This window comes from Lissotriton helveticus, chromosome 2_1 (assembly GCF_964261635.1).
Source record: "Lissotriton helveticus chromosome 2_1, aLisHel1.1, whole genome shotgun sequence".
In the NCBI taxonomy this organism is placed as follows: Eukaryota; Metazoa; Chordata; class Amphibia; order Caudata; family Salamandridae; genus Lissotriton; species Lissotriton helveticus.
In genome coordinates this window covers 2,083,369,526-2,083,441,614 of record NC_136059.1, presented here as the reverse complement: position 1 = coordinate 2,083,441,614, position 72,089 = coordinate 2,083,369,526, and positions in this window count along the sequence as shown.

The window sequence follows — 72,089 nt, the reverse complement described above, 5'->3', positions numbered from 1 at the left end:
CAAAAGTCCAAAAATTGCTAAACGGTAGACAGCTACTTGACATTCATTGTAGAGAAAACAGTGATGAGCTTAATGAACTTACTTCAAGTAAAAGCACAAGGAAGCGCTGTGCGATGGCGGCCAGAATTGCCGTATGCCACCCCCGGTCAAAAGATCAGTAATTAGCGCGAAATTCTAAATTAAATGAGAGACTCATTTTAGAACCTGACATGCTTGCTAATATTACACAAAAGACCATATATAAATAAATAATCACTCACATCAGATTTTCCAGTTAGAGCAATATCGACTTATACCCTAGGATTATGAATTTTGGAGGTAGTAGGATGGCGTCATTTTAGTTCTCTGTAAGAATAAATTGACTCGGTTGCAATCTCGTTTAAAGACAGAGACTCAGTTGCAATCTAGTGAAAACATACTTGTCAAATACATGATTGTCAAATACGGACTTACATTATGGCTCAGCTTAATAGAACAACGTGGCTGCACTCCATATGGTAATGTCTTTTAATGCGCCACTGCAAGAAATAAGAATTTAATAAAATAATGTTCGCAAGAAATAAATCTCCTATGCTTACATCCATAACCAGCACGAGAATCATACCTCTAAGGGACTCGTGGTTAAATCGGTCAATGCATTCACGACGGGCTGGCGCTGCGTCGTCCGACGTCAGACAGTCACCTGCCGGTAGCTGGCCATGCGAAACTGTTTGCAAATACCGGCCTCGTCGGCGAATTCGCCTGTTAAAGGGAAATAAAGCAAACGAGGTTGCCTTGCTGTTAATTTTACAACTCTAAAGAAAAAGGACCCAGGAAGGGGTAAAAGCTTTACCAAAATGCTCCTAGTCACAGCGGTCGTCTCGCATGCACCACTCCGTCAGACAACCAACTTCGCGGAGTTTGGGGGCGGAGTAACAGAAAGCTTGTTATGGACACAGGAAAAAGACTTCCCGCGGTCTGTCGTCTCAGTTAAGAGATGGTTGTTATGGAGCTAAGATTACCAACCTAAGGTCCAAATCTAGTATTGGAATTATTTTTTGACCTAATTTAAAAACTATATGCACCAATTGCCCTCGTGCAACTCTCTTTTATGGACATAGGAAAAAGGACTTCCCGCGATCTATCGTCTATATTAAGGGGCCATTGTGGTGGAACTTGGATTACCAACTTCAAGTCCAAATCTAGTATTCTAAATATTTCTTGACCTAAATTACAACATTTACATTCACAAAAGTACTGTATGCACCAAATGTCCTCGAGCAACTCTCTCGCAGGAGGTTGTAATCGAGTTTTAAGAATTAAGAGATTAACTCATACTGTGCCATCCCTCAAGCAACTCTCACGCAGGAGGTTGTAATCGAGTGGTTTTTACATATATATCAGATGAACACATTCTACTACATGAGAACTGAGAATTAAGACAATCTATCATATAATGGCAAAAGACTCAAGCAACTCACTCGCAGGAGGTTGTAATCGAGTAGGTATCATGATTCATTATTGCGTGAGATGTTGTGTCTCATACTCTGACCCCCTTTGGACAAATCTCTCTAACGAGAAATTAATGACTCATTTCTAGATATCAACCCAAGGCTGCTAATTGGGCCAAACTACTGTTGTGTTCATTTAATCCATTATTAATTGAGTCCAGAAGGGACATCCATTTGGATTCCCGTGTGTTTAAGGCTATTCGTAAATTGCCTCCTCTTCTTCCCAAGGTGAGTTTTTCAAGAACTAGCCATTTCAGATCTGACACTGTGTGTCCTGTCTTTTGCCAATGTTCTACCAGGGGCGCTCCTAACACATGGCATCGCACTCTGCTGCAATGAGAAGAGATGCGAGATTTTATTTTTTGTTGTGTTTGACCGACATACACAAGACTGCACGGGCATTGTATCAAATAAATTACACTGCTGGTGTTACAGTTGGTGTAATGCTTCAGAGTAAAATTCTTAAAACTCGATTACAACCTCCTGCGAGAGAGTTGCTCGAGGACATTTGGTGCATACAGTACTTTTGTGAATGTAAATGTTGTAATTTAGGTCAAGAAATATTTAGAATACTAGATTTGGACTTGAAGTTGGTAATCCAAGTTCCACCACAATGGCCCCTTAATATAGACGATAGATCGCGGGAAGTCCTTTTTCCTATGTCCATAAAAGAGAGTTGCACGAGGGCAATTGGTGCATATAGTTTTTAAATTAGGTCAAAAAATAATTCCAATACTAGATTTGGACCTTAGGTTGGTAATCTAAGCTCCATAACAACCATCTCTTAACTGAGACGACAGACCGTGGGAAGTCTTTTTCCTGTGTCCATAACAAGCTTTCTGTTACTCCGCCCCCAAACTCCGCGAAGTTGGTTGTCTGACGGAGTGGTGCATGCGAGACGACCGCTGTGACTAGGAGCATTTTGGTAAAGCTTTTACCCCTTCCTGGGTCCTTTTTCTTTAGAGTTGTAAAATTAACAGCAAGGCAACCTCGTTTGCTTTATTTCCCTTTAACAGGCGAATTCGCCGACGAGGCCGGTATTTGCAAACAGTTTCGCATGGCCAGCTACCGGCGGGTGACTGTCTGACGTCGGACAACGCAGCGCCAGCCCGCCGTGAATGCATTGACCGATTTAACCACGAGTCCCTTAGAGGTATGATTCTCGTGCTGGTTATGGATGTAAGCATAGGAGATTTATTTCTTGCGAACATTATTTTATTAAATTCTTATTTCTTGCAGTGGCGCATTAAAAGACATTACCATATGGAGTGCAGCCACGTTGTTCTATTAAGCTGAGCCATAATGTAAGTCCGTATTTGACAATCATGTATTTGACAAGTATATTTTCACTAGATTGCAACTGAGTCTCTGTCTTTAAACGAGATTGCAACCGAGTCAATTTATTCTTACAGAGAACTAAAATGACGCCATCCTACTACCTCCAAAATTCATAATCCTAGGGTATAAGTCGATATTGCTCTAACTGGAAAATCTGATGTGAGTGATTATTTATATATATATGGTCTTTTGTGTAATATTAGCAAGCATGTCAGGTTCTAAAATGAGTCTCTCATTTAATTTAGAATTTCGCGCTAATTACTGATCTTTTGACCGGGGGTGGCATACGGCAATTCTGGCCGCCATCGCACAGCGCTTCCTTGTGCTTTTACTTGAAGTAAGTTCATTAAGCTCATCACTGTTTTCTCTACAATGAATGTCAAGTAGCTGTCTACCGTTTAGCAATTTTTGGACTTTTGACAAATCACTATACTGCCTGGTTTCAGGCAATGCTGGTTAGTTTCTCCTCCACTGTTTCCTCCATTATGACTATTGATTAACTTTTTGGTGAGACCTTGACTATTAAGCGGGGTCTAGGTATTCATAAGACCATGGTAATTGCGTTATATTGGATGTTAAATAATACGACATGCCACAGGTCGTAGAAATGAATCGGTCTAATGTTGGTTTTTAAATTACAGATTCGAATGCCCCACAACATCCCTCCCTTTACCACTGTCCTGATGAAGACCCCGTTCATAGGAATAAAAGTAACCTACGGCTAGGGGTCGAAACGTCGACGCCTTCTTATTTTTGGGACATCCGGCACACGCCTATGAATTTTTGTAACCTTGTATATAGCCGTGGAATGTTCTTGAATTGATGGTTTTCAAATAAGGCCTTAAAACATTTGGGTCCCATTTTTTGAATTGTTTTGAAAATTTATATAAACTTTAGCTATTGCATTTTTCTTGAATACTTCTATTTCTTTATGACTTTTTACTTACCTGAGCACATCCCTTCCTCCTTTTCACTACCCGACTGGGGCTTACTACTTATTACAAAATTTAATGTATGTTTTACAAGTGGAATTTGGTATTGTCAAATAAAGGGCAATATCTATTCATAATTAATCTTGTTTTGAGTAATTCCAGTTTTATTGTCTTTTTCATTGTTCTTTTTGGTGTGTGTCACACACAACACTAGTTCCTTGCGGGGACCCCCCTTCTAGTATATCACATAACGCCCAGGTCCCCGCGACTGCATGGGTTCAACCCCCCTTTTAGTATCGTCTTCTGAGCAGGTGCTGACCTGCGAGGTTCCTCTTTGGAAATTAATTTTTCTACAAAACCATGGTGGAATCTGAGTTACTGTCCTATACTGAGGAGTACATTAACCAGCTTACTAAAGATTTGTCTGCTACTTTTCTATCCACATCAGTACCTGCGATTGATATCACTTTGAATGATAAAATATCCAGATTAGAAAGACTAGAGAAGAAGCTTATTAGAACAAGACTGCACGGGCATTTGTTCACTAGGTACCTTCAGGAGAATATAATCCCGGTGGGTTTACAAATTAAAATAGAGCCAGTCATATTTGTGGACGTTCCAAAATTTAAGGAAGGATTCAGCTACGTGGCGAATAATTGCTCTCGGCACTGGATGGTGCTGGGGGTCGAGACCGCCGCTGAGCAAGTTGTCTCGTTAAGCAAGGAGATTGCTGATCTCAAAGCAGAAATCCTAGGTGATAGTACACTGGCTAAAGCTAAAGAAGCCATTGACAACTTGGAAGTTTCAATCAAAGATTTTGATCTGACTGCACAGACCAAAAAATTGGAAAAATTGGCCAGGGACTTGAGAAGTTTTGATAAGAAAACGATTTACCCTTATCTGCAACCTGACTATTATAAACAAGACACCCAAGGTCGGTTTGCTAACCGCGGACGCGAGGGTTACAGAGGAAGGCGCTATTTTTCTACTTTCTCTGATTCTTCGTACAGTTCTGGGAGCGAGAGCGAAGCAGGTCCTGGTACCTCCTACAATTACCCTCCCCCAGATACAAACTATCAACAGTTTCCGCCGCAATTTCAGCCTCATAATTTTTTAGAACAGGGCCGAGGCCAATGGCGACCCCCACGAGGTCGTGGCAACAACTGGGCGAGAGGCCAGGGCAGAGGGCAGCCACAAGCACAGGGGTGGAACGGCAACAGAGGCAATCAGCAGAAACAGGTACAATTCCGCCCGGAGTTGCGTGGAGAAATCTCGACGAGGAGGAAAACGTACAGGTGGTAAATCTAGTATCTAACTTAGCCCCAGTTAGATCTTGGACCATCCAAGCTATCTCCAATCCAGTAATTAACATCTCCAAGTATGCACTACAGGACAAAGAGATAAAGGCGTTAAGCAAGGGCCTCTCCTATGTCCCAACTGCTACAGCTAATAAATTTCTGCTCAAAACGGAATTATATCGGTTTTTCAGGAAAATCAGATTAAGGTACTACTTTCGAAACCAAACTAGGACACAACAGAGTTCGACTACTGGCCTGAAGGAACCCTCTGTTTTCTTCCCACCTTCATATGCCATGAGCCATAAGATTCTGGCTTTTGAAGAAATTGTTACAGCTTCTGTAGAAAAGGCACTTGATCAGAAGAAATTCGTCAAGTTTAATCTTAATAAGACCGAAAAATTGGCACTAATTGAGCTTAGTAACAATAAGGAGTTGGTTATTAAACCCGCCGATAAAGGTGGCGCCATTGTAGTGCAAGACCTTTCAAAGTACAAGGAAGAGATCTACAGACAGCTATCAGATGGTGTTAGTTACCAGCGACTACCGAGTGACCCATCAAGAGATCTGGCTCGCCTAATTCTGACCACAACTCAAAAGGGGTTGGATGCCGGTTTTCTGACAGATCAAGAATTTAAATTCTTGAATCAAAAATTTCCCAGACTGGCCACAATTTACACCCTACCGAAAGTCCATAAAAACCAGGACAGCCCACCTGGGCGCCCCATTGTTTCGGGCTGCGGGTCTATTTTGGAGCCACTTTGTAAATACATTGACTTTTTCTTGAAGCCAATTGCCATCAAAACCAAGACATATCTTAGGGACACCACTCAAACGATCAATTTGATTGACGAAAGACCGTTTGATCCATCCAAGTCATTGTTGGTAACGTGCGATATCATATCGCTTTATACCAGCATTCCCCAACAGGATGCTTTGGACGTGATGTGTGAAGAACTAGATAAAAGACCAGCCCCTGTCCAAGTCCCGATGGACTTTATAATTGAATTACTCACCATTGCCATGAAACAAAACTTTTTCATTTTTCAAGATGAATTTTATGTGCAGACCAAGGGAGTAGCCATGGGGGCTACCTTTGCCCCAAATCTGGCTATTATGTTTATGGACCATTATGAACGGCAGTATATTTTCTCGCCACACAACCCTTTTCGGATGAATCTGACCCTATGGGTCAGATACATTGACGATGTTTTCTGCATCTGGGAAGGGAATAAACAACAATTACATGAGTTCCATGTCTGGCTGAACCTTAACAATTCCCACATTCAATTCACTATGGAATCGAGCAATAAGACGATACCATTTTTGGATATTTCAATCTATGTTGAGGAAGACCACCTATACACCACTCTGTTCAGAAAACCCTCCGAGCGTAATTCCCTTTTGCAGTATGAAAGTCATCACCCGAGAGGCCTTAAAGACAATCTACCGGTGGGTCAATTTCTTAGGATTAGGCGGAATTGCTCTACTAGAGCAAATTACATCTTGGAATCTGAGATTCTAAATGATCGACTAATCTCACGAGGCTATCCATCACGAATGGTCAAACGTGCAAGGAAACGAGCATGGTACAACCCACGCGAGAGTTTGCTGAACCCTGAAGCTAATAATCAGTCACAACTAGAACGCATTATTTGTGTGACTACTTTTTCTACACGCAGTAATGAAATAAAACAAATCATCAACAAAAACTGGCCTTTAGTGGCTGATGAGATAAAACAACCATCTCTCCCTCTCCATTCCTTTAAAAGGGCAAAAAATATTCGTGATATGGTGGTCCATTCCTTTCTGGAACCAGAGCGACAACCTACTATAAGCACCTTGTGGAATTTGCCACAGGTGGTGGGGCATTTCAGATGTGGTAATTGTACTGCTTGCGATACCACCATCCAGACTAAATCCTTTTCTCATAAAGAACGCAATTTTACTCTGAAGCATTACACCAACTGTAACACCAGCAGTGTAATTTATTTGATACAATGCCCGTGCAGTCTTGTGTATGTCGGTCAAACACAACAAAAAATAAAATCTCGCATCTCTTCTCATTGCAGCAGAGTGCGATGCAATGTGTTAGGAGCGCCCCTGGTAGAACATTGGCAAAAGACAGGACACACAGTGTCAGATCTGAAATGGCTAGTTCTTGAAAAAGTCACCTTGGGAAGAAGAGGAGGCAATTTACGAATAGCCTTAAACACACGGGAATCCAAATGGATGTCCCTTCTGGACTCAATTAATAATGGATTAAATGAACACGACAGTAGTTTGGCCCAATTAGCAGCCTTGGGTTGATATCTAGAAATGAGTCATTAATTTCTCGTTAGAGAGATTTGTCCAAAGGGGGTCAGAGTATGAGACACAACATCTCACGCAATAATGAATCATGATACCTACTCGATTACAACCTCCTGCGAGTGAGTTGCTTGAGTCTTTTGCCATTATATGATAGATTGTCTTAATTCTCAGTTCTCATGTAGTAGAATGTGTTCATCTGATATATATGTAAAAACCACTCGATTACAACCTCCTGCGTGAGAGTTGCTTGAGGGATGGCACAGTATGAGTTAATCTCTTAATTCTTAAAACTCGATTACAACCTCCTGCGAGAGAGTTGCTCGAGGACATTTGGTGCATACAGTACTTTTGTGAATGTAAATGTTGTAATTTAGGTCAAGAAATATTTAGAATACTAGATTTGGACTTGAAGTTGGTAATCCAAGTTCCACCACAATGGCCCCTTAATATAGACGATAGATCGCGGGAAGTCCTTTTTCCTATGTCCATAAAAGAGAGTTGCACGAGGGCAATTGGTGCATATAGTTTTTAAATTAGGTCAAAAAATAATTCCAATACTAGATTTGGACCTTAGGTTGGTAATCTAAGCTCCATAACAACCATCTCTTAACTGAGACGACAGACTTTCTGTTACTCCGCCCCCAAACTCCGCGAAGTTGGTTGTCTGACGGAGTGGTGCATGCGAGACGACCGCTGTGACTAGGAGCATTTTGGTAAAGCTTTTACCCCTTCCTGGGTCCTTTTTCTTTAGAGTTGTAAAATTAACAGCAAGGCAACCTCGTTTGCTTTATTTCCCTTTAACAGGCGAATTCGCCGACGAGGCCGGTATTTGCAAACAGTTTCGCATGGCCAGCTACCGGCAGGTGACTGTCTGACGTCGGACGACGCAGCGCCAGCCCGCCGTGAATGCATTGACCGATTTAACCACGAGTCCCTTAGAGGTATGATTCTCGTGCTGGTTATGGATGTAAGCATAGGAGATTTATTTCTTGCGAACATTATTTTATTAAATTCTTATTTCTTGCAGTGGCGCATTAAAAGACATTACCATATGGAGTGCAGCCACGTTGTTCTATTAAGCTGAGCCATAATGTAAGTCCGTATTTGACAATCATGTATTTGACAAGTATGTTTTCACTAGATTGCAACTGAGTCTCTGTCTTTAAACGAGATTGCAACCGAGTCAATTTATTCTTACAGAGAACTAAAATGACGCCATCCTACTACCTCCAAAATTCATAATCCTAGGGTATAAGTCGATATTGCTCTAACTGGAAAATCTGATGTGAGTGATTATTTATTTATATATGGTCTTTTGTGTAATATTAGCAAGCATGTCAGGTTCTAAAATGAGTCTCTCATTTAATTTAGAATTTCGCGCTAATTACTGATCTTTTGACCGGGGGTGGCATACGGCAATTCTGGCCGCCATCGCACAGCGCTTCCTTGTGCTTTTACTTGAAGTAAGTTCATTAAGCTCATCACGGTTTTCTCTACAATGAATGTCAAGTAGCTGTCTACCGTTTAGCAATTTTTGGACTTTTGACAAATCACTATACTGCCTGGTTTCAGGCAATGCTGGTTAGTTTCTCCTCCACTGTTTCCTCCATTATGACTATTGATTTCTTTTTGGTGAGACCTTGACTATTAAGCGGGGTCTAGGTATTCATAAGACCATGGTAATTGCGTTATATTGGATGTTAAATAATACGACATGCCACAGGTCGTAGAAATGAATCGGTCTAATGTTGGTTTTTAAATTACAGATTCGAATGCCCCACAACATCCCTCCCTTTACCACTGTCCTGATGAAGACCCCGTTCATAGGAATAAAAGTAACCTACGGCTAGGGGTCGAAACGTCGACGCCTTCTTATTTTTGGGACATCCGGCACACGCCTATGAATTTTTGTAACCTTGTATATAGCCGTGGAATGTTCTTGAATTGATGGTTTTCAAATAAGGCCTTAAAACATTTGGGTCCCATTTTTTGAATTGTTTTGAAAATTTATATAAACTTTAGCTATTGCATTTTTCTTGAATACTTCTATTTCTTTATGACTTTTTACTTACCTGAGCACATCCCTTCCTCCTTTTCACTACCCGACTGGGGCTTACTACTTATTACAAAATTTAATGTATGTTTTACAAGTGGAATTTGGTATTGTCAAATAAAGGGCAATATCTATTCATAATTAATCTTGTTTTGAGTAATTCCAGTTTTATTGTCTTTTTCATTGTTCTTTTTGGTGTGTGTCACACACAACACTAGTTCCTTGCGGGGACCCCCCCTTCTAGTATTTTCTTTTGTCTGGGCTGTGAAACTAGAAGAAGAGGGCTTGCTTGTAGCAAGAGTGGGGGCAGAGGTAGGGGGCTCAATTGCTGCCACTTTCTCTGTCGCTATTCCTGGAGCAGGGGGTTCTGGTAATTGTAGTATCACCTGACTAACCCTTTTTATCTCTTCTAGGCTTTTGATTACACATTTAAGGCCTTTCGCCCCCCCTTGGGAGATTTCCTTGCCCTTCTCGTTGCTCTCGAGGCTCTTTCTCGCCGGCCCCTTGGGGCGCACAGTAGTCTCCACCTGAAACCCTTCGCAGGTATCAGAGTCTAAGCCCCCTGCTCGCGTCTGCCTTTTATCTTTGCTTTTAAGTTCTGTCTGCTTCTGTAGCAACTGAACCTCTGCGCCCCCTGAACCAGCGCAGCCAAACCTACCTCTAAGCAGACCTCGCGCAGAGCGGCCCCGGCGAAGCTCCACGGCTACTCTGCGCCACGGGCCCTGCAAGGGCAGAGAGCTGCAGGAAGGTAGCAGGGCGTGACACATCCGAGGCAGGACAGGTAGGGCAGGGGAAAACGAACCGATGATCCTCGACCTTGTGTTCCAATCCAGTCCGATCGGGGATTGCTGGGGTTTAATTCAGTGGTTCAGTGAGAGGTAACGCCACGGTCTGAGTCCAGTTCAGTTGAAGGCGTGCCCCTGCATATCGGGTTTCGGGAAAGCAGCAGGTCAGAGCGGAGGAGAAGCGACCTTCCGTGACATAAGAGCTTTGGCGTCTAGCGCGCGCACCGCACTAGCCTGCGGCCGCCATGTTCTCTCAGAAATTACTACCTGACTTCACTTTCTTGCCAACCCTGACTGCTCACTCATATTTAAAAACACTCTTTGTCCACGGAGATCTGACTGAGAACCTTACCCCATTTGCTCCATGCTAAATGGTACAGAGACTCTACTGAGTTTTCTGAACTTCTCTTCATGGGAATTTCTGTTTTGATTCTTCTCATTTACTGAACTGAATTTAAGTTTGCTCTCAGTCTCTCGATATAGAGCTCTTTACGTGTTCAGACGTCTTCCTCTTATTTTTAGGATAGCCATTTATCCTTTATGGAACACATCAATTGCCTTTATGATTTATGTATTAACTTGATATTAATCAGATTTATAATAGTTATTGACATATAAATTATGGCCTAATAAAGATAAGCTACTAAAGGATTTGAATTTATAAAACCTTTAACACTTAGCTAGTTTGCTTCATTGACTCACACTAATATTGATTATTGATGATAAATTGTTGATATTCCGATGATTTGATTTCCCTTCTCGCAAGGTCCACTGGCCTGACCGAGTGAGGATTAGGGTGGATGAATAGTAAACCAAAAGTTCAATTGTTACCTTATTCTATGCCCTAGACAGGACATAAACATTGAATCACAAATCCCCTTTCTGTATACCCAAGGTTGTAAATGTAGAAGTTTTGACTAAAGGACTAAGTTTACCTTTGTAAACTGGGCCCATTCATCGTAAGGTAGGTTCACACACTCCCCTGTTGTAACTCCTAAAGGAAGACAACCAGACCTTAACAACAATATTATTTTTGTACATTGGCATCGAGAAAATATTCTAGGTAGGTGTAACAGAGAGGGTTACTAGTTGAAGGGGGGTGAAACCCTACGCAAGCAGGAACCACAATCCATGTAAAGGTGAAGTCATAAACAAACCCCAGATTAACCTGTGCTCAACCCACAATGTGTAAAGTTGTTATGCAACACAAGGAAAAACCCACCCAATTTAGAAAAATACGGTACATTTTTATAAATAAACAAGACGAAAATGAAACAAATCAGTAAAACCAGAGTTAAAGGTTTAAATAATGAAGTGAAAATAGTGTCAAAAAAGCACAAAGCTCTCTCTGGTCAAGTCAGACCAGGACAGAGTGACAAGTTCATACCAACCACGTTGGAGCATGGTTTGGCTACAGTGACCCAGTTAGGCCCTCTGAACAAGAGTACCTTAGTTCTTGGTTACAAAGTATTGTGAGTTACCATGTTGAGGATGTACCACACAGCAGAGGCGATGTGAGTTCCAGGTTGGAGATGTGTGGCGTCGGTCCCATGGAGCTGCGAGGCAGCGATGCAAGTTCCTGCATCATTGTCGATGAAGGGGCTCGCAGCTCCAAGGGCGTGCATTGAGGACACAATGGGCAGCAGCAGTTCCAATGAGACTCCGGACTGCGAGGATGAGGTGAAATCCATGCACAGGTAAAATCCTTGGCGCAGAGGCAATGTGTTGGTTCTGCTTTGAGTTGCGCTGCATAGCAGAGGAGATGCGTTGCTTCAACAGATGGGCTGTGCAGGAGAATAGGGTCTGCTTCCTATGGTTACCCCCACTTTTTGCTGTGATTCTCTGGTTTTTCGACTTTAGTGTGTCTGTGGTCCCGGCAATCAGACCCACAGCCCAGCTGTTCTCTCTCTAAATTGATACCATGTACTTTAGGTACATACCAGATTGGTTACTGGGTCACCCTTGTGAGCCCCTGTATAGTGTACCATAGGTACCCAGGGCATAGGTGCACCTTAGGCCTACCAGGGGCAGCAGCATGTATTATGCCACCCTTGGTTTGCATTCCAACACCACAGGTCTGTTCACACAGCCTGGATAAGGTGGTGTTAACTCCCCCTACTTAGATATAGTATACCTATATCTACATATATATAGACACATATACACATATAAGCCACTCCTATGGTAGACCTCAGCAATCCTGGAGGTAGAGTGCTTGGTTTTATGTGAGAGGGTGCCCTAGCATGAGCTGAGCCCCTCTGCAGCTTTTGGAACCATCTCCTTATAGCTCTTCTATGATATAGCCATACCATATACTCTTAAGTGCATTATAATCCTCGCGGTTAACGCTAACTTTGGTTTGGCTTTATCAAAACATGTTGTGAAAAGTGTCAAACACTTTGGAAAACTACCCCCCCCACCACCAGTCTTGGCAGCGGGGGTAGCATTCCACCCTTCTAGAGGGAGAAGACATGTAGTTACTGCTTTACTCGGATGAAATTAAACAGAGCCTCTGCATCACAAAATGGATGCTGCTGCCACAGACACGAGACTGACCTCCTGTTGCTGGATGAAACACCCTGGCAGAGGAGGCCTGGACAATAGGTTTCCTGTCCAGGGAGGTGCTGGCACCTCCCCAGACAGGGTTTTGTGTATTGGGGCAGGGAGGGCTTCATTCAGTGAATGCTTTACGGACACTGCCTGGGGCACACAAGGTGCTCCATGCATAGCCCAGTTCAAACCGGTTGCTGGGGCACATAGCCCCAGCTCTAGCGTGAAACTGGACAAAGGGAAAGGGGTGTAACCACCCCCTTCTCAGGTCCACCCATTGGAGGGACCTAGCCAGGTAGTCCAGCCCCCTTCCTTAGTATAAGTATAGGAGCTGTGTCCCTAGGACTTTAGATTACCCTGGACGAATCTTTGAAAGACATATCCTGGACCTTCAACGTTCCATTTTGACTAGAAGGCACAAGATATCTCCCTTGTGGTCAAGGACTGACCACCTTGTTCAAACAGGCACCAACAGCAACTTTGCTGGTCTGCATTTTTGAGGCTCCTGCCAGATCCCAAAGAATCTGCAACACAGGACCTGGACTTCCAGACATCTATGACCCTGACCCACATCCACAGCAAAGCTGAGATACGTGGCAGACACGAGAGACGTGGGACTAGAACTCCTGGACATCCTGCATTTTGCAAGCTGCACTCCTTCAACAAAGTATCCTGAAGTTGTGCTTTGGGGTGCTTGAAGCCCCAGCCCCGAGCACCATTTGAACTGAAGCCCAGGCCCCCACACTCTGCGAGTGTTCCGTGGGCCCCACTTTTGCATTTGAGCTTGACCCATCTTTCCAGTTCCTTGCCCGTTGGCTGGTGAGCCCCCTGAAGACCTTTCTTTGAACTTAACTTGCTTTCCTGGATACTCCAGGCTTGCTCCAGCTTACCATCAAAAGAGAAGCACCACAGATCTTGCTGGTCTGCAACAGAGCCAATCTTGACATCCTGCATGGGGTGCGGTTGCCAAGGCTTGGTGGGTCTAATCCGGATACCAATACCGCAGTCAACTAGATCCATCATGGAACAGCTCAAATCCAGTGCCTGGTCATTGTCGATGCCTCCTGGACCTCGTGGCTGAAGAGACAAGTTTGACTACTTCACCTTAAATCTCCCAACATCGCCTGGTTCCTTCCTGGTTCCTTCCTGGTCACTGACTAGTGACCCAGACTCTGTCCCTTCTGCTTTCAGGTTCTTCAGATCTTTGATCCATCCTTGGATCCACCCGGACTCTTTTCTTCTGGTCGCCTGCAGCACTTCTTTGCAGCTCTCCATAGAAAACGACGACGGAACCCGACACGAAAAGACACCTATGCACCCGGCTTCCCTGGGTGAGGTAACACGAGTACTCCAGTGCTCCCGTGGGTCATGACTCTCGAAGTGTCCTGGTTTAAAAAGGTTCCATCCTAGTCCATCCGGAAGTGTCCTTAAATTGTATATTTGTAACTTTTACGATTTCTATAGAAAGTCAATAGTAACCCGCGGCTGTGTTTAGACACTGCTCGCGTTTCCCGTGGGCCTCCTACATCCTAACCTTTGGTCAATTAGAGTAGCCCCAGTGATTCCACAGGCCTCAGGCCTGCTTTCTAATTCTCTCGTGGTTCTTACACCACTTACTTAGTATATGGTTTGTGAGGCCCCTAGGGCATAACATATACTGTGCAACTTATCGTATATTAACTGTGTGGCTTGTAGTGTATTTTTACCTCTGACCTCATAAAGAGTGCAGAGGGGTTGTGTTTAGATTAAATACATATATATTTAATATACAACTTGTGTGGTGTCCTTTCATTTGGTACTCAAGGGATTATAATTGGTAAAACAACTTGCTTAACTCGCCTACTGAAGTCTTAGCCTAATGACTGCTGGTTCATGCTACCACTAGGATAGCTTTCTATAAGGTTGACTTTACAACCACCATCAATAAGGGTAGATTAGACTGGTGCAAGGTGCCCTCTAGAACTAGTGGACATCATATGCCAGGCTAACTTCTCATAGGCTGTCAGAGCACCTTAATCTCCATTTCCAAGGGTCCAAAACTGGGATGGCACCACTTGGCAAAATAGGACTCACAGTTGCAGAGTCCAGGTGCTGGTTACAAGAGACTAGCCCTTGGAGTCACTTTGGTGATCCTGGGTACATGATGCAGATCCAGTCCTTCTCAGCCATGTAAGAGGTAGCAAGCAGCAAATCAGTGCTGCAGGCAGCAGTCTTTCAGGGCAGCAGTTCAACAAAAGTGGCAGCACTTTCTGCATCACTGCTGTCATTTGCCTTGGCAGAGCTTCCACAGGTCCAGAAGTGTACTGAAGACGTGATGTCTGAGGTCCAATATGTATACCTAGTGCCTTCTTGGGAGTTGGAGTAACTTCTAGATTATGTCATTTGATGTGCTCAGGTTTCCTGCCTCTCTTGCACTGGCTTTAGACTAACTACAGGGTGTATGTACTACATATAAAAATATGAAATCCTTTGTGTGACAGTAGGACACAGCCGATTCAGGTGTAAGTTGGGCTGTGCCTAATTCGCCCTTCCATCCTGCCAGTAATGGACGATCCAGGAATTCCTAAGCTCTCTTTTGTGTATAGCTGTGTAGGAGGAATACACAAAGATCAACTTCCAACTATACCCAGTTATCTGACCCAGAGACAGTCTGCAAGCATTAAATGGCTAATGCAGGAAAACGTCAAGTTTGTAAAAGTAATGAATGCCCACATGGTGACCTCAAACACATACATTCTCAAAATCAATTTAAATAATCAAAAGCAAACTAATCAAAACACTGAATGGGTGTATTCTTTTCTGTTAGAATATATAATCAAATTAATGAAATTAAGGGTTCACAAATTGTCTCGTATACAGGAGTGACAGACATTAACATTCATATAGAAAAGTATGTTCTTGTCACCCATGTATTATGCCCTTTTCAAATGACTATTTACAAAAAAAATTGCCTGAAAATAATTCAAACAATTCCTATACAAACGGTCTTATTTCATAAATGAAAATGGGTAAATATCTCAGCATTTCAGTCTTGTTGTGTTGTACATCTATAAGACCATCTTCAGGACAGAGAATTCTTATGAAGAGCATAGACTTTTTGGAGAGTAGTTCAATGGAGAAAAATAGATTTATTTGGTTGAATAGATGTGATCAAATTTGTGTTCATCAATTGCAGTGTTGATTCGGCACGCAGTTTTGCATGGATTAACTACCATGCACAGACACTGATTTCTGACGGTGGTACCTTGAGATACAAAACTTATGACCTTCACATTGATCCTTGACAGCAGCAGTGCAAAATATGAAAGATGCATAACTCACTGCACCTCTACCAACTTTGTGGCGATTCAACATTGCAATTGCTGAGCACAAATTTTATGACATTTAAAGAACCAAATAATGTATGTTTCTCGATTGATCTCCTCTTCAAAGCAAAAGGTTTATTTTACCAGGTTGACATGGCAGTTTAAAACTGCAGACACAGGCTTCAATGGTAGGCTTGAGGCATGTTTCAAACGCTACTTAAGTGGCTCGCACAATAAGTGCTGCAGGCCCACTGATAGCAGTTAATTAACAGGCCCTGGGTACTTTTGCACCACTCTACCTGGGACTTATAAGTAAATGAAATAGGCCATTTGGAGACAAGCCAATGATAGCATATTTTAAGGAGTGAGCACACACACTTTATCACTGGTTAGCAGTGATAAAGTGCAGTGTCCTAAGGCCAATGAAAACAAGATCAGAAAAATATTGAGGAGAAAGGCAAAAGGTTTGGGGGAAGACCGCGCTAAAGCTGACATGTCTAACATGTGACAACCTCAGCTGAAAGTGGGGAAAACTATCTAATCTCTTGGGAGTTCTCAGAACTTAGGCAAAAAATCTGGATTGAGCATCAGCACTGGTGTGGTCTTAATCAGTAGGGAGATGGATCACCTCAACAGTTTGGGATTCTCACCCCTCATTTGCAAAAGTCACCTGAGAAGCCTGTGGTCTCTCTGAACCCGGAAGTGAGTCTCAAACAGGTATGGCCTCAGCTTCATCAGTACCTAGACCACAGCAAATGTCTCCCTTTCAATAGCACTGTACGTATTTTCCCAGGAAAGTAACCTCCTACTAATATAGGTTATGGGTTGGTCTTAGTCCTCTTGATTTAACTTTGAGAAGACAGCCCCTGGCCGTGCTCTAAAGCACCTGTTCACACAACAAACTCTTTTGAGAAGCCAGGAACCCTGAGTACATGTGCTGTACACATGGCTTCCTTAAGAGTGATAAAGGTTTTCTGGCAGGACTCTGTTGAGATAACCTTTCCGGAATGCTTCTTAAAAGTCAGCTCCGTTAAGGGGGCAACAATGGTGTCATATCCCTTAAAAACCTACTATAGTATCCTGTGAGGCCTAGGATGTGCCTCACTTCAGCTTTTGTTTTGGGGGTTGCTGGTGTTAGATTTGAAATTCTCAGGTCCGGTGCCAGTTCCGGTGCCTGTACCTACGTTACTGCAGATTTACAGGGTACTACCGAAAACATTTTAGTCGATACCGGAGCTATGAGTAGCTATGTTTCCCGTTCCCTGGTCCCGGGGGCAGATCTGCCTGGTCAGAACAATATCTCAGTAGGTTTCACAGGTGTGCTGGTTGTTGGTCCCATTTCCAAGCCTATTGCTTTGACTATTGGCCCCTTTATCAGCTGCCCATTACCATGAGAGTAATGTCGAATAGGCTTCTCTTTAGGAAATTGCAAAAAAACTTGGCTGTTTCCAGCGATCCAAGGTCTGGTATAGCTGTTGCAGTCCCTCTATCTTACTCCTCAGCGCAAGACCCTTCGGCATTCAAGCGCTTTTTAAAAACTCTATCACATCCTATCCTATCCTATCCTATCCTATCCTTTACAGTTGACTCAGTGTGTTTACTGAAATCAAACTGTGAGGAGAACTTACTAGGGCTGGACCTGTTAAAAAGACTGCATGCAACAATTCATTGCTTCCCAGACGGTGTTTACATGACTGTTGGCCCGTAAGTGGCCCATGCAAAACAATGCTTTGCAAAAGATGCTCCTTTCCCTACAGAGTTCAAAGAAGTGCCACACAAATTGTGGGCTACTGGGGACACCGATGTGGGGTTACTTCAGATCCCACCTGTCTCTATCCAGATAAAGGACAATGCCAAATTGCTACGCATTTCCCAGTATAAGATTTCACAGGTGGGAGAAAAGGCTATATTACAAATAATTCAGGATTTGATTGAGTCTGTTGTGGTTGAAGAGACAGTGTCAAATGTCTGTAATAGTCCTATTCTTCCTATTCTTAAAATGACGCCCTTGGATTCTTCCGATGCTCATCCTGACGTTTACTGTTTTGTAATGGAGCTTCGAGAGGTCAATAAGATAGTGGTTCCGCAGGACCCTGTGGTCCCGGACATTACAACAATCCTGACAATGATTGCCCCATTGGCCAAGTTCTTTTCTGTGATTGACTTAAATATTCTCCCTTCAGCATACCAATCCACATGGGAAACAACCTTTACCATGCAGTCATTACATTGCACTACCTTTACATACAATGTATTACTTTGCAACATCCTTTACATTGCATGTCATTACAACGCAGCTATTACTTTTCATGTCACTACAACGCATGCCATTACAATGCATTTCATTACAATGCAGGCATTACATCGCAAGTCATTACAACGCATACCATTACAATGCATAGTACCCTTACACTATCCAACACTTACCCTACTGTTGCACTCACTGGAGTTCGAATAGTAACTATTACCCCTATACTGTCCAACGCTTCCCTTAAATGCAATGTGATGGTATGCATTGTAATGGTATGCATTTAAAGGTATAATGCAATGTAATGGAATGCGTTGTAAAGGTAGTTTCTGAAAATGTGATGTAATGGCATGCTATGTAAAATAATGCATTGTGAAGGATGTTGCGATGTAAAACCTGCATTGTAAAGGCATGCATTGTAAATGTATGCATTGTAACATGATACATTCCTGTACAGAAAGCCCTAGTATTTATAGCCAAGCCTTGAAAGCTCAATTGGATTCCTTGGAGATTCCACCTGGAAATGTGCTGTTGCAATACGTTGACGATCTACTTGTGGCCTCGGACACAGAAAAAGGATGTAAAGAGGCCACAGTTAAGTTACTCCGCATTTTGGCACATCATGGACACAAGGTGTCCTTACCTAAATTCCAGTATTGACGACAGGAGGTCACCTACCTAGGTCACCTACTGTTGAAGGAGGGACGCAAACTAACATCTGAACGCATAGCTGCTATTACTAATATGCCTGTTCCTAAGACCCAATGCAAGGTACGTGCTTTTCTGGGGATAACTTCATATTGTCGGCACTAGGTCCAGAATTTCTCCTTACTAACAAAACCCTTCCTTTACCTCACCACTATGTACACGAGGCGGACGGTTGCACACTTTCTGTCCCCACACAGGGTTTCGGTGGTAAGCAGAGACCCCACGCTTACTTCTCCGCTATCCTTGATAATGTCGCCAGAGCGCTCCCGAGCTGCCTGAGAGCTGCTGCGGTGGTGGCAGTATTTATCAGGCAATCGGCAGGGCTGGTCCTTGATACTGACGTCACAGTTATAGTACCTCATGCTGTGGACATGCTTTTGAACAAGACAAAACTACAGCACCTCACCAGTGCGCGTCTCACTGGAAATGAGCTAAAATTTTTTGCTCCACACATTACCATCAAAAGATGCGCTACTCTGAATCCAGCCATGTTACTACCCTTACCTTCAGAAGAAAAGGACAATGATGTCCATGACTGTTTATTTCGGACCGAAGAGGAAACGAAGGGATGGGTAGATCTGACTGATATTCCCGTATCTGACCCCCAAGGGGAACTATATGTTGATGGCTCTTGTTTCAAACTGCCGGATGGCACTACTACTGCAGCTTATGCAATTACCACGTTACATACTGTAGTTGAGACATCCCGCATTCCATACCAGTAGGCCCAAGCAACAGAGTTAGCTGCCCCCCTGAGGGCCTGTGAGTTGAGTGAGGGACTGGCTGTTAATGTCTACACTGACAGCCAGTATGCATTTGGAGTGGTACCTAATTTTGGGCGCCTTTGGGCAGAGAGAGGGTTCCTGACCTCGCATGGGCAGAGGATACAGCATGGTCCACTAATACTTAGATTGTTATCAGCATTGATACTTACCTGATAAGCTAGCAGTAATAAAATGAAGTGACCATAAGTCTATCACGGACGCTGTTGGGAGGGGTAATGCATTTGCGGACCAAGCAGCCCAGGAGACAGCTAGATCAAAGATGAACAAGATGTTTGTGGCAGGCCCTGCTAGATGGGTTACAGACAATGGGATGTTCGAGGACACAGTGGAGAGTGTGAAGGAAATACAGAGGGAGGTGACTTTAGAAGAGCAGGACATGTGGGAGGAGAGGACAGGACGTTTGGATGAGGATGGATGTTGAACTGACTTGTCAGGCAAGCAGAGATGGGTGTTGCCTAATGCATTTTTTCTCCCTGTAGTCACCATGGCCAACGGTCTGGCACTCATCAGTGCCAAAGGCATATACAAACTACGAGGCCGAGTATGGCACAATGATAACACCCTTAACCCTTTAACTGCTGCCGTCGCCATTGGCCGTCGCGAGCACTACCTCGCTGGTGCTGCGAACGTCCAACGGCCGACGTGGCCCCGCCCACTCCGCAGGAACCGCCGCACGGCCGCGAAATAACGGCCGCGGCTAAAGTGTTAAGGTTGCCGCACATTTGGTGAGCATTGTATTATCTGTCTAAAGCACAATCCTGGGAAGGGCACCACTACACACTGGTAATTTTGCACACCTTCTTTCCCTTTCGAGGTTCTTCAGATGGATTTTATTGAAATGGAATGAGTTAATAACTTGAAATATGTACCAGTGGTAATTTGTGCATTCAGTAAATGGATTGAGGCATACCCCACTAAGGAGAATACAGCCATGGCAACGGCAAAGGCACTCTTAATGGAGTATTTCCCATGCTACAGATTGCCCCACATGATCTAGAGTGTCAATGGGAGCCATTTCAATGGCAAAGTCATTGATTTGGTGTGCAAGGCCTTACACATCACACAGAAATTCCATACAGCAAACCACCCCCAATCAGGAGGCCTTGTTGAGAAGTACAATGGCACTCTCAAGCTGAATCTTGTGTAAATTCATGAAAGTATAGGATTGCAATGGCCAGATACCTTGCCCTTAGCATTATTGTCCACGAGGGTGACTAAGACCGGGCTGTCATCCTATGAAGTCGTCTTTGGGTGCCCTGCTAATGTCTGAGGCGTCCCTAGACCCAAACGTTTCTCTGAGAAAGAGTACCCTCTTTTGATAGACTACTTGTACCAATTGTCTAAAGACCTTCATTTGTTCACCAACAGATACACACCACCCTGCAACCAGTGCAAAGGTGCCCGGGCATGGACTACAGCCCAGGGATTATGTAATGGTTTGACATTTTCAGCGCACAACCTGTCTGGAGCTGAGGAGGACAGGACCTACCCAGGTGCTGCTGGCCACCTGAACAGATGTTAAGTTAGAGGGCTGGAAGCCCTGGGTATATGCCTCGCACATTAAAAAGGTGCCCCTGCCGCACCCATACAACACCTGGGTTCGGGAAAGAATTGACGATCAGGAAGGTGAGCTGGTGCCTCACTTTGTCCCTTTCTCCAATGCCCAGTTGAGAGGGGTGCAGACCGACGAGGAGAGCGACGAGGCCTTGTTTGAGGCAACACCCCCTGAGATAAGGGCCGCACCGGATGCACCAGGCTCCTGGTGCACCAACACCTGAGTCTCCAGGCCCAACTGAATGTGAATTCCTGCCTCTGTTTGTGGACGAGGAGGTACCTGGATGAACGGCCCGCGGATTGTTTTCCAACAAGGGCTGTGATCATGCAGCTCCACTGTGGAAGTGTTTGATGAACAATAGGAGCCTGCCTGTGAGGCTTATAAAGGACACAGGAAAGAAGAATACCCCTCTGGTTGGTTGTATTTGTGGTCCCAATTCTGATTGCAAAATGAAGTACTAGACTTCCAAGGATTCAACGTCACCAAATATTTGTAATGTTTCCAAGAGCGTAATATCACTGAAGATAAAGCTACGCCTGTTCCCATGATCAATGCAACAGCTAGTTTATGTGTTCAAGGATCAGGGAATGTTTCCGTAGGACAGAGTCATTGTAACTATACCTATCAATTGAATACAACTAGTAGTCCATCCTTGTTGACACCCCCAAATGTATACTTCATCTGTGGGGAACAAGCTTATACCTGGCTCCCTAGCGGGTAGTCTGGCCAATGTTATCTCGCCTTCCTCCTGACTCCTGTTTATCTTGCACTGTCCAACTAAAACAAAGATCACAGAATGCACCGTAGAAATATTTCTGTGCACAGAGCTAAAAGAGTTGTTAATACAGACGATATTGATCAAACAGATATCCCCTACAGCAATTTACTGATATAATAAAGGCCATTGTACCGTTCTGGGGTCCCATGTTTAATAGCTGTAACATACGTCACCTTGCCAGAGTACTTGAGGGAGTCATTAACACCACTGCTGTTATACTGACTAATATTACAGTCAAGTTCCAAGCTACAAAACTTGTTTCACTTCAAAACCAGATATTTCTAGATGTAGTTCTAGCTGACAGGGGTGGAGCATGTCGTGTCATAGGCAGCAGCTGATGCATGTACATACTGGATAGTGCCCCAAATGTATATTCTGCTATACAGAAATTACACAAACTCGCCTCAGAGTTCCATCAGGATAATGGTTCATGGTCCCTCACTGGTTGGCTCTGGGGCCTGCTGGCTTCATGGGGTTGGAAGATATTTCTCGTCCTGATAGTCATTGCAGAGGTCATCTTTAACTGTTGTTTGTGTATCAATTGTCTCCCAGCCTGCTGTACGTACTGCATGAGTAAACTGATTCCCAGCATTAAGCTGCCCAAACAGGATAATAAGTACTACCCCATGAAGATGCAAGAAATTCAGTCAATAATGATGATAGATGAGGGAATATTTGAATACTGAATGACGATTTTTTTTATTTCCATTTGCTTTGAAAATGTATTGCAATATGAATGTTTATGTACCTTTCCTCCTCCTACTTAGAATTGTAAAGACCCTGCCGGATAGCAATAAAGTGATGTGTGCAAAAATTCTAAAAAAACAGTATAAAGAGAAACCATTGCTGTAGATTGTTTCTAAACCTTTCTCTACAACATTTAATACAGTCCTGTTTATAATTGTGGCAATTTCTGAATTGATCTTTATAGGCATGATATTAAAACCAAACAACAGATTGCAGCCACACTGTGCTGCAGACCCAATCGCACAGCATCAAAAGAATCAACTTACGCCTTTTTCATTTTCATGGTATTTATTCCATAATTTTCCAGGTTTATCCAACTTAATTTTCTTAGTCACGATAACACTGTCCAAAGACCCATTAGCTTCACATGAGGTAGTTGTGCCAATCCAGGCCTCTTACCACATCACGTAGGGACCTTAATTCATGTATACAGCCTAAAATCTCATTCCCAATGCATTTTGGGCTATTTTGATACCCTTCGTCAGGGGGAGCTGTTTAGATGTGAAAATAACATAAAAACCCACATTAGTTTTCTATATTACAACTCTATGATAATTTTTTCATAAATATATTCAACCATAATGCCATCAATGTGTTAAACGTAACATTATCCATTTCCCAATAATTCATTGTGCATAAAACAGAACCCTCAGTGCGTTCATGATATTTTTACTGTCACAAGAGTTTATCGCAAGCGGAGACCTCCCCCACTCCATCCTCGATGCTTAACCTGCCATTCTACCCGCATTGCAAGATAAACACTCGGCTTGCCTAATGTGCTCTACATTGACCTTTACATTTAACCTCGTGCCAGATTTAACTTAAACCCCTTCCACAAACTAAATTTAAATAATAGATTGACTTTGTGACCTTTTCCCCATGCGTATTTCGTTAAAAGGTTACCTGCTTGTAATTCGAATGTTGTTATATCCATTCGGTACTCTCCTTTTTTTAAATGTCGTTCTCTCCAATCCTGACTTTAAACATTTCCTCCATACTCATTCACCCAATAGCGGTGTCCGCTATTGGGTGAATGAGTATGGAGGAAATGTTTAAATTGCGCACTCAGGCGCAGTCAGGACTTGCACATCCAAGAAATCGACCCTCTGACTGCTGATATATGCTGAGAACTTTAGAGTGACTGAGTTCAGGTTAATATTACTCACAAATTGCTCCGCAGTTTCTTGAGATCTATTCCATACTATAAACAAATCATCAATGTAGCGGAGCCAACAAATTACATGATTGTCCCAACTTATGCTGTGGTCAACCATGAGTACCTGCTCCTCCCACCAGCCCATGTGTGAACACGCATAACTGGGGGAAAAGCAGGCAACCATTGCAACTTTGTGTACCAGTTGAAATATTTCTTTGTTAAAGGGAAAAAAAGTTGTTTTATAAACACCATTTTATCATACAAACAAACATCTTCCCGTGTTCATAAAGTTTTAAAGGTCTATTTTTAGGGAAATGTTCAACAGCTCTTAAACCATCATGATGATTGATGCTCATATAAAGAGATGTCATGTCTAGTGTCACTAGAAGATATTCCTGGCTCCATGGGATATCATGTATCCTCTTTAAGAAAATGATCAATATCTTGGATAAAGGATGGTAAATTCCATACATAACCCACACTGGGTTCAAAACTCTGTTGCGTAGAAAGTCAAACCCTGTATGCTACTTCTTTTTCTCTCTACCTTAATTCCTATCCTTTCCCCTTCTTTTCACACTACTCTCTTCTTACTGTGACAGTGGACAAGGGGGCAGCCAAGCGTGTATACTGTGTAACTGTACCACCTGCTTCATAGCCACTGTGGGCTGCAACCTTGTAACAACAAGACGTGATGATTATATGATATATGTTTTATGTTGTAAAAACAATAAAAAATATATTGAAATAAAAAAAATCCTGTAGAAACAAAACCACATATTGAGAGGTACATTCAAATATGCTTTTTCTGGCAGGGATTATTGGCCTACCAAGCTGTGAAATGACATTTTTGTGAACTATTGGAATAAAATATAGCTCGGGCATGGTTGGGTTTTCATTACACAGGAATTTGTATTCTTCCATGATCATTAAGCCATTATTTTTCCATGTGGCCAGCTTCAATTGAAATTCATTATTGACAGTTCTTACTGTCTCCATATTACTTCTCATGTAACATTGAGCATCATTCAATTGTTTGTATGCTTCCAACATGTACTCTGACCTTGGCCAAATGACACTGGGCCCGATTCACAGAATTAACTTAAGACAAAATCTTAAACTTACTACTTTTGGTATTCACAGAATGCACTTACTAATTTTGATATTCACAGAATCGATTTACAACTACTAACTTTAAGTCCGCACTAGGGCCGGAAATTCCGGCCCGGGGGCGTAGCTTCCGGCTTGGAGGCGGAGCTTCCAGGCCGGAGGCAGAGCTTCCAGCTTGGAGGCGGAGCTTATGGCTCAGAGGTGGGGATTTAGCCATGGCTGAAATCTCCACCTCTGGGCTGGAAGTTCCTCCTCCAGGCCGCAAGCTCCGCCTCCGGGACGCAAGCTCCGGCTCCAAGCTGGAAGCACCGCCTCTGGGCCGGAAGCTCCGCCTCCCTGCCGGAATTTCCAGCCCGAGTGCGGATGTAAAGTTAGTATTCGTAAATCCACTCTGTGAATACCAAAAGTAGTAAGTGCATTCTGTGAATACCAAAAGTAATAAGTTTGCATATTATACAATCTGGTTGTTATTTTGCATTTTCTTGAATAGGTTAGGTTGTGATATCTCCTATTATGGTCACTCTGCTTTTTGCGTGCTCTTTGAATTGAATATTTGAGCTTTTTGATTTGTTCAATTACCTTTTCATTTAAATCATCAATTGTATGTCATCATGGGTATAAATGTTGATTTAGGTTTAAAGGGTGTTGCAGTCATTCCATATGTGTCCAGGGCTTGTTGTGCTACGATTAGTTGTATTGAATGCCTTGGACTGGTTTCTACACACTCATTCTGTAATTCCTGCAGGTCCTGCATTAAATGAATATCCGAAACTTGAAGGTTGTCCTGATTGCTGGTTTTTGAAGATGGAATTTTGTAAGTCTTAGTTTTTACTAAAATATTGCTAAATGTCAATTCTGGCCTGCCTGTAGCTGAAGGAACTTTCTAGGCAATAGGTTAATCCTAAAGATAACAGTTGTTTTTCTGCTTCATCTAATACCACATTGGATACATTTATTACTGTTTTAGTGTCTTTGTCCATTCTGTTTATTTGCGTTTCCACTTGGCTCTTGGTTGTTTCTTCCCTCTTGATATCCCTGCGATGTTTTCTTCTCTCTCAACGTCATTTGTTTCTCCTCTGTTTGCTTTCAAGTTTGGGCACAAAGTTTGTGTGCTTGGGCACAGAGTTTGTCGTTAATCGTGCCTTAAAAAGTCCAACTCTTCAGCCAGAGTTAACCTGTTTGGAACTGTCACTTGACCACCTGATGTTTTGCTTTCATCAGAGTCCACTTCATTTTCAACTGCAGAACTTAGATTGATGCCATATTTGATGTTGCTCCACTAATTCTGCCATCCTGTTTCACAATATTGCGGTCTGCTTGTCTTTGTATTTTCATTGTGTCATATTTACGTGAAAAAAAAAATATTTGCCCAGTATCATATTCAATTTTGTCCCGTTGGAACTTGCATGCTTTTCTGGTTTTGATTGTATCCTCCTGCTTTCCAAGCCTGCCTGTTATCTCCTCTCAGTATTTGGGGATGAAATAAGTTTGATCCGAATTCTCTAACTCACTGTTAATGATTTCAATCTCCTTCTGCAACTGTCTGCAGTCTATTTCCGCATATTTCACCAAAGTTTGGACTAACCTATTTGAAGCTTCTAAATTGCTCTCTGCCCATTCCTTGAGCATCAGGGGGTTTGTATTTTCAAAGCTTGGTGCTAGCATTATTCGTAGCCCCCTCGGTATGCGTCTACCTTCAAGATGTTTCTGCAGGGACTTTCATTCCCACCATTTAGCCTGTTAATTTTTCACTAATTTCTCAAAAGCTCTCAAACAAACCTTGATGTCCACTATTCAACAGAAGTAATGTTTGTTATTGACCGTGTCGACGGTTCAATACTTGGTAAGTTTTCAAATAACATGTCTGCAACTGCTTCCCTTTTTCATAGCCTATTGTGTTTGTGGATTGATTAACTCCTGCTGTGCTTCTACACTGAAACGCACGCAGACTCTGCACACCTCCCAACCTGCCAATTTCAATGCTTACCGTGGTGTCTTGCTCTGTTGTTCGCGTCCTCTGAGTCGTACTTCAAAGCTGCACCGTTGGTTGCTTGTTGTGAAATATATAGATAAACAGATATATTTACAAAAAAAAAAAAGTTAAAGTGACTATGGACCTGATTTAGATATCGGCAGATAGGTTACTTCATCACAACAGTGACGGATATCCCCTCTGCAGAAATCTAAATCCCATGGGATTTGTGGGACCGTACCATACCCGTTGTCTCTGGGGGTCCCACAGGGGTCTTCGTTGAGCCCCACTCTTTTTAATCTTTACGTGAGACCGCTGGCTGCGGTCGTCAGGCAATGGGGCCTGACGATGGTCTCATATGCTGATGACACGCAGCTGGCGGTCACGTTGAGTGGGGACTCTGATGTGGAGGCCCTCAGGTTCCGGGACGGCTTACGGGCAGTGGCCAATTGTATGAACTCTAACTGTCTCCAGTTGAACACCAAAAAGACAGAGGTCATGGTGGTAGGCAAGCAAGTGGGGTTGTGGGGCGATGACTGGTGGCCTTCTGAATTGGGTGTGACCCCCTCTCCGGTATCGGAGATAAAAAATCTTGGGGTTTGGCTTGATCCAACACTTAGTTTTATCTGCCACACCAAGAGGGTGGCGGCCTCTTGCTATGGCGTTATTAGAGGACTAAGGCCTATAATGAGATTCTTTGATGCCCCCACCAGACAGCTGGTGGTTCAGGCATCAGTACTGTCTCGACTGGACTACGCCAGCTCGCTCTTGGCCGGGATAAATCAGGCTGAACTCATTCGGCTGCAGCGAGTTCAAAACGCTGCGGCCAGAATAGTGGTAGGTTTGCCTAGACGGTGCTCGGTCTCCAAGACGATGCACTCGCTTCATTGGCTCACTGTAACTCAGAGGATTAAATTCAAGGTTCTCTGCCTGGCATTTAAAATCCTCAAAGGTATGTCTCCCCAAATTCTGGCGAATCTTCTAATTCCTTATGTCCCTTTGCGGACTCTGAGATCTTTGAGCCAGAACTTGGCAGTGGTTCCACGCTTCAGGCTGAGTAGAACTGGCGGCCGCTCCTTTCGAGTACTGGCAGCGAAGTGGTGGAACCTCCTCCCTTCTGAGACTCGGGCAATTGATGACCTTCTCCAGTTTAGACGCGCTACCAAAACCTTATTGTTTGTCTAAATTTAGGTTCTTCTCTGCGCCAGACTGATGTTGTGTTGTGTTTGCCTTCTCATAGCGCCAGGACGCCCCTTTGCTGGGGCAGCTGTTGCTCTGTACAAATAATAATAACATAACATAACATAACATTTATATTTCAGCAGATGGGATATCTGATCTGTTGTGACAGAGTAACCTGTCCGCTGATATTTAAATCAGGCCCTATGTCAGTGCCAACATAACACTTTGAGATGCCATCAGTCATGTTATAAATGTTGTCATAGAACATGTCCTCAGTGATGTAATATGTGTGGTAATACACAACGCATGCGGGCGCCAGTTATAGTTATCTCTGCTAATTATATCTGGTATATTTCTGTTGTTTTATTTTAGTTCAAACTGTTATGTTGGCTCTGACATATTCACACGACTTTAACGTCACTTTACCCTTTGTTTTTTTTCAGTGAATTTCTAGGGTTTACCCCACCAGAGACAGCAACCCCACACCAAGCATGGCCTCTGGTAATGCACAGTATGGGGTTGGCCGCAAAGCCTTGCTTGCAATCATGTTCTGTGCCCAACCCTCCACAGGCATTCAGCACCATGCAGTGCCAAATGACCTGCAACACTCCCACGCTGCACCTGGCCTTCAGCACTATGCGACAGGAGGTTGGCCACAGGGCCTGGCTAGTGGCCAGGACCTGCAACTGAACCCCTATGGGCTGCCAACACAACGTCATGCATAGCCTTTGGCATGTGCATAGTCGGGTTGTCCTTCTGGCAGCAGGGACCCCATTTCCCAGGGAATTATTTTTAAAGGGGATGGAGCGCATGCGCCCCTCCCTGGGCCATCTCACACCTCAGGACCCCATCCCATGGACCAAATGATAATTGTAAAGAGTAGGGAGGCACGTGGCCCGCATCTTTGATCCAATCGCTTGGGCCACACCATATATGTTAGGGGACGGGGGCACACAATTGCCTCCCCAATCCAGTAGTGGCCCTGGGAACCCTATCCCCGTGAGGCCAAAATATATATATTAAGGGGAGGGGGCATGCAGCTCTCCTCCCTGAGGCTTATGAGGCATGGGAAGCATTCCCCAGGGCTGAAATAAACAAAAAAAGGGGAAGGGGACACGTGCCCCCCTCCCTGAATCTTGTTAGGCCCCAAGGAACACATCCTTTTCAGCCAAATGCAATTAAAATGGGAAGGAGCCCATGTGGTCGCCCTCCCCAAGCCTTCATAAGCCCTGGGGATCCCATCCCCGGGGGATGTAGGTTATTTAAAAGGGGAGTGGGGCCACGCGGCCCCCTTCCTCAGCCTTTTCAGGTCCTGGTGACCCCCCTCCCTCAGGACCAGAGGTAAGTGCCCTAGTGCCCACCAGGGACTCCCACATATTGGGGATCACAGAGGAGCTTCAGAGTCCTTGCGGCCCCAGCCAACTCCACGCATGGTGCGGACGCCAGCATTGCTACCGCCTGGAGGGAGCAGCTATTTATGCTTGCTTCATATGGGCAGGAGCACAATCTGTTCTGTTTCTCTTCCCGCACAGGTGAGGGCAGGGAAACAGAACAGAAGTTTGCTCCCTCGCACCTGGTGGAAGTAGACTTTCTCCCTGTCAGCACTACTGCAGGTAAAAATTTCCCCATCTAATGGGAGAAAACATGTTTCCTTGCCCAATTCAGTACTGGCAGGGAAAATACTGTGCCCCTGGGGTGGGCTCCCCAGGACCAAGCAATTGAGCCAGCCCCGTGATGATGTCCCAAATCACTTTACTGGCTGAAAGAGGGGGGACATGCAGCCATCTTCCCTTTTAAGTTAATTTCAGACCCAGGGGATCGAATCCCCGAGGTCCTCAAAGGATCTGGGAGGGTGGGCTGTGCTGTTTATCTCCACTTTTTGCATGAATCAGCCCTGGGGGATTTGTTCATCTCAGCTTTAAAGGAAGAGGAGGGGACATACATGGCGTCCCTCCCTTTTTTATAAACCAATTGGTCCCAGGGGGTGGGGTCCCCGGGCCTACAAAGGCTCATGGAAGGGGACTGAATGCCCCTCTTCTTTTCTCACATTTCCACCCCGGGGGATGGGATCCCCGGGACTACCATTAGCCCCGGGGAACCCATCCCCCTCCTCATTGAGGAGGGCTGCATGCCCCCTTCCCTATTAAAGGCACCCAGCCCTGGGGTATGGGGTCTCTTGATCCCAAAATGGACTTGGGAAGGGGGGTCGCTACTGATGCCCGTCTCCCCACATATAAGTTTTTTAACGACTGCCCTCTATTTTTTATTTTCATGCTGCAATTCTGTGAGACTCTAATTGTTTTTTTAATATTTTGGCCCTGACGGGTCCTTTAGAGTCCCCCGAGGACTTGGGGGACAGGGTATGCTATCCTGCCTCATTATAATATATATTTTTTTACAGTCCCGAGTTCTGTGATGGCTGCCAGCAATATTTTCTCATGTTGCTGACAGGCAATGAGCGCCCTCGCCGCAGTCTGACTTCCGTGGAAGCGAATTGGCCCAAGGGATACAAATCTCCCTCCTTGTTTCGTAGCGATTAGTTAAAGGTGTTCAAAGAAAAAACAGAGCACATTTTTCCACCAACGCATTTTCCATAGGCTTTTACTAAGCTGTGGTGACACAATGGCTGAACGGATTTAGCTTAATTTTGTCAGGAATACATATTATGGAATGGAAAGGGTCCTTTTTATTGTTTTACCAGACTTGCTTTTGTAGTCTTAAAGTTATAAGGGACAATAACTTAGTGATATATTGGACAGCGGTATACCTTAGTAACTTCGTAGTTTAGCGGGGTACATGGCATTGACAAAACACAATATTATTGACTATTGACAGTCCTTACAAAATACAAAGGCAGTTATATTGTTTTGACCACACTAAGGGGCTGATTACGATGGAGGTCGGAAAGCTCCGATCCCCATCATAGATTCCAATTCCGACCGGCTGATTATGTATCAGCTGGTCAGAATTGAAACCGGCTGGTCATTCCAGCTGGATTCCGATGGGCTAAAGGAGCCCATCGACCAGTCAGACCGGGCTTGTGATCCCAAAGGGGGGTGCCTTTCTGCCCTTTGGATTATCATGCATGGTTTCTGGCATAGTTTCCATGCCAGCCTGTCTGTCATGGAAACCATGTTGGAAAGCATATTTGCGGGCCCCCAGCAGGGCCCCCTGGTGTCTGCACCCTCCAGTTGAGGGCAAAGGGGGCAACTATGGTGCCCCCTGTTGATCCGGGATGCAGGGATGAACAGCACCTCCCATTTCCCTATGGGAGCATGTGTTACGGCCGGTTTATGGTCATAATGCATGCTCCCATAGGGAAATATAGGAATGCCACCTAAGAGTGTTCATTCACATCCTAATTAGGCGGTCAGAACTGCAAATCAGTTGGTCGGTGCCAGGACTGAGACGGTGTTGGGCTGACTTAAGTCCTCCCAGCATCGTAAGTAGGCCCCATGTGTTATTTCTAGGATTGAAAGGCAAATATTACTTATTAGTGTTTTAGAAACAAATGAGACACTTTAGAAAAGTGCACAGTTAGGGAAAAGTATTTTTATCCTTACATAAAATTTAAAAAATGATTGAGGTATTGCAGTACTTCTTCAAGACTATCTAGGTAGTACTATAGTACTCATAGAAATCAACATAAATAAATATGACAAGTGACTCTATACAACACTCCACTCCAACAACACTCAACACACCACTCAACTCTATGACACACCACTCCACTCTATGTCATGCCAATCCTCTCCATGATACGCCCCTCACCTCTAGACACTCTTCGATTCATCAGTACACTCTACTCTACGCCATGCCACTCCATGATGCAACTCCACTCTACAACACTCTATTCCACTCAATGGGCCTTCATTTACCCCACTCTACTCCAGTCTATGACACTCTACGATATGCCACTCCACTCCACTTTACGACATGCCACTCCACTCTAAAACATGCCACTCCCCTCTATGACAGGCCACTCCACTCTACACCATTCCACTCTATGCCACTACACTCTATGTCACAACACTGTGACACAGTACACTATGCCACAGCACTCCATGTCACTCCACACTACCTCAAGATGCTCTACTACACTCTATGACATGATACTGTATGACAGGACACTCCATGACACTCTATTCTACTATGCTCTATGAAACTCTATGCCCCTCCAGTCTACCACAATCTACTCCACTCCAGGCCACTAAACTCTACAACACCCTACTGTACTCTATGCCACTGTACAACACTCTACTCCACTCTATGCAACTCTGTCCATGCCAGTGCACCCCACTTTACTTCACTCTACTGCACTATTCCAATCTACTCCACTACTCCTCTGTATGCCACACTACTCTATGACACTCTACCACACTCCATTAGACTGCAGTCCACTCTATGCCACTCCACTCTACACCACTCCACTCTACGTCCCTCCATTGTAAGACACTCTACGACATGCCACTCTATGGCACGCTAGGCAACTCAACTCTACGACACTCCACTCCACTCTACAACACTGTGCTCCATTGTATGCCACTCAACTCCATGCCAATCCACTCTACAACACTTTAGTCTACTCTATGCACCTCTAATCTACGCCACTCTACTCCACTGCACAACAGTCTATGACATGCCACTTAACTCCACTCTACTGTATGGCACTCCAGCCCACCCAATGTATGCCTCTCTACGTACGCTACTCTATGGCATTCAACTCTACGTCATGACACTGTACACCATGACACTGTATGACATAACACTCTATGACACTCCACTCTATGCCACCCCCCTCTGCAACACTCTACTTTACTATACAACACTATACACCTTCCATTCTATGACACTTTAATGAACCCTGTGGCATTCCACTCTACAACTCTCTATTCCACTCTATGCCACTCTAGGACACTCTACTCCACAGTACGACACTCTACGTAACTCCCTCTATGCCACTCCATGCCACTTTAAAGCACTCTACTCTATGACACACTACTCCATTTAACTCAGCTCTACCCCACTCCTTGCCACTACATTCTACTACACTTTATATCCCTCTACTCTAACACACTCTACTCCACTCCATTCTTTATCACCATATTGCACTCTATGACACTACACTCTATGACACTCTCCTCCTCTTTACTCTGGGATTCTTCATTCAACAACACTCCATTCTACAACGCTCTACTACACTGTACTCCACTGTATGCCACTGCACTTCTACAACACTCCACTGCCATGGTACAGCACTCTATCTAATGACACTTCACTGGCGACACTCCACTCGAAGACACTCCACTGTACCATAGTCCACTCTATGACACTGTACTCAACCTTAATACAAAAAACAACAAAAAACAAAATTTCAATGAAAGAAACAAAGGTTTAACATTAGTTATAGTTAGGAAAACTTAGATTCGTATTTCCATATGAAACCAAAATGAATTACACAAACAATAGAAATGTATAAAGTAATAGTTGTAACTTTAAGTTATATTTTGCAATGTATTGATAACCTTTGTGCACCTCCATACACAGTGTTATCAACTAGCTAGCCATAGTAAGCGAACAATTATTTGAATCTCTACCATGCATAGTGGTCTCATACATGATATCATTTTAGATGTAATGAGTCTTCTTATAAATGTTATAATTTAACATGCTATAAGTGATTTAGAATGAAAGGATATAAGGAGTACATGGGGAAAATTTAAAGTTTAATTTAAGGTCATTCTTATTGAGATGCTCAATCAAATTCTCATATATGATTTTCTCATATCATATGTTATGTTGAGCACCTGCTCCTCCCACCAGCCAATATGTAGATTTGCATAGCTGGGGTGAAGCAGGTGTCCATTGCTGTTCCTTGAAGTTGCCTGCAGTAGGGATGACCTTAATTTAAATTTCACTTGGCCTATTGATAAAAGAGAGAATTTTCCTAGATGTACAACTAGCCATTCAGGTAAGTCAAATCAGTACTGCAATATGCAGAAAACAGGTATATATATCTTTTGACTTGTCTACGTTTCAAGTGACGGGAAAGAACAATAAAGTCACAACAAACTACAACATACAAAGTTATCAAATATATACAATGTACACATCTGTACACAAACATTTAAATCACACTCATATATATCAGTGTGATTTAAATGTTCATGCTCTGACTATTAGTGAAAAATAGGGGACACAACCATCACCAAACACAGAAGTAGAAAAAACCAACACAAAAGTAGCAAGGCAATAGCACACAAATCAAGGATGCCAAAACTACTAATACTTGAGCAGAGTATGGGCTCTCTTGAGAAAAACGCACACGGCTAGCAGGCACCTATGCTACTGCCGGCTGGCCAACACTGGCCAGTGGGCCCTAATACATAAAAGAGACAACGGAATACACTATTCAATAATGGGTGGAGTCTGCGCTGGAGTGCATAAAAGTATTTCAACAACAAAATATATATCAACAAAAAAGGCGGCAGGTAGACCAAACTGACTCTTACCTTGCCACACTATGTTCCACTCGTAGACTGTTTAATCAAGTCAGCGATCCAAGTGAAAGAAAAGCTAGCGAGGGTACAAGCATTCAATACCTGATGGACAGAAAGTAAGGAGAAAGCGGAAGATTAAAAACAGGCATTCTCTTCTCTAATCTTCGTACACCACAACAAATTTCACGAGATCTCAACAAGGTGCACAGGCTCAACACCCTCCTGGAGGATTACCTGTAGCAACGCGGTCCCGTCACTGACAACCGGTACTAATCCACTCGGAGCAGAAATTTTCACAACAGCGAGTGTACGCGTCTCACTGAATGCTCCTTACATGGCATACACGTGCTGATGTCATACTCCGGCCGCCACTAACATAAACAACGGACCACCCAGACGGGCGCCCCATCTAGTGTACGTCTCTATCAGCTAACCACACATCTCCTTCCTCCACATTCGCCAGAGGGTCAAAAAAGACCCGAGATGGAATCACTGAAAAAAATTGGCCACACAAAAAAATATATATAATAAACGGCCGCACACAATAACTCATAAACCAGGATTAATGCAAAAATATAAATAAACCAATACTGAGCAAACAAAGCAAAAAAAAGAAGAAAAATCAATGGCACCAACTCCACACACCCAGCTCTACACTGCCAAAATCCAGACAGGGTGCAGGCACTCTCATGCACTAAACCAATTATAGGTCAACTTGTCATATACTGTGTGTCTCTACCACAACCCTGGGGTAATCTTAAAATAGCCCAGTGGCATATACCAGGTCAGACTACTCACCTGCTGTAATCAGGGGACATCTCCATGTTAAAAGCATACAAAAAAACTATCGGGCACAGCAGGGCCACCTACAGGCGTACACTCTACAGGCAGCATACAAGACTTTTTACATGTATAATATATGCACATACATAGGCGACATAGGGAAAACTGAACACATACCACTACTTCATTCAATAATATCCTTTGTCTAAATCACATGCTCAGACTACAGATATCAAAAATATTTAAATCAGTGCCCCCATCTCGTCTCTATCATTCAAGCCTTCAGTCGCAGTATGGTATTTTTCTATAAGGCAAGATTCTATGCGATTCAATTTGATTTCTAGTTCTTTCTTGTTGTTAGCTTTGATCACTGCTAACACCGACCAAACTAACTCGTCTTCGCTGTGTCCACATGCACTATAGTGTAACACCAAAGGTGCACCTGGTGTCCGACATCTAATGCGTGATTTGTGTTGACCAATTCGCATTTTCACTGCTTGTGTGGTCTGGCTGATAAGGGCAAGCCCTCATGGACACATCACCACATACACCACATTCTTGGTGTTGCAGTTCGAGAAAGATCTCATCACGTGTGTCTTATTATTAATAGAGATGGTTTTGGCATCTGTCGTGTTGTCACACACAGTACAATTGGTACATCTAAAGTGTGCCACCAAAGCCGGCAAACCCAACAGGCTCCTAGTGTCCTTTTTCGCAACAGCAGAATCCCTACTGGCTCGAATAAGATGCCAAAGAAAAGGGGTCACGGAGAGCACAATCCTGGGGCACGTGTGAATAGAGACTAATAAGTCATATAATGTCCACAATATCTGAACTATGTGTATCATACACTTTCAATTTCAGGACAAAATAGAGGAGCAGATAAAGTTCATGTTCATATTTTCATTGTTCTTTATTCGAAGATCCACCCAAAGATTTTTCCAAAGTTGATAAAACCAACTTTGGAAAAAAATGTTGGGGGATCTTCGAATAAAGAACAATGAAAATATGAACATGAACTTTATCTGCTCCTCTATTTTGTCCTGAAATTGAAAGTGTATGATACACATAGTTCAGATATTGTGGACATTATATGACTTATTAGTCTCTATTCACACGTGCCCCAGGATTGTGCTCTCCGTGACCCCTTTTCTTTGGCTATATATTTGTCACTCTCTTGATTGACATTGATCCCTCTTGGTAGTAGGGGATAGTGGTCTATGTAGCACTCCGTCCTCAAAATTACTACAAAGATTCTCTGTAATTGTTTCTTTCTGATATTGGGTCCATTTTACTTTGTTTGTGTATTTGTGGGTCTATCCAATTTTGGATACACTACTACCATTTCTCTCATGCTGTGGCTCGAATAAGATGTTGTCTAACGTTCCTCCTTTTTCTGAACGCAAACATAGGTTTAGGAATTTTTATATGTTCAATTAATCTCCAATTTTTAGTAATGATCTGTCTGACCTTATTGGATTTAGGATTAAAGGTCAGAACACATGTCATTTGCACATTATCCTTCTTTACCTTAGGTGTCAACAAGGTTTTGCGCGGAGTGTACCACTCCCTTTTTAGTGCAGCCCTTACCAATTTTTTCGGGTAACCTCTCGTGCACAATTTATTAAGCAGGATTTCCGCATTATCAAAATAATCACATTTATTTGTACAATTGCGACGAATACGTAAAAATTGCCTGTAGGGCAAATATTGTTTAAGGCTCCTGGGGTGTCCACTTGAGAACTCCAGGAGTGTATTCCTGTCTGTGGGCTTGGTGTAGAGGCTCACCTCCAAATGGCCATCATTATTAAAAGTCCACAAATCCAGAAAATTAATCCTGGTATTACTAAAGGTCTTAGGAAATCTCAAGTCCGGTGTGCAAGCATTCAGCCATAAATGGAATTGCTCTAACTCAATTTCATTACCATCCCATATTAGAAATATGTCGTCGATGAAGCGCACCCACCTCGACAGCTGGTGCCGCAATGGGGTCGCCTCATCGAAGACATATCTCTTCTCAAACTGATCCATGACCAGGTTGGCGATTTCTGGGGCAAAACAACACCCCATCGCCACCCCTTTTTAATTGCAGGAACAGCTCACCCTTAAATGTAAAGAAACTGTTCTTCAAACATATTCTTGCTAGGTCCATAAGGAACCCGGTGGGAACGTAGTGAGGTCTTATCCTTTGTTCAAGGACCATTTCCATCACAATTAAGGCCTCCTCTTGAGGGATATTTATATACAGACTCTCGATGTCGAAGGAGACCAACAACTGGTGGTCTCCTTCGAACATCGAGTGTTCAATCTTATGGATGAAATCCATACTGTCTCTTATGTACGCTTGTGTGGCACTCACAGAGGGTTTTAAAAACGTGTTGATGTATTTGGCCAAAGGTTCAAGTAAAGAACCACATGCAACGATAATGGGGCGCCCTGGTGGTTTCTCGGCGTCTTTAGGCAGTACGTATAAAGAGGGTACCTTTTGCACAGTGAAATTAAGGTAGTCATATTCATTTTTGCTGAGATATCCACAATCCAAAGCCTGTGTGGTTAGGTACAAGTTTTTATCTATAAGCATATCCGCAGGGCTATCTACAATTTTGCGGTAATGCATGGGATTGCCCAGTTGTCTCAGTACTTCGTTATCATACTCATTACTGTCCCATAGGACAATTCCCCCACCCTTGTCAGCCGGTTTTATCACCGTCAAGGGATTGTTAGCCAGATTTTTTAAGGCTATGTGTTCCTGTTTCGTAAAGTTAGATTTATAAGAAATATTTTTCTTATTCAATAAATCAATTTCTCTCAGGATTTGGTTTTCAAAGAATATAATTTCATCAGGCATGCTCGCACTATCCGGACAAAAGGAAGATTTCTTCTTTAAACCACTAACATTTAACTCAGGGGTTTCCTCTTGATCCAAGAAAAAAGTTTTCAATCAGACTTTTCTTAGGAATTGCAAAACCTCTGTCTTGGTATCGACTGGATCTTGTGTCACTAAAGGGACAAATGAAAGACCCTTTTGTAAAACCTTCAGTTCCCATGGTGTCAATACATGTTTAGACAGGTTATATATAGGTAATGGTTCGGTACACTCACCCATATTTCTTGTAACCACATGTGGTAATGTTACAACAACATCTGGTCTCATGATGCCTACCGCCTGTATACTCTCTGTCTGGTTCGGAACAGATTCTGGTCCTGTGGTGCTTGGAACATTGGCGGCCTCCATCCTCTTCTGTACCCTCTGCCCCTGCGCCCCCCTCTGTCTAAAAAAGGTGGTGGAGCATTGGGGTATTGATAAAAAGGTTGATAGGGTTGGAAATATGCTCCTGCTCCTTGATCAGAATCCGAAGAGGAGTCAGAGAAAGTCAAAAATCTTGTCCTGGATCTCCCCTTATATTGTGAGTTTAAAGCCCCTGGATTCGTATTTTTAAAGAAATTCTCTTTCAGGTATGGGTATACTAACTCTTGATTAAAGTTCTTAATATCTCTACTCAATTTCGATGTTTTTAAGTTAACTGTATGAGTTTTGAAGTTTGTCATGGTTTTGTTGATACTCTCTAGAAGGGCTTTAGCATCTACAATTGTGGAGTCCCCTTCTATCTCTTGTTCAAGTATTTTAATCTCCTTGAGCTCCTCTTCGCTAATACGCAAAGCAGTATTTATTGATAACACAATCCAATCGCGAGAGCACTTAGTCCCTACTCCACTGAAATCAATTAAGTTGGGTTTGTCATTAAGAAAGATAACCGGGATATTTTTTACCTGAAGTCCCACCGGTATGGTATTAGTTTTCAAATACCCCAATAAAACTTCAGCATGTAACTGAGTTTGTGTATTTTTCTTTCTTAATTGTATAAGACTCTCTCCTTTATCTGAGCTGAGTGGCCTGTCTCCTATAATGTCATCCCCCAATAATGAGGGTATCTGTTTTAGCCTGTTGATCTCTTCTTCGGTATAGCTAACCATGCGAGGTTCTGACATAGTAATATCACATAAGTATATACCCCACTGGTAGTTAAGCAAAGGAAAAAAAATATATATATAAAGAGGAGAAAAAATTATATATATATATATATATATATATATATATATATATATATATATATATATATATATATATATATATATATATATATATATATATATATATAATAATATAATAACCTACGGATGAAGTTGAGTCAAGGTGATAAACTGGAATATTTTTCTCAAATGGTCAAGATACAAGATAACAAAATACTAAAATACTAATATCTCAAAATCCACAGACAAATGAAACGTACACAAGGGATTACCTAATTACACTTTTAACACATAAACCTAAATTAGCTCAATTATTTAATGAGAAAAACCCTCACACTTCACAAAGTGTACAGAAAACAGGTATATATATCTAACAGGGGTCATGCCTAGCTCACCCTCATCTACCTGAGCAAAAAACATCAACGATGTGGAATCAAAAGCAAGCAGTATTAAGGGATTAATCAAAAACACATTTATTTTCAGTCAGAGTACAATTAGTTGCCCTGCTTCTCCCAAATCGTATTTATAACATATTCATTTCTACTCTTTTGACTTGTGTACGTTTCAAGTGACGGGAAAGAACAATAAAGTCACAACAAACTACAACATATAAAGTTATAAAATATATACAATGTACACATCTTTACACGAACATTTAAATCACACTCATATATATAATACATAACATATCTACAATATATACAACATATACAACATATAACATATACAAATATCAAGAAATAAAGGATCAGCATTTAGTTCCCCTACTGCGAACTAAACGAACAGAGTGTACACTCTTAATTCAGAGTAGTACACTTAAAGGTAGTCCCTATGGCGCTTGAGGAATAACACCTCAAAAATTACTAAAGTGGCGCTTTATTTCTTTTTCAATACTCTAAATGATGGGACTCCTTTGATAATGTCGACGCTGGAACAGTCGCGTTTCAGCCAGAGATTCCTTTTGGCTTCCTCAGGACAGGGGATATCAGTATTTCTACGATAACAATAATAAATAATATAGACTGTATCTCATCACACTTGACCAATTACCTAAACTAAACTCACCCTTCACTGACCCTGCAGTGCCTGTAAGAATAACACACAGACCTCAGGGATGCACTAGCAAGCGACACACAAAAGTAGCCCCAAGAGAACACGAAAAAAACTAAAAGAAATAAAAAGGAGCAGCAACCAACGTGTCACCTAATCAATGTTCAATGCAGAAAACAGACAGCTGGAAACAGCCTTTTAAATGCTGACGGTTTCCATCCTGACCCCATATTTTGAGATACTCAAAGTAAAACAACATTGTAGCAAAATAACAGTTTGTGTGAAAGATCAGGATCTAATTTGCAGGAGATTACAAAAGGGGGTATATAAGCTGTCCATATTACTGGCTTCCAAAATAAAGGGTGGTTAGACTTCAGTGAGAACAACATCTTTTTAAACCTCATGGAAATGCCAAAGACATAGAGTAACAAGTACCTACAACACACAACTGAAATGACTGAGCCAAATTTTAAGGAAAAAGTGGCATTAATGACAGGAGATCCGACCATTAGCACTTTAGTACCAAGAAAACCAAAGATCCCATGCAGGAAAGCTAAATTAATGAAGAATAATATAGTAAGGAGATCCATTAAAACAGCACAAATGGGGTGGTTGAACCCCCTTATTGGGTTCAAAGGATGTAATTAATGTTTGAATAGTAAGTATGGCTAAGATTGTACATCCCTGTACATTCTAACCTAAAAGAACCCAAAGAAAACGATGTGCCATCTTGCGCGTAGTATGGAACATGCAGGCTGTATGATTATCTATTTATGCAACAAAAGATATATTGGGAGTACTACTCTCAAAGCACATAAATGCCTTTTGCTACATTTAGGAGCAAAAGGAAATGTGGACAGGAATTATCCGGTGACACAGCATTTCTATAAATACCACAAAGGAGATGTCTCTTTTAGGAAATATTCTACCATTGATTGCGTACCTGATATGCCAAGAGGAGGTGACAAGGTTACTTAATTGAGAAGATTTGAATCAAGATTTATTATACTCTTAGATACCGAAGAACTGGATGTTCTTAATAATAAATAAGAGTTATCTGTACCTCTATAATAAGCTGCTATCTGCTGTTCTCCTATAGGAAGCTATAAATTGGTTTCAATATTTGTTTTCTTAAATCATATTTTTATATCATCATAATTTTAGATCGCTATGGCAGCTTCATTACTCGCTGATGTTAATTGTGGCACTCTTCATGGGATATTGATGACAGGATTTCTAATGAGAATGCAGTTGAATATTAAGTGTAAATGAATGAAACATGCCCACTGCATCTGGTCCACTTTAACTAATGAGAATAGACTTGAATAGAACCCCACTTGGGCAGAACATTATATGAATAGGGTGTAGAGACCATTATTAAATGGGATTGTATTATAATATAACATTCTCTTCCTGTGGGTGGCATACATATGCAAAATAAGGACATTAAGCTGCCAATCTTTTCATTCACTAAGGTGTTTGGATTCTTTGGTCTGTCATTTGATATTTAATAAGTAAATGTTTTGGTTTCTGAGTAATACAATCACTGGAATTAGTTTGAGGATTTATCTGATGAATGTGGACTGTATGGGAGCATAATTACCTATGGATGGACCTTTTTTAATCCACAGAAGATGCTTTATGAATCGCAATGCAAATGAGCTATTAAGATTATTTTTTTTTTTTTTTTTTTTTTTTTAGTCCTCATATCCACCATGGTTTTTGAAAGCCATTTAGAATAAGCATCAGACAAGCTTACACAGTATAGTAACTGGAAGGAATCATTTCATTCGAGAGGAGAGCCACAGATCCCGCAACTGTCTCAGCTTGAAATTCTTTTAGGCTACCAGTGGGGAGGCCTACTGCTGGGCCAGGGCCGGGATATGACCGGATACGATTGAGTTGGCACCATAGTAGTATAATCATTGGACCCGGGAAAAAAAAAAAAAAAAAAACCCGGATCTTTATTGAGACCATACAATCGAATGCCAAAAGGTCCTTTTGCATTGGTTTCCTGATCTGGTTAGATCTATGCGTGCAGTCTGTAGCGTTGATGTCAGCCAGTCCCCGTGGGAAGGGGGGATGGAATCCTTCCATCTCCTGCAGATCTCTCTTCTTGCTAAAAGGATCGTGTAGAAGACCAGGTTTCTAGCTATGTTTTTAGTTGTCCTCAGAACTCCAAAGATCGCTAATGGTAAATCTATACTAATTGGGGTACCTAATGATGCCGTGAGAGTCTTACCTATGGCCTCCCAATAAGGTGTTATACGGGGACACTCAAAAAACATATGGATATCTGAGGCTGCCATCAATCCACATCTTGCACATGCTGCTGAGGTTCCTGAGGTAAATTTAGATAATCTTTGGGGGGAATAATACGCCCTGTGAAGGGTAAAGAGATGGTTTCTACGTAACCATGAGGGTTTCACCAAATTTATTAAAAGTTCAAATGAGGTAGACCAGAGTTCTTGTACGTCTTGAGTCAAAATTACATCGGCCCAAAGTTGAGTTGGTAACTCAAATTCCCCATCCGATTCATCTAGAAGGAGTCTATACCATTGTGAAATCTCATGTTTTGCTGGGGGGGTACCAACCAGGTTAGTTATTAGTTGGCTGTGCCCTCCAAGTGGAAACTTGTTGCGTTTGGATTGTGGATCGTTATATGTCTGTGTCCAACTTCTGATTTGTATGTATTTAAACCTTGAAAAGGTTGGACCTATTTTGTTCTGTAAATACTCCCACGAAAGCAGGTCCCCCTCATAAAAGAGATCCCCCCATTCTTTGAGGCCTGCTTCTCTCAAGGGATTAGCTAAGGAATCTTCCAACCAGGCTGGACTATCCGGCAGCCCCCAAAGTGGTGTTTTATCGCAGTAGTATCCCTGTTTAATAGGTTTAATTAGCTCAGACCAGGTTTTAGCCAAGCCATACAGGACCTTCAACTTGATCTTCTTGAAGAACTTCTGGTTGCCGAATTTAAATAAAAATCCCGTCTGACTGAGGCCTTCCCCATTTAGCATTGCCGAAAACATTAATCCTATCCCATAATCAGCAGGTTTATTTAGAAGCATTCGTATGTGAGATAGCTGAAAAGCCCACAAGTATAATTTTAAATCTGGTGCGGCTATTCCTCCCTTCTTCCAACGCCGTCTAAGCTTTTTCCAAGCTATTAAGATTAAAGAGTGTTGTATTACCTGTGTTGAGATTCAACATATTTATTTGAATATAAGGTATTGTTTAGCCTTGGGTGAATGTGTTACTGCAAAGTCTTTTGTTAAGTTCTGTTGAAAGTATTTTGTCTTATATTTATTTGATGCCCCAAAAAAATAAATGGAATGTATCAATCACTGTTAAATGAAGTAGTTACAATGCATTGATTTAACAGAATTGTGTTGTTAATGATACTTTTATGCTAAACCACATCACTCATTTTGTTAATGACATGGGTTTCACAATGGCCCCTTACCATGAAAAAGTTTGCTGCGTGACCAAATCACATAGGAGTTTTTTGCCATTTCTACACCAAAGTTTCTAAGCATAGGATTAGCACAGTGCCTCTATGACAAGCTGTAAAATGACAAAAGCCCTTTAACACTCCGGACACAGTAAAATACCAACTAAGCCAACTCGAAATGAATAAAAGCAAACCCTGGCGCGTGTTTTGCTATCATTATAGCTCTTTAGAGAGGGTTAGCTTTGTACAGACACATGTCAGCACCCAGTATAAGCCAAAACAATACCCTTTCAGGAATAGAGTGATGGATACATTATGCAAAAAAGAAGCAGAGAATTCTGGGTAGTTCCCAAGTTTAGATACAGGAGCAGCTCCTGTATAGGGCACCCTCAACACCAACAACACTCTAAATTTGATCACCTCAATTGTCTCCTTTTCTCTCACAATTCAACGTGAGGTTCATGAATTAACCCCCAATAAACGCTTGAAATTTCCTATGGTTAGGTCCCAAAACCATGATTTACACGCATAATGCAATGCTTATGGTCGCTCACTTAATGAGGCATCACAATGACATGACTGAGCCGACATGACATATTACATTATAGTTAACATTATGAGGGACATAATTATGAATGCAGTATCATTTTTACAGTATGTGTTGGAATATAATGATGTTCAGTGAAGACCTCTTATTTATTATTGTAAGGTAAGAAGCATTGTATTTGGTGCTCAAAGTATGGTTTTCTTGGTGGGTTTGTGACCAATGGTTTGTTTCTGAGGCTTTTAAGGAATCAGTAGTGAAAAATTGAATACACCAACAGTTAGTAAATTATAAACAATATTAGAATTACGTTAAAGTAAGTTGAATAAAAAAATGCTGCAGGTCAGATTGTCAGACTGGCTTCTTTCTGCTGCTCAGTGTTCATTTTAGAAAACCAGTTAAGCAGAATGAAAAGACAGTCTTCTTTTTTGTTGTTTGCACTAGTCATTAATTTCTATATTACAGTTGAGTTGTGATTTCCATAGTCATCTGTAGTAATGACATTATGTACCTGATCCACTGCAATAAATTACATTTGAGTTGTGACATCATAATCCTGCTTCCAGAGCTAGAACCCAAGCTGAATAGCAGTCACACCATAATTACAGCTGCAGTTTAATTAACAAAATGAGAACTGGCTTTTCATTCTTTTGTTCTGTTTTTAAATTAATGAATAGTTAGCTGCAGAGAGAAGATATCTGTGGCAACATGTTTACTCACATTTGCTTGTTTCTACATATTGAGCCTTTTTAAATCTGACTTACATTAAACGTTTCTCTAGTATTTTTTTTGCAACAAATTATTAATTACTTTTTGGTGTGTATAATTTCACACAACTTATCCTGCTTTTATTCTTCATGACTGCAACTGAACTGTTGTTTTCCTCATGAAATAGCAACTCACGAAGGATGTATGTGGTTTGTGGGAAGAATGATGGTGTTACCATGCACTATACATTATAGTCTATAATGTGTCACCTACAACACATTAAAGGGATATTCCAAAGTCCCCTTGAAGTACCCTGACCTCATAAACGAACTTGGCCTTCAGCATTGTTCCTCTGTAGGGACACGCAACCCCTCAATGACTTGCAATATCCTTATATGGCATGGAAGGGACTACTTTATCCTACGTATTATTTAGCAACAAACATATTTTTTACTCCAACATAAAAAATATTACAATGGACTGGGCAAACAATTCCCTACCAACACTAAAAAAGAATTTTGACTTACCAAGTCCTAATACAAATCGTAAAATGGACTAATCATGTGCTAGCAGCCAATAAATATTTTTAGTTAGGCTTACATTTCGATTACGAGCCTATGTAAAAGTATACTTCGTGTGTTTAGTTTATTTGAAGTACTTGTTTCATGTAGGGATAAAAATTGAATAATCCTCCATATCTCTTCTTGTACTTAGCCCCTTTTTTGAGGACACTCTATCTTATCACAGTTCCTAGCTGTCCACTCTTGTCATTAATATGGGTGTAAGACATTTGTGCATACATTGAAATCTCACCTCCTTGTGTTTAATTGTACTGCAGTACGTCAGGTCCCTCGAGAGCTGAACATGCGGAAATTATTTTTGCAGAGACAGAGACATTATAAGGCTTGGGCAAAGTGAGCGATTGCCTAAAGACTTCACCTTCCAAGGGGCCCCTTGGGGAAAGTGAGGTTTCTTACTATCTGACCCCTGGCTATTCTATTTATCTGTCTCTCCCTCTCCTTCTGCCTACCTCTACCCCTGACTCAGCCTCTCTTACTGGTATGATCTCAAGGATTGTTGGGGTCCCAGGCAAGACATATTTCAACTAATGTTGTGTGACCTATTTACGTTTAACATTTAATTAGTATCGTTTGGCATCAAGGGGATATCAATTATCAGGCAATGGGTAAAAAAAACAAAATATATATTGTTCCATACAGGAGTCCCTAAAATATATCTTGCCCGGTCCCCGAAAGACCTGTCGATGACACTTTATCTTTGGACATACATAAAGAGCTCTGATTTTGGAAGCATTTTTGACACTGAGCCACCCTTCTGTTTATCCAGAAAAAATAGGGGGCCAGATTAACAAAAGTGATCTGAGACAAAATTCTAATTTTAAGACATTTTGGTATTCACAAAAGGCATTTAGGAGTAGTAAAGTTAGGATTACTAACGTTACTACTCCTAAACTGAGACAAAATCCTAACTTTACGAGGAATCCTAATTTTACTACTCTTAAATGCCTTTTGTGAATACGGAAAGTCGTGAAGTTAGGATTCTGTCTCAGATTACTTTTGTGAATCGGGCCCATGGGAAAGAAAATTTACGCGCTTTTGGTAGTTTATAGGCACTAGAATAATTAATGTACAGCAAGCTCTGTGATACTCACCCAGTGATGACAGAGATGCCATTATCACTGGAAAGGGCTCTTCCACAATAAGGCTTGAAATTATTTGGTGCTGTACTATTGTCACAATTAACGAGATTAATGTTATACAGCATTATAGCATACATATGAGCACAGCAGTGTGATTAAGAAAAGACAAATAAGTACCGTACAGTTTAGGCGCCTTAGAATACAATAACACTGTTAAATCTAAAGAAATCAATAGAGAGCATAGAAACATGTATTAGTTTTATTTCATTTGGCATATGGGCTAGCCAAGAAAAGTATACCCTATTTTAGCGGGAATACGTCGGAAGGCTTTCAAACGTCTGCTATTAAAATACACCATCGGTTCTGTCCCTGCACAGACTCAATCCTCAGTCACACATTTCACTCCACATGGTGAGGATGGTAATGAAAAGGACAGCGCCACGGTACCTGTCCTGTTGAAATGTCAGGCACCCTGCCTGAAACATTTTACAGCTGTCAGCAACTGAACCAAAGAAGCTGTCACACAGCAACGTGTTGATGACCTGAGATGTCATGTCGAGCCGCGTCATGGGGTGAATATGTGTCAGGAAGGCTCGCGCTGTTGATGACAAAGGGCAGCATGTCTGCAAGAGAACCGTGAGCCCAGATGAAGCTCCGCTTGATATCAACTTATTAATTGTTTATTAAAAGTAAATGCTAAACTGAGAGGGAAATACACTGAGGCAGGTCAATTGACAGCGTGAAAACAGTCATCTTTGCAAGGAGACACAGCATTCTAAATGAATGTCAAAAGGAAACTCCTTGAAAGGAGGCATTTTTGTGAATGAATGAATGAATGAATGATAAATGTGTATAGTGCGTGCAAATACCCCGAGGCGTATAGGCAGTAATGCAGTATGTATTTTTGTAATGGCGATTGGTGAGATGGGAGCTTACCGCACTCCATTTTCACTGTTCGTAAGATTTGGCAACTATGCTTCTTGTACTTGAATGTGGGTTAGGCAAATAGCTTCGAGTTTTCTGACTGGTCACTGGACAATGCAGCAGGAAACACAGTCAGGAGCAAGTGTGTGAATGCAGTCTGGTCATTTTCGCTGAAATGCCTTGCACATTTGGGGCCAGACTGATAAACTTTTCATGCAGAGCAGTGCAGCAAGGCAACCTTCCTGACACCACTTGTCCTCTCAATTATGACTGGAATTTGGTCTTTGCAAACAATCAGTTATTGCTGAAAGTTCAGTTTCTGGGCTACTACACTAACCTCAAGGTGGTCCTCAAGAGGATCCCTTTAACAGGGGCGGCCTAAGGCATGTGCAAGCTGTGCACCTGCACAGGGCCGCCAAACCCCAGGGGCCAACAAAGCGATGCCAAAGGGGATGATGGACGGAGCGTTTGAGCAAATCAAACACTCACCCCCAGTCAACTGATCTGGGTTTAATCCATCACCATTCTTTAGCTCACTCCACCACTCCAGTTCAGACATGGCCATATGCAAATCAGTCTGACCCTGTGCCTCATGTGAACAGTCCAGCCCGAACTGCCAAGCCATGTCTTCCCTGGACCGGAAACAAGCATCCTGGGACCGGTTTTGGATTCATAATCCTCATCAGCCAGGCTATCTTGAATCCAGTGGTAGAGTGAGCAAGGGACCCACGTCTGGGCATACCCTGCCAACTTAGGGCGAACAAAGCGATACCAAAGGGGATGATGGACGGAGCGTTTGAGCAAATCAAAAACTCACCCCAGTCAAATGATCTGGGTTTAATCCATCACCATTCTTTAGCTCACTCCACCACCCCAGTTCTGACATGGCCATATGCAAATTAGTCTGACCCTGTGCCTCATGGGAACAGTCCAGCCGAACTGCCAAGTCATGTCTTCCCTGGACCGGAAACAAGCATCCTGGGACCGGTTTCGGATTCATAATCCTCATCAGCCAGGCTATCTTGAATCCAGTGGTAGAGTGAGCAAGGGACCCACGTCTGGGCATACCCTGCCAATTTAGGGTGAACAAAGCGATACCAAAGAGGATGATGGACGGAGCGTTTGAGCAAATCAAACGCTCACCCCCAGTCAACTGATCTGGGTTTAATCCATCACCATTCTTTAGCTCACTCCACCACCCCAGTTCATACATGGCCATATGCAAATCAGTCTGACCCTGTGCCTCATGGAAACAGTCCAGCCCGAACTGCCAAGCCATGTCTTCCCTGGACCGGAAACAAGCATCCAGGGACCGGTTTCGGATTCATAATCCTCATCAGCCAGGCTATCTTGAATCCAGTGGTAGAGTGAGCAAGGGACCCACGTCTGGGCATACCCTGCCAACTTAAGGCGAACAAAGCGATAACAAAGGGGATGATGGACGGAGCGTTTGAGCAAATCAAACGCTCACCCCCAGTCAACTGATCTGGGTTTAATCCATCACCATTCTTTAGCTCACTCCACCACCCCAGTTCAGACATGGCCATATGCAAATCAGTCTGACCCTGTGCCTCATGGGAACAGTCCAGCCCGAACTGCCAAGCCATGTCTTCCCTGGACCGAAACAAGCATCCTGGGACTGGTTTTGGATTCATGATCCTAATCAGCCAGGCTATCTTGAATCCAGTGGTAGAGTGAGCAAGGGACCCACGTCTGGGCATGCCCTGCCAACTTAGGGCGAACAAAGCGATAACAAAGGGGATGATGGACGGAGCATTTGAGCAAATCAAACACTCACCCCCAGTCAACTGATCTGGGATTAATCCATCACCATTCTTTAGCTCACTCCACCACCCCAGTTCAGACATGGCCATACGCAAATCAGTCTGACCATGTGCCTCATGGGAACAGTCCAGCCCGAACTGCCAAACCATGTCTTCCCTTGACCGGAAACAAGCATCCTAGGACTGGTTTCAGATTCATAATCCTCATCAGCCAGGCTATATCGAATCCAGTGGTAGAGTGAGCAAGGGACCCACGTCAGGCATACCCTGCAAACTTAGGGCGACCAAAGCGATACCAAAGGGGATGATGGCCGGAGCGTTTGAGCAAATCAACACTCACCCCCAGTCAACTGATCTGGGTTTAATCCATCACCATTCTTTAGCTCACTCCACCACTCCAGTTCAGACATGGCCATATGCAAATCAGTCTGACCCTGTGCCTCATGTGAACAGTCCAGCCCGAACTGCCAAGCCATGTCTTCCCTGGACCGGAAACAAGCATCCTGGGACCGGTTTTGGATTCATAATCCTCATCAGCCAGGCTATCTTGAATCCAGTGGTAGAGTGAGCAAGGGACCCACGTCTGGGCATACCCTGCCAACTTAGGGCGAACAAAGCGATACCAAAGGGGATGATGGACGGAGCGTTTGAGCAAATCAAACACTCACCCCAGTCAAATGATCTGGGTTTAATCCATCACCATTCTTTAGCTCACTCCACCACCCCAGTTCTGACATGGCCATATGCAAATTAGTCTGACCCTGTGCCTCATGGGAACAGTCCAGCCTAACTGCCAAGTCATGTCTTCCCTGGACCGGAAACAAGCATCCTGGGACCGGTTTCGGATTCATAATCCTCATCAGCCAGGCTATCTTGAATCCAGTGGTAGAGTGAGCAAGGGACCCACGTCTGGGCATACCCTGCCAATTTAGGGCGAACAAAGCGATACCAAAGAGGATGATGGACGGAGCGTTTGAGCAAATCAAACGATCACCCCCAGTCAACTGATCTGGGTTTAATCCATCACCATTCTTTAGCTCACTCCACCACCCCAGTTCAGACATGGCCATACGCAAATCAGTCTGACCATGTGCCTCATGGGAACAGTCCAGCCCGAACTGCCAAACCATGTCTTCCCTTGACCGGAAACAAGCATCCTAGGACTGGTTTCAGATTCATAATCCTCATCAGCCAGGCTATATCGAATCCAGTGGTAGAGTGAGCAAGGGACCCACGTCTGGGCATACCCTGCAAACTTAGGGCGACCAAAGCGATACCAAAGGGGATGATGGCCGGAGCGTTTGAGCAAATCAACACTCACCCCCAGTCAACTGATCTGGGTTTAATCCATCACCATTCTTTAGCTCACTCCACCACCCCAGTTCAGACATGGCCATACGCAAATCAGTCTGACCCTGTGCCTCATGAGAACAGTCCAGTCCGAACTGCCAAGCCATGTCTTCCCTTGACCGAAAACAAGCATCCTGGGACTGGTTTCGGATTCATAATCCTCATCAGTCAGGCTATCTTGAATCCAGTGGTAGAGTGAGCAAGGGACCCACGTCTGGGCATACCCTGCCAACTTAGGGCGAACAAAGCGATACCAAAGGGGATGATGAACGGAGCGTTTGAGCAAATCAAACACTCACCCCCAGTCAACTGATCTGGGTTAATCACCACCCCCTTTTAAACCCCAGGGGCCGCCACGCCAATATATATCCTTAATATAATAACACTCTGAGGATGGATACATATTTGCGTGGCGGCCCCTGGCAGGGATTCGGCAGCCTCCGGCTCTGTTCCACTTCCAAACACCCTGACCCCCCCCCTTCAATGGCCTCCACGCTTGCGTTCCTCCGGGGGCCCCCTACCTACGCTCCCTGCCCAGGACCGCCATTAGCCTAGAGCCCCCTGCCTTAGAGAATTGATATGGCACAGAATTTGGGCTAAAAAACTGCAATGGGACTCAAATGAACTTTTGGAAGCCCAGAGCATCTATGAACAAAGAATGCCTCCAAAGTGTACCTCTAAAATGTTATCCAAAATCGCAAAAATAAAATCTGTAGATGAAGACAGGCAATAGCTAGCGCGAAAGGCCCGTGCCGAACTCTGAGTTACTTTTTATCAAGATCGGGGAGAAGCTTTATAACTATCCAGCCCTATGAAACTGGCCTTCAAAAATTAACTCAGGAGGCTGAAAAGCATATAAATGTGAGTGCTTAAAAAGGCTCGACCGAAAACAAATGTCGATTGTGCAGTTTTAGGCAGGAATAAAAAATTAGCTAGCTATCGCGCCAAGAATTTTCAATTCTATTAAGGACACGAAGGCGAGGATTATGCTTCTCTTTCTTTTAATGCTACACACAGCAGCCAATGAAAATCGTTGTATTTGTAAAATAAACTACATTTCCCATGATGCAAACATACATCACTTCCTGTCATAGCCCATAATAACTAGGCAACACCGGATATAGTCCTCTTTCTTTGCTCCGAACATGAGTTCATTAACAACATTGATCCAACATGAATCACCTCCAACGTGGAAGAACAGCCAACTGGAAAGAATTCCATAAATCCGCAGGACATTCAGTCCATCTTCTTTTCAGAACCTGAAAAAATGAGAAAAAATACACCCGTAAAATCTGTCAAACAGATCATATCAGGGTGGGCATAATATTACAATACCTGTAATAAACCGGGTGGGATAATCCTCGCCTCCGTGTCCTTAATAGAATTGAAAATTCTTGGCGCGATAGCTAGCTAATTTTTTATTCTATTACAGGACCGGAGGCTACGTATTATGCTAGTTTAACGCTCTTGAAACACCACAGAGGAAATATCACCCACGGCTTATAGTAAAACTGTTTGAAAGTGTATGCAGAAGACCAATCAGCTGAATGCATTATATCTTGAATAGTACAACCCAGCATAAAACTTTTTGACTCCATGGCGCCCCGAACAGAATGTGCTCCAAACACCTGGGCATCAATGTCCGCTTCCTGCATAATATATTTCAACCACCTGACTATAGTAGCCGCAGTAACAGGTCTGAAAGGCTTCTGTTAAGCAATCAATAATTGCGAAACACCCTGAGGTCTTACATTTTTTGTACATTCTTCGTATGCCTTAAGACATTGAACCACACACAGTTTGGTATTGCTAGGAAAAGCATAGTAATCAACACATCTAGACATTGTTTTGGTTCTGGCCGTTATATTAAAAGAAACCCCTTCAGGGGTGAATACTCTACCCGTAACATCCAGGGCCTTCACATCAGAAGAACGTCGGCAAGCCGACAGACACAGTAACATAGCGAGTTTGGCTAAAAGTTGTTTCCTAGACAAAAGATCATTATGGGGCTAGTTTGCGAGAAAATCGAGTACCTTAGAGACATCCCACGAAGGCGTGTATTTAGGTTTAGGTGGATTCGCAACCCGAATCCCCTTTAAGAGTCTACATACCATAGAATGCATACCTACCGGGTTACCATCGATCTGGGAATGACCCGCCGGAAGTTATTAACAGAACGATAAGCTAACCCTTCCGACGCTTTCGAGGAAAGAAAATTTATAATGCAGGGTAGTCCTGCCCCCACGGGATCCACGTGCTGTTCCACGCACCAACGAACCCAGCCTTTCCAGGCAGAAGTATAACGTTTCCTGGTGGAGGGAGCCCAGGCCTGATCAATGAAGGCTGAAGCTTGCTCCGAAAACTCCGGCATTTGCCAACGTTTCCTGAAAGTCTCTAAGCCATCAGTGTTAGATGCCCCGACAGTACCATCGGGTGCATCTCTCCCTGAGGGCCCTGGAGCAGCGTCGGAGAATCTGGGATCCTCCTGGGAAGGTCGCAGCACAGCTCCAAGAGGCTCGGAAACCACGGCTGCGACTTCCAAAGGGGAGTCACTAAAATTAATTCCGCCTTCTGACGCAGAACTCGGGAGTACAACCGGGGAATCAGAATGAAGGGGGGAAACGCATAATTCAGCGACTGAGACCAGTCCTGGGAAAAAGCATCCGTCGCTAGAGCCAACGGATCCGGTCTCCAACTGAAGAACAGAGGCATCTGACGATTCAGCCGGGACGCAAACAGATCGATCAGACACATTCCCCATATCTTTTGCAACCATTGCACCACCTTCGTGTTGAGTTGCCAATCGCTGTAGTCTTTCAGGTGGTGTGAGTGCCAATCCGCCACCACATTCGACTGACCCGGGATATACTCCGCTGTGACAGAAATCTGATGGGTCAGACAGTAATGCCAGAAATCCTTTGCTATCTCAAATAACATGGAGGATCTTGTGCCCCCTAGTTTGTTGATATAGCGCACCGCCGATACGTTGTCCATCCTTAGAAGGACCTTCTTGGGCGCCAGGGTTCTGACCGCGAACGAACCGGCGAGTAGCTCGAGACAATTTATGTGAAGCTCTAGCTCCTGCAGAGACCACCTGCCGCCGGTGGAAACATTTCCACAACGCGCTCCCCAGCCCCAACGGCTGGCATCGGACTCTATGATGACCTCTGGAACGGAGCCGAAGACGGCCCGGCCGTTACAAGCCTCCACGTGACTTAACCACCACTGGAGTTCCAGCCGCACCTCTGACGACAGAGGAACTAGATCTGTATACGAGAGACCCTCCTGAAGATGCCGAATCTTCAACCTCTGAAGGGCCCGATAATGAAGGGGTCCCGGAAATATTGCTTGCACGGATGATGCCAGGAGACCCACCACCCTGTCAATAGCTCGCAGTGTCACAGTCTGTCTGGACAACAGGACACGCAACTCCTTCTGAATGTGGCGCAGTTTCGACCGAGGGAGACTCAACTGAGCCTTTTGCGAGTCTATGACAAAACCCAGAAAGTCTATCTTCTGGGTTGGGCAGAGAACTAATTTCTTCTCGTTGACGACAAAACCTAGATTTTGAAGCGTAGCAATGGTCAAGCGCAGATGTTGGGATGCCACCTCCTGCGCCTGCGCCATGATCAGGATGTCGTCTAAGTACACTATCATATGGAGCCCTTGCTCCCTGAGATATGCATTCACCGGTTTCAACACCTTGGTGAAGCAGCAAGGAGCTGATGAGAGACCGAAAGGCAGGACCAAATATTCGTACCATTGGTCCCTCCACCGAAACTGTAGAAACCTCCGATGGGGTGGAAAACCGGAATGGACAGATAGGTGTACTTCAGGTCCAAACGGACCATCCAGTCTCCCTGTTTCAACAGATCCGTCAAAAGATGGATTTTATTTATTTCATTTATTTTTATTTCAAAAGTTTTATATAGCGCTGGCTAGACCCAGAGGTATCAGAGCGCTTTACATGAGCATCAGATCATAGTTACAGGTTACATCGTTACAAAGGTTACATAGTTCGTACAGCATGGCCACATAGTAACTTGTAAGGTCGAGATAAACAATAAGCACAAATATACGAAAGGGGAAAAGCAGGCAAGGTGAGAGAATCAGGGGAGGGGGGGTTGGAACAGGGGAAGTAGACAGATAATGAAGGAGGGAAAGAGGAGGGTAGGGTGAGAGACACAGCATGGGAAGAGGAGGGGAAGGGTGACGGGGACACAAACCGGTAGACGAGTCGAGGCAAACGTCCAAAGTCCAGTAAGCTGTGATCCCAGGGGAAGTGGTATCACTTCCCTAACTCTGTTGCGAGAGGCTCCCTTTGCGCAGTGGACTCTCTCAGAGTGGTCTCTGAGACTCCAAGGCCTACATACTGGATCCTTCCCCAGAAAGGGGAGAGGGAGTGATTTGGCAAGGGGTGCCATACCAAACCTCAAGTGTGAGTGGCTCCCTTGGCGCAGTGGACTCACTCAGCGGGTTCGCTGAGACTCCAGAGTATAAATATTGGATCTTTCCCCAACAAGGGGAGAAGGAGTGCTTAGTCAAAGGGCACAAAGGACAGGGGGGCAGGCAGAGTAGCAGGCAAGGGGAGAGATTCAGGGGAGAGGGGATAGGAGCTAGGGACGAGACAATAAGGAGAGACGAAAAGAAGTCTGTCTAAAGACCGACTGGGTAGGTGACGACCAAGGAGGGAATGCACGGCCCATCTCCCCTATAGCTAAACCAAGGAGCTCCATCGGGCATCAGACAAAATAGTTCAGTCTCAATATATTGAGAGAGGAGGGAAGGATAGAATAAATAGAGGGAGGAAAGTTAGCATGCTAGGATCAATATTGGGAGTCTCCGCCACCTTGTCGGAAATGTCCGGGCGTGGACATTCCGATCGGAGTCTATTTCTGACCTACTTATCGAAGCTCTTGCGGAGGTTGTCATGAATATAGGCTGCAACCTCTGGCGCCGGGAGCCAATCCAAAGATCGTGGGTGGACAATATCTGCCGGGTCGAAAGTAAAGGGGGTGGACAGAGACTGGGTAGATTCCACATTCTTGGACTTCTTTGCTCGCTTTTTAGGGGGGGATTAATCAGAAGTATCAGTAGTAGTAGTAGTATCCGTGTCGGTATCAGTGTCTTGTACCTGGGATTTCTTACCCGAGTCTGGAGCAGGCAGAGAGGACATAGAATAGGAATGAGGCCAAGCCTCCGAAGGCGCCTGAGAGGCAGCTGCGTCCTTCTTTGTGGTATCAGGTGAGGTAAAACCATGCCTTTTCGCAAACTTCTCCAGTTGTTTCGTGATTGGCTTCAGAGCACTAGCCAGAGCCTGCTGAACAGTTCCTGGAACTGCCTTCTCGAGGGCTTTGTTGATGGAATCTTGGACAGAAGCGTCCAGAGCCTCAACAATCTTTTCTTCTACAGAAGGGGAAACCACTTCTTCTGCATAGACAGCCTCCTCATCATATGTCACCCAGTCCTCCATGGTGGCACCAAATTTATACATAGACTTGCTCATGGTTGAGCCAAGAGTAATATCTGGGGAGTAACAGGGGGGAGCCAACCCACAGCACAAGAAAGGATCAATATGGGCAACAGGTACCTAGCTCCTCCGCCAAAGGCTGTATAAAGTTATTGCAGCCCTCAGGCGTAAAATGGAGCCAAATCCTTTTTAAATAACAAACAAGTCCAAAGAGGTGTGCACCCTCTAGGCCCAGCAGTTGTTGCAGCTCGCCAAGCGTCAATGAACTTCCTCCGGTGGAAGACAGCACTAAACTAACAAAAAACGGGCAGTAGCGACGTGCGTAGCCCAATCCTACTGAAAACCAGCCCAATTGGGCTACGCACGTCGAAACTATCGAAAAATACACTAGCTATTGGCTCCGAGCGTCTAAGGCCAATGAGGGGGGCCACGCGCTCTTAATAATAATAAATCTCGCCGTCGGCGTGTCAGTACCGTGCCCCAAACAAAGAACAAATCCAAACTTGCCGCCAGAAGTAAGCTGCAACTGCCGCAAACTCCGCGCCGCACTGCGCGATACAACCGCACCGTGGCCTCCCTCGGGAGCGAGAGCGATCATAAGCGCTGCTCCCGAAGCACACACGTGGCTTCCAGGTGAGTTCTCGGCTCCCGTAATGAAAAAGGGAGAGGCGCGATCTCACCCGGCGCCAAAGAAAGGATTGTGTCAGCAATTAGGCACGAGAATGAAAAGCGCGCCGCAGCGCGAGCGCCAAACAACACAGCACAGAGGGACAAAGCGATCAACAATGCCACATATTAGCATACAAGCAAATATAACTTAAAATAAAGCCATATATTAATCACAATATCCAATCGGAAAGTAAAGGCACTTAACTGGCTGCGTGAGCAGCAAAGAAAGAGGACTATATCCGGTGTTGCCTAGTTCTTATGGGCTATGACAGGAAGTGATGTATGTTTGCATCATGGGAAATGTAGTTTATTTTACAAATACAACGATTTTCATTGGCTGCTGTGTGTAGCATTAAAAGAAAGAGAAGCATAATACGAAGCCTCCGGTCCTGTAATAGAATCCTTGATGCATGTTGTCTGCATCTGCCCCTGTTTAAATAGTTTAAGGTGCTACTGGTTAAATCCGATATTTTGACACTTGGACATAAGACAATGTAACAACACCATTACTGCATGTCTGAGTGGTGCAGACGAATATATTTCAGATAGGTGTGTGACATTTCTCAGGAAAGCGCTAAAGTTACTGAACTCGAGCTCTGCGAGTAGTCTGCCTGCTTTATCTTAATCCTAAACACTGCTGCCCAATGAAATCCCACTATGCACTTCTTCTAACGGCACACAGGACCAATGGCGTAACACACGCACCCACAGCCCCTGCGGAGTGGGGGCCCACAAGCTCCAGGAGGCCCCCTCAGCACAGTACTCCAGCCAGAGAGTTCCTAATTGCGTCCGGATGGTGCCCTCCAAATGCCTTGCAGGGAGGCCCCCTCAAGTTTCGTTACGCCAGAGCATGGCCCAGCTGCTGTAGCCTGGCTAAGACTAGCGGGACTAAGTATTGCAGCCTTGTTAGTATCACAAAAGCATTTTGTGAATCAAATAGGAATCATCTTGGTTCTTGAAGCCAAAAGAAATTGCTTTAGGCACTCTATAAACTGGTTTTAAGAACTGGCCAACTCAGGATGGCCAGGATTAGTGTGAGTCAAAACCGATAGGCCAATGATATTGCAAAACGCACTTTTATAACTAGATCTGCCTAACAAGTCTAATGAACTTGCACAGTGCTTTCATTTACCTGACCCCTGTAATAGGATTTCTCTTACCCGATGTGATTGCACTCCGCACTTTACTCATTGGCCGGTGGCTCCTACGACACAGAAGGGATACCCCTGGCCCCTGAAGCTTAACAAATCTATTTGGAGCACGTCATCAATCAGTTTACCTTTTAGTTCTTTCAGCCTGAGAGACTGTACCATGCTCTGTAATAAGAAGCCTTTGGCCTTCCCGTTACACTTTGGTGAGGATTAGCGGGGACCAAGTATGGCAGGCCTTTTACCATCAACAAAACAATTTTGGAATTCAATGGGTATTCTCCATGCTCTTGAAGGCTAGTAAAATTATGTTGCTACACGTGTTTCATCGATTTAGCGACTTCATCAGGAATGTTATCAGTAGAGCACGATCTTGTAAGTAATACGGTTAAATGAAGATCAATAGGCCACTCAGGAGAAAGTATTGAACAAACAGTTCGTAGAGGTCACGATTAAACCCGCATTGATCATTGTAATCACATGTATTCGTAATGGAAATCTAGGGTATCAATGTATCCTTTTGGTAACGTTATGGTTAATCAATCCACAGTCCTCTCAGCGGTTAGTGTCCTGGTGAAATGTTAGGTCTGAGTTTAGCAAGTGGCGAGAGAAAAGTGCAGCACAAGGGTCCGAGTGCTGTTCCTCTAGTGCCGTGTTTCCCAAACTGGGGTCCCTGGACCCCCAGGGGTCAGTGACACATTCCCAGGGGGTCCTCAGGCAGCAGTTTTTTAAGCACTCCAAAATTACTTGTAGAATTAGCTGTTTTCGAGCAACAATAAAAGTGTCAAGATAACACCAGTGATTAGTGTACCTGCTGGAGAGAGATGGGAGTTTTGTCCAGTGGCAGGTTTGACTTATCTAATGTAGCACAGAGGGTTAATATGCCTGCTGCAAATAACACGTACCATGCATTTTAAAAAACAGTATTTTATGCGCATAGGTCAGTGCATTACTACTTTTGTCACAGAGATTCTTTTGTTACTCTTCAGCTCATAAGAGACAATCATAATGTAGCACAGTGACCTATAAACTGTCATCAAGGAGCTGCTTACACACTGCATTGTACAAGTTAGTAACTTATGTTTTTCCCAGTCTTTCATTATTCTGATGCTGCTAAAGGGGTTTATTTAGGTGGAAATACATTTTTATTGTTAAGGTCAATGCTAACCACTGTGTTAGGTTCTGAATCCTGAGTTTGTGCTTTTCCAGACTAAGCACTCTTTAAAAATGCCTACCCGTATGAATGACATGTGAATCCTACACCGTGTAGTCCCCTTTACCCTATGTAACATTTTCTCTACACTGATTTACAAGTATGATCCATTGTCTCTATGTGTGTGATGTAAAGTGCTCTGACATCCTACAATGGTATGAGAGATGCTATAATACATGTGACAGAGGGGCTATGGCGAGCTGAGAGGCACTGTTGGAGGGTGATAATAAGGGAAACATTGAAGAACCCCAACAAAGATTGTCATATGCTGGTGCATAGTAGGGTCTTCATTTACTATTCATTAAATGCTAATACAGTTCAATATATAATGATAAATGTGTTGTAGACTATACCATTGTTTCCTAAATTTCAAAGCCTCCTTTGTAGTGACCAGCCTCCCTCACTGCACTCACTGCACTTGGTGTGCACTGTATGGGGACTGGTCTGAAAACATTTGCCAGGGCTGCTTTGGGTTTCCACTCTGGCCCTGGCAGGAGCAGGAGCCTTGTACTGCAAAATAAAAGTACCCATTTAAAAGGTAATCACAGAGATGCAGCACCAACCTTCCCATTAAAATATTCTGTTTTTTGCAAGCTCTTTCAATATAAAATACTAAAATAATAGTAATTCCAGTATTTGTTTTGTGTGCACATGTGTGTTTATTTTTACTCTTTTAATGTTTGAAATTTAAATTATACAAATTGCTGGGGGGTCCCCGGCTTCCAGTGGTGAGTCAATGGGGGTCCTCAGGAATCAAAGGTTTGGGAACCACTGCTCTAGTGTTCTAATCAGGGCATGACCGACTGCGTTACCGAAGGGATAATTGAAGTCGCTAAACCGACTAAACCTGTGTTGGCTACGTGAACTATGAACAAGATCTACAAATAAAAGATCTCTACTGATGTCAAAGACTTGGATAATTGTATTACTTATAAGATCTGTCAGTGTTGAATTTGAAGTAACTACTGTACGGAAATTTTCCATTTTATGTATGTATAGTGGGTTGCCAAGGTTCTGTGATCTTGTATACGACTCTCCCAAATAGTGTGTCTTACTACCAGGTGAGCGTCATCCTATAATCCCTAATTTTACCCATGCAATTTTCTAATGAAATTCTGGTTGCCATCACCGGTCTCCATATGCCCGTGGAAATTGCATCTTATACTACTTCACTGACCGGCCGGTAGCCCATTTCTACACCTAACTTCTGCTTAGTGGTGACACACTTCAGCTTTTCATTTCTGGCTGTTTGGTTTGGAGTAGTCTGTGGCAGGACTTGTAGGATCCTGATATTCATAATGTGTCTTGTGATCTTGTTCTGAGTCACCACCCATGTGATTTCACTGTATAGCCTACCCTGAGGTCAGGACTTGCTGCTAGTAACCCCAGCCCTCATCACTAAGAGCCTGCCAAAGGTACCCGCCAACAAATGGCTCCACAACGCTACCTATTACAACTCCAAAATCTACAATGTAGCGAACTTGCCAAATTTCTACCATCATCTTAAAGCACATAGAGTGGCCAGAATAGCACTCCATTTTATAGGAAGTCTACTTATATATAAGGATTTTAGAATTATTTGAAAAAAGATGTAAAATATAAGTATTTTTGTGGCATACTGAATTGACTGATGCATGTACGGACTGATTAATTAGGGCATTATCTGATCATGATCTGGTGCCTGTTTTAACTGTTTTATAAGTTTTTGCTATATTTTTATGGTTTCAAATAACTAGAAACAATAAAAAAGTACCTAACTACCTCAGTTCCATCTTTCACGTGTCGATTTGGTTGTGCTAGACACCATTTGGAATGCTTTTCTCGCTTACCTTGTTAGCACCTGTCTGGTCTAGTTTACGATGGCATCCTTTGGCTCCCGTCTGGTGTCCTGGTCTGTGATATTCTTGTCATAGCTAAATTCTCAACTGAAACTGGTAAGCTTACACTATACACGTACATTAATAGGTCACTCCGGGCTGTAACCATATACTTACCTTTGGTCTCCCATCTTATTTATCCTACAACTAGGATTGTGATGTACCAATCTTCCAAACATTAAGGTTGCTCTGGGCCATTCTCAGTCTGTTAAGTTTAATTTCGAATGTGAGATCCAGTACAGTGTTTCTCTCTCACTCCCTTTCCCTGGTTTCACCCAGTTCCTACAGGACGCGTGCTGTTCACTTTACCACCTGCGTATAGGTGCCCAGGAATGGCAGAGGCTTTCAGCGGGTCTGATTAACAAGAGCAGAATCAGAGTCCAGGTGATTTTTCGTTTGGTATTTCATCTGTAGAAGTTGAAGAACCCTCCTAATCACCACAAGATTAAAATGGTGCTCTTCCTATTAGCTATTTTGTATGTGAGGAGAGGATGCAATCAAATTCAAGATATTTAACCTGTGCAGGTAAGCAAGATGCTCCTGGCTCTTGATGCTCTGGGAAGGGAAGCAGAATACTCATTTGGATCCATTCAGGCATGCACGGTTCTCATTCATCTAATTGTACATGTGCATTAACCAGCTGTGTCTTTATTGCAATCCCTGTAACTTTCCCCATTGGTAGCTCTGTGTATTCTGTATACTTTTTGAAAGTTCCACTGTGTAGCATAATAACATGTGCCTAATGTTGTGTATAAATATTGACAAAAACAGTTGCTGTAACAAACAGTGCTATACTATACAGGGGAGGAATTCACTTGATGCGGTGGTTACGCTGCTTCTTTTCTTTTCACACAGATATGGAGGCTGTATTGTTACCCGAAATTCCAACAAATTTCTCTAGCCACTCCTAGGGGGGCTAATGGCCCATTGCCATCATATTTACAAGAATTGGAGTTGGAATCTGCCATGAGAAGTAGGAGGATTAAAGCATGCTTTAGATACTAGAGCCTATGCTCTTTTGGATGGATGCATTGACCGGGTCCATGATGTCTTGTATTTATGGCATTTGATGATTGCTACTGGCCACAGGAGAACACGAGTTGACACCACAGTACTCACATCAGGTGCAGTTTTTAATATGAGGACTGTTGGAAATCGCCCTTTTTGCAGAGTTACCCCAGACATTTTGCTTTCCTCCTCTTTTTTTTCTGATCCTATTTTTGTTGGCTTTTGGACTTCAAGTACTTTATCACTGCTGACAAGTGCTAAAGTGCATGTGCTTCTCGCCTAAACACGGTCACATTGGTGTATACCTGATTGGCATATTTATTTTACATGTAAGTCCCTTGTAAAGTGGTATATCATATACCCAGGGCCTTTAATCTAAATGCTACTAGTGGGTCTGCAGTACTGGTTGTGCCACCCACACAAGTAGCCTTTCAAACCTGTCTAAGGCTTGCCATTGCAGGGCCTGTGTGTGCAGTTTTCTGCCACTTTGACTTTGCATTTAAAACCACTTGCCAAGCCTTAAACTCCCATTTTATTACATATAGGTCACGACTAAAGTAGGCCCTAGGTTGCTCTATGGGCAGGGTTTAACTAAAAGGTAGGACATGAACTTTCAAGTTTAACATGTCCTGGTAGTGACAAATAGCGAAATTTGTTTTTCACTACTGTGAGGCCCACCCCACTCATAGGCTAGCATTGGGAATTCCTTAATACACTTTTAAGCTGTAATTCCTGATTAGAGAGGAGTAGCTTTTTCCTGTTTCATATGTTTAGAATGGTAATGATAAATCTTCCTTACTGGTGAAGTTGGATTTAACATTTCGGTTTGAAAAATGGCAATTTTAGAAAGTGTACATTTCTCTGTGCTTATAACTCTGTGTTTTGCAGCCTGTCTCCAATAGACGTGTGGGCTGGGTGACAGCTACACTTTTTGCATTCCCTCTAGACAGCCACAACACAGGATGGATAGGTGTGTCTGAATACCTTTAGGAAAGTGACTCTTTTGACATGAGTAGCCCCCACTTTTTGACTGAAACATGATCTGATTTCGAAGAAAAGTACACTGGGTGTCTGCTAACCAGGTTCCCAGTGCCAGAGTTCTTTCCCAAAATTACTTTAGCAAACCCTATAAGTCCCTATTAAATGGTAGTCCTGGTACCTAAAGCTTGGGACAGAAGTGGGTCCACAGGGCTGCAGCACAAATTGCGCACCCTAGGGACCCCTCATCAAAATATGCAAGCTGCCATTGCAGGCTGTGTCTTGGAGAGAAAACTGAAGAGTCGACATGGCACACATCCCTGTGTGCCATGATGCCCCCAGACACTGCACAAGGTAAAGGGAAGTCAAGCCTACCACAGGCCTTACTGCCCTAAGGCAGGGTGCACCGAATCACATGTATGGGCATATCTGCTTGAGCAGAAATAACCCTACAATATGTAAGTCCATTCTTGAATATAGTAAGTAGGCAAAGAATCCATATAGAGTGCATGGGCTGGACACCAGTCATTATGGGTTCCCCAGCACCGTGATGGCTTCACTGTACCCAGGGAAGTTTGGTACCAAACATCTCATCTTAATAAACCCACACTGATGCCAGTGTTGTATTTATTAATAAAAGCACACAGAGGGCACCTTAGAAGAATCCCTGAAAACCTACCAAACACTGGTGTGGTCGTCTCTCACTAGTCTTAGCCAGTCTGCTTCCACCAGACATATTTCTGACCTCATGGGGTGAAAACCTTTGCTCTCAGAGTCCAGGAACAATATCTGCTCTGGGCAGAGGTGCTTCATACCTCCTCCAGGCTGGAATGGCATTTCAAGACGGGAAGCTTCAAAGGCGATCCTGAATTAGAAATGCAACCCAGGTATCTCCAGGTAGTGGATAGAGCCAACCCCCCCTGTCCTGCTTCACTTTTGGCAGGTGGCTATGCGGGAAAATTAGTTAGATTAGGAGGTGGACCCACAGTCAGCCAGCACCACACCTAAGGTGGGGCAGGTGACGTGGACCCCACTTTTTAGATTTCTCCATCTTGGGATGCGGACAACTAGCCAAGCTGCTTGCCCCTAACCGCAAGGCCTGTCTTGACGCACAGAGCCCGACTGACCTATTTACTCTGTACCCAGCTCGCCCAGCCTGAGTACGGAAGAACCAGCTTTGCCCCATGGTCCCAAGGCAGTTGTGACCTGATGCCTAATTTGGGATCTCCCAGACTTACATGTAAGTCCTTCTGTGAAGCCTATTTTATGTCGCCATGTTTTATGGTGGAGGGACATGTACCCTGCGGGGTGCCTATAGTGCCCCCTACATATCGCTGTGCCATTAGGCAGGCACTGAAGGGTGCCTGCCACGTTGTGCAGGGATGTGTCTGCACCCTCTGTTTTGCTTCGTGGCGGGGGCTGCTGACGGCATCCCCTCCTCAATGCAAAATATAAGTAATGTGACCGCCATGGTAGCGGTCGCATCATGATTAGGAGTGTGGGGAGGCTGCCTCATAGGCAGCCAGTCCCAAATCCGTTTAGATGATAGACGGAATAAAGTCCGTCCGCCATCGTAATGAGGCCCTAACTTACATGTGAAGGGAGTTCTTGGTCTGAAGAATTATATAAAAATAAGTATTATTTGTTCAAATTGGTCTCAGATTTATTCTTGAGTGTGTGTCTGTGAGTCCAACAAATGCTTAGCACTATCCTCTGATAAGCGTAAGTGCTCTCCCACAATACCACAAATGAGTATTATCTACTTTTGTCTCTGTACTCCAGTCTGGGACCCACTAGGCCAGTGGTTCCCAAACTTTTTTGACCTGTGGCTCCCCTGACCTAATCGGCAGTTGGCTGTGGCTCCCCACCATTTTTTTACCGGTGGGTGGGTGGGTGGTGTGTCTCTCCTGTTATCTTCCTTAAAGTATTTGAGACGCAATGAAGGTATTATATTGGTTGGAATGCTTGAATTATTAATCTCATCCACTGGCAATCACTTTGGCTGCATCCCAATCCATCGTTTTTTCCCCCAACAGAGTGCCTGGTCCCAAACCCTTATTTATGCCAGCTGCTGCTTTCAGTACCTTTTGGTACTGAGACCCGCTCTGAGAAAATGGAACATTGAGTTTGGTCTGTCGTAATCAGTATCGCCAGCCTTATTTTTACACTAAAAAGGTCTGTCCTTCCATCTGTGTGCCCATCTATATCCAAACATATTCAACCATTTGCACACCTATCCACCATATAGCCTTCCATCCATGATATCACTCATCCATCCACCCTTTCACTCATCCATCCATTATTCATCTACCCACCCTTTCACCCCATCCATCTGTACAATCATCCATGCATCCACTCTTCCACCCAGCCATCCATTCACTTACTTATCCATCCACCCATTCACTTACTCATCCATTCACCCAGTCATTTATCCTTCCACCCATTCACCCTTTCAGTCATTCATCCTCCCTTTCTCTCTCCATCCCACTTTCACTTATCCATCCATCTACCCACCCATTTACTCATCCATTCATGAATCCATCCATTGATCCTATTACTCATCCATTCTTTCACTCATCCAACCATCAGTTCACTCATCCAGCCATCCGTTCTCTCATCCATCCACCCTTTCACTTCACTCATCTATCCATCCTTTTGTCCATCTACCCTCTTTCACTAACTCATCAATCCTTACATCCACCCTTTCACTCATCCATCCATTCACCATTTCACTTATCAATTCATCCATCCACCCATTCACTTGCCCATCATCTACCCTTTCATTCATCCACCCATCCACCTTTCACACACCCATCCACCGATTCACTCGTCCATCAGCTGCCCTTTCACTCATCCATCCATCCTTTCACACACCCATCCACACTTTTACCCATCCATCTACCCTTCCACCCATACATCTACCCTTCCACCCATACATCCATCTATTTACCTTTTCTCTCATCCACACTTCCATTCATTCACTCATCCATCCTTTCTTTCATTATCTATCCATTCCCCCTTTCATTCATGCATTCATCCTTTCAGTAATCCATCCAGCCATTCAGACATTCCTTCACTTATTTACTCACCCACCTTTTCACATTATGAGCTGAGCCTTTGTTTGCAGAGTTGCAGGCAGAAGAGTCCCATCAAGAATGAACTACAGCAAGGGGTGGGCTGGTGGAGAGTTCACTATGCCCCTGCACATAGGCAGACTGAAAACGTAGAAGTCATGCATGATGCACAGTGCCAGGATGTGAGGTTACTGTAACATGGTGTTGTTTCCAGGGCTTTAAGCGGTGTAAAAAAACTGGGGGATCTCTTCAAAGGGGGTGTTTGACGTAATTAAGGGCGCAGCTTAAAACACCTAGGCTAAAAATCTGCGCTTAGAATAGTGTTCCGCCTCACTGGTATTATGTTGTTTCTGTCATTGCATCCAGATATATAAATACAGCAAGTATCATTACACCTCAACAAGCCAGGACTATTGGCTTTGTCAATGGTTGCTAGTTCCTTAAAAAAAAAAAGGAGCAACCATGGCTTTGTTGAATACAATATTAAAAATACTTCAGTTCTAAAATGACAGGGCAGTGAGAGAACGATAACCCGTTCTTTTTAACTTGTTTTACAGGCTTCTTTGAATGAAGTGTTTTCTAACGTTGCAGCGTGGGCGTTTTACTTTTTATCGTACAGAATGCCCTTCTGTACACTGAGGCAGGAGGAGGCCGCCACATGGTGTCACACCCCCAGACTGCCCCATTGTCATTCAGTAAGTGGCAATCAGCCCCATACTGAATGACAATGGGCGGGAGGGGCTGCTCTTGTGCTCCTGGAGGAGTGTGAGGTGCCTCCAGCAGCAGGGGTGAGGCCTCTCACAGGGGAGCAGCGCTGCTCCCTGTGATGGCCAAAATCACAGATAAAAGGCCCGTGGAATTTACGGACGGTTGGTCACCCTAGTGTGCACGGCGCCCCTGGCACCTCATTACGGCGCACTGGGGCGCCGCGGCGTACAGTTTGGGAACCACAGCACTAGACTCTCTGCATGGTGCACATTATTTTAGTGCACTATATAGAGGGCCAGATGTACGAACACATTTTCCCATAGACACAGAATGGGTAAAACTGTTTGATACATCTGGCCCAGAAGGCCTTCTTGGAAAATGTTACTTTGGTGAAGGCTTGCTCAACTTGCACTCACCTGTGGCGACATGATGTCCCCCGTCCCATTGAACGATTATGTTACTGAAGTCTTCTTGGTGATTGGGTTTGTCAATACTGGTGGGTGCTAGCTTTCCCCGTTACCTGCAAAGCCTGCAAACCTTTACCATAATTTAAAAAAAAAAACAGATATCAAATAATCTGGCAAACCATTCATGAATAAAACACATTTCATAGTAATCACAGCTTAAAAATCATTCCCCCATTTCATCCGCAAATGAAACAAAAATGTACTTAGGAAAAACATCATGGGAGTTATCCAGTTTCATGACTCTCAGTAGGGGAAAGTGGTCCCTAAAACAAATTCATTACCTCCTTGCGCTCTGATATGCCAGGCAAAAAAATAAAACATGCACAACAGGGAAGACTACACTGAAGCAGATGCTGGACCTCCTATCCCACCTGAAGACAATGCAAGGTAAGGAGCTGAAACCTTCAAACTCATGCTGTCTTCCTGTGGAGGGGGATTGAGATAACATAAGAAAAAAGAAACATACAGTACTGGATCTGCTCAGTGTCTGTGCGAAACTGCATAACAGGATTTGTTACTTCTGAGACAGTCTAGGTTTATGAGGTAGATGTGTGCTGGACTAGAAAATCTAGTATTGGGAGTGGGCAATGCACTGGAAATACCAAGAGGAGGGAGTTACCATCAGTACACTAACAAGCCTTTACATACAATGAGCATCTAATGAATTTAGTCACATGAGAGTAGTTGTACCAAAATCTCTAGAAATAAACTTGAAATACAGATTGGAGTCATCAACACTCCTCAAGATACACTCGGAGCATAGGTTGGAGTGATTTGCACTCCTATGGGTACACTCAAAAGACAGAGTGAAATACAAGGTTGATGCATAAATTAAAGACTAGGAAGTGCTTTTCTTTTGGCACTACTGTTCATCAGAGAAATATAGGACTGAAGTCTTTAATTCGTGAGCGGGCACAGTTCTAACATCAATCATGTAGGGAAGGTCAGGAGTAAAAACACACAAAAAGTGCTGGAGTAAATGAGAAAGAAGAAATGGAAGAAACGTTTACAGTCATTGAAGATAAGGATACTCAGTCATGTTTACTACTGTAGGAGGTTAAGTGCGATTTAACCTGATATCAATTTCTAAGCCTAGTTCTTCAACTTGTCTGCATGTTCGAAGCAGATCTTTAAGCCTTGACTCAGGGGAACAAAGGGGTTCTGCGGAGCTGTGAGTGGGGAGCCGATGCCGTGGAAACCACTGGTTTGGATGGACTTTAGGGAGACTGGAGCACTTTTTGGTTCATGTAGCATTCTTAAGGTGAGTAGGAAGGGTGAAGCTAGTTCTACAGTGAGCAAGCCAAGTCATGATTCGGGTTTGGGTGGGGTTTATATATTTGATGGATGTAGATAGATCACGTGTAGCACATGGGGAACATGACCATATGGAAGGTTCTTGTAGTTTTGGAAAAACATGTGTTAGCACACTCTCTATGACTTTACAGAATGGGCAGGTTCAACTTGTTGATCCGAACCAAGTAACAGCAAAGTAATGTATCATTTTTGCTCGAACGTGCATAGTGGAAAACAACACCAAGGCTCCAGTAATACCAAGAGGAAGGCTTGCCATAGGCTCATGGGTTTCTGGGGAAGCTTACAGGAGCCTAATGGAAACTACACCGAGGCCCTAGGAACAGCAAGAGTAGTTAATCCATTGGTTCATGAGATTTTGCGGGAGCTTGCAGGGACTTAGTGGAAGACTTCACAAAGACCCTAGCAACATGAAGAGTAGTTAGTCTATTGGTTCACGAGCTGTGGGGAAAGCTTGCAGGGGTTCAAGCTCAATGGAAATTATAGGGCTGTGGAAACATTGGTCATGAGCGTGCTGAGGTAGATCAGCCATGAGGGGGCTGGGGGAACACTAACCATGAGAAGTGCTGGGGCAAGCATCAGTCATGAGGGATGAGGGGAACATCAGTTTTGAGGGATGCTGGGGGAGCACCAGTCACGAGGGAGATGGGGAATATCAGTTATGTGGGTGTTGGGAAAACATGGGTCATAAGGATGCTGGGGAAGCATCAGTCTGGAATATCATAGCGTGCATAGAGTGCCGTAGGGGTAAGCAACATGAGAGTCTAGCCCTGTGCGCTAGACCACTATGCTAAGAATGCAAGTGGGGGTTGTGACAGAAAGGGAGCAGGAGGGGGTCATGACAGTTTCCCCCGCAAGAAACGACCTACAGGTCATCATTCATCTGGGTGATGGGTATGGAAGGAACAAACCAGGTAAGGGGCATTAACATTGTTGCCTGGTTCCCAAAACTGTTCTTCAGGACAATAGACTTTGTAAACAATCAAGTTAAACATGCATTCTTTCTTCCACTCAGAATCAATGATTCTCTGAACATTGAGTTCCAAATGATCATCCAGTGTTATAGTCCCTGCGATGCCTGCTGTCCCTGCGCTGTCTACTGTCCCTGTGCTGCCTGCTGTCCCTGTTCCTGCGCTGCCCTTGCCCTGTGATGCCTGCTGTCCCTTCACCACCTGCTATTTCTGCACTGCCTGCTGTCCCTGCGCTGCCCACAGCCCCTGTGATGCCTGTACTATGACCACCACCAGGAGAGCTAATGTAGACTACAACAAGTCGCACGGTGGCCACACACAGAGAGCACACTGCCAACGCATCGCCGGTTGTACAACGCTCAGCGTCAGGACCCCTGACCCTCCTGCCACCCGACACTACACCGCCAAGGATCGCCTCGACCTGGACCCTGTAAATCGAAACAGCTGTGTCTCCTCCTCCCCACAATCGACCAAAGGACCTCTCATTTGCCGAAAATGCCACTTCTCCTACGACACAAAATACAAAATATCCTTCACCACTCTTGCCCAGAAGAACACCCTTCAACCGCTCCACTAAATCCTGCTTAATGGCCGCTCACTCTGCAAACATCACCACCCTCTCCACTGATATTGCCTCCATCACTGAAATGTGGCTCAACCCCTCCATGAACCACAACATCACCACCACCACTCTAAAAGCCTATGAAAAGATACACCGTGACTGCACCACGAAACAAATTGGAGGCATTGTCATCATCTTCAAGGAAACCACAAGATGCACCATGACCAATGACAAACCCATGCCTCTCGTGTACAGTGGAATATATAAAGGGGGTAGACCCAAATGGTCACTGAGACCTGGGTAATCAAGGTACTGAAAGAGGGGGTCTCAGTGTAGAAACAATAATTACACTTAGTTACTTTAAAAAGAATTAATCAAAAACAAGAAATGAAGCCTCATTGTTTTAATTCACAATGGGGGACAATATAGCAAATATACTAACACTTGGTTAGAGCATATAATAGGTTGTACAGTGCCCAGAAGGGGGGGGGAAAGTGGTGATGTGAGGAATGTGTGGTATAGGATTGTGACAATAAAATCAATGCGGTATCACAGAATACATTTGTGTTTCAATTTACAATACAAAGAAGGAACAAAAGACTAGTAGTTCACAAAAGCGATGTAAAAGACTGTCATACTCCAATAGAGCAACCAATGTCAAATGTGTATATGGAGTTGGCGTGAAGGGAGACGTTGTTGAAATTGATCAAATAATCCGTTTATATATACATTCATTTAGGTTGCCTGCCCAGTCCCTTGTCCTGATGAAGACCCCACTGCAAGGGCTCAACTAGCCCTGCGATATTTTGAGGGTCGAAACGTCGACAACGTCTCCCTTCACGTCAACTCCATATACACATTTTACATTGGTTGCTCTATTGGAGTATGACAGTCTTTTACATCGCTTTTGTGAACTACTAGTCTTTTGTTCCTTCTTTGTATTGTAAATTGAAACACGAATGTATTCTGTGATACCGCATTGATTTTATTGTCACAATCCTATACCACACATTCCTCACATCACCACTTTCCCCCCCCTTCTGGGCACTGTACAACCTATTATATGCTCTAACCAAGTGTTAGTATATTTGCTATATTGTCCCCCATTGTAAATTAAAACAATGAGGCTTCATTTCTTGTTTTTGATGAATTCTTTTTAAAGTAACTAAGTGTAATTATTGTTTCTACACTGAGACCCCCTCTTTCAGTATCTCGTGTACAGTGGCAGCAGCTGCTTAACAGGAGTGGCAGACCACGTTGGTGGAAAGGGGGTAAACAAATTCACTAACCTGCAGGCTGGCTGCCTGTGCAGGTTCTCCAAACAGGCTGTGCAATACGGCTGTCCAAAACATCATGCGCACTTAGGGACTGGCTACCTCTCACTCCGTCCCCTGCTCTGGCCAGTCAAGCCCCATCCCACACCTAACCCAGTATGGAAAAATACAATATTATTATAATTTCCTTTTTCATTTTTGAACTGCTCGCAGAGCAGTGGGTTGAAGCTCCTCCACCACAGCAGAGGAGCAGCCGCTGCTCATGGAACACCTC